Source organism: Oryza sativa, chromosome 3 (assembly GCF_034140825.1).
Source record: "Oryza sativa Japonica Group chromosome 3, ASM3414082v1".
In the NCBI taxonomy this organism is placed as follows: Eukaryota; Viridiplantae; Streptophyta; class Magnoliopsida; order Poales; family Poaceae; genus Oryza; species Oryza sativa.
Window position 1 is genome coordinate 21,552,690 of NC_089037.1, and position 72,089 is coordinate 21,624,778.

General features: G+C 43.7%; 1 protein-coding gene and 1 long non-coding RNA gene across 8 annotated transcripts; one reads left to right on the forward strand and one right to left on the reverse strand.

The window, feature by feature from the left end:
- The first annotated feature begins 917 nt into the window (after nt 1–917).
- Nucleotides 918–2,655, forward strand: LOC107280453 (uncharacterized). Its single transcript, XR_001544623.3, has 2 exons — nt 918–1,345; nt 2,298–2,655. It is a non-coding gene; the product is annotated as an uncharacterized lncRNA (long non-coding RNA).
- A 4,614-nt stretch (nt 2,656–7,269) lies between these two features.
- On the reverse strand, nt 7,270–52,258 carry LOC4333287 (protein DETOXIFICATION 40). Of its 7 annotated transcripts, XM_066308786.1 has the most exons (10): nt 43,908–51,772; nt 43,704–43,828; nt 43,446–43,591; nt 43,317–43,375; nt 32,878–33,509; nt 32,696–32,752; nt 32,355–32,593; nt 32,072–32,190; nt 31,456–31,542; nt 30,248–30,445 (listed from the first exon to the last, which is right to left on the reverse strand). In XM_066308786.1, the coding sequence occupies exons 5-10, from the start codon at nt 33,501–33,503 to the stop codon at nt 30,368–30,370; spliced, it is 1,206 nt and encodes a 401-aa protein (XP_066164883.1). In that variant the 5' UTR covers nt 33,504–33,509; nt 43,317–43,375; nt 43,446–43,591; nt 43,704–43,828; nt 43,908–51,772; the 3' UTR covers nt 30,248–30,367. The 7 variants fall into 7 exon arrangements, with proteins under 7 accessions (XP_015631341.1, XP_015631342.1, XP_015631344.1 ...); XM_066308787.1 differs by lacking the exon at nt 43,317–43,375; XM_015775855.3 differs by lacking the exons at nt 43,317–43,375; nt 43,446–43,591; nt 43,704–43,828; nt 43,908–51,772 and adding exons at nt 7,270–8,144; nt 51,779–52,258 and having other exon boundaries at nt 30,349–30,445.
- Between the last annotated feature and the right edge of the window lie 19,831 nt (nt 52,259–72,089).

Here is a 72,089-nt window from a genome sequence, read left to right on the forward strand (position 1 = left end):
GTTGTACCTACAGGAATTTTAGAAATGTTGTTTTTGTAATTATGCATCTGTATTTCTTGATCAGTATCCTGGCATTGCTCTTACAAACTTGTTGAGGCTCCCATTTCTTGTTTTTGAAATTTATATCGTTCCTTGCCTTACAAATCTGCCAAAGCATGATTAAAAGATTGTGCACCCCAACACCATTAGCTAAAAGATAAGCAATCAAATCCTGAACAGTTTGCAAATGGGTAAGATTATCAAATTTAAAATTAAAATCAGAGATAAACCAACATAAACGACTAAAATTACAGCGAAAAAAAAGATGCATGTCATCCTCCCTCTGACCACAAGTTAAGCAATTTGGACTGATAGTTTTGATTCTATGGTGAATTCTCTCAGCAGTGGGAAGAGCATTCCTGAGCAGGCGCCAGCCAAAAGTTTTCACCCTGGGAGAAATGAAACTATTCTTCCATATTAGTTTTAATAGATTCTTAACTAAAGAGCTTACCTGATTCTGATTTGGATACATTTCAATGCCGCCTCGATTCCTTCGTACCTCGTTTCCATCGTATCCTTTGCGATTTCCAAAACAAATCCAGCTCGTCTCCTCTCTGTTGTACAACGTCGCGCACTCTTGTCCCCTCCAGGCTCTAGCCCTCCTATTCTTCGATTCCCACATACATGCCTTTGTCGAATCTCCCTCTCTGCTAGCAAGGGCACTCATAGTGCGTCTTGGAAATTTCTGCGCCTGGGCTACCCACTGGGCAAAGGAATACCAAAAGACACTTGATCCACAATGCATGTGACTTAAATTCACACTTGCAAAGTCTGAAGACATAGATGGAGGCTACTTGGCCAAAGTGGGCATGGCACAGCCCACGTTGCACAAATGGCCAAATAGATGCAGGTCTGCGTGAAATATCAATTGTACCCCCCGCCCCTCACCCGGATGCGAGCCCGCGACTCATCTGCTCCGCACTCCTCCATCGGGTGCCACCTCGCCTCTATCCCTCCTCTCGTGTCTCTTCTGCTTCCCATCCTCCGCTCGCTCTCCTCCGTGTGATGGCGAGGATGAAGTTCCGCAGTGGCTTTTAGTACCCTTGCCCTAGCCCATGGCCATGGGCAACCATATCGGCAGCGACGCAGGCGAGGCGGGCGCAAGTTCGAGGCGTCGATCTGGTGGAGGAGAGCTCGGACTCCTCCATTGAGATGTGGACCGAACGAAGGGGACGCATGGTCTTGGTGGAGGAGCGTACTCCTTCTCCACCTAGGGTGCCACTGCTAGATTCACCAACGCCACCGCCAGGAGCTCCAATCCCACCGCCGGCTGCTCCAGCCGAACCACCCACAGTGAAGATCTAAGGTAACGAATTCGTGTAGCACCGAACCTAGGGTTTGCTCGTAGATCGAATCCTTCTTGATCTAAAAATTTCGGTATTTATTCATGAGATGTCTTGCAATATTGTGATTCTTTGATGTGCCTGTGGATTGGTATGACAAGTTCTATCCTAAAATCAGTGAAAAATGTACTGAGCAGGTTTGGGGATTTGGGGAAAAAATTTGGCGTACTAGCAATGTAGGAGTTATGCCATTAAGTTTGATGCATGTAATTTGAACACTCATATGCACATATGTGTGCTCAAATTGGTTGTATGTTGATCACTGCAAGCCGGCATGCTATCCTGATATTTTATTTGGTATAGTGCCGAGTTGACTATGTTAACATAATAACATTACATATAAAGAGGATATCTAATTAGCAAATTTGGCTTGTGGGTTTGTTTTGTTTCACTTTTTCATTGGGTTAGCCTAATCTTGAATTGGGGGAACGGAACTTATTTTGACTCAATTAATTTCTCTATCCAAGTCAGCAGTGTTCTGTGAGTTAAACCCTCATCATGTCTTTAGCTATAACAAGATTGATAGTCTGAACTTTAGTCATTGAGACATCAATTTTATAACTCTTAAAATTTCTGCTTGATGTAGAATGGTACAAACAACTTGTAGACCTTGATGTTTTCATTAGTGGGCTATGATGTATACTTGGAACATATCGACATAGCTTTGGAGCCTCAGGTCCTCAAATTATTCTACAGTATGGAAAAAAATAAATTGCATGTTGAACTTTCTATGCTTTAGTATTTAGGAATTTTCATTACCATCTAATGTTCTGATCAATATTGTAATTTTGGTGATTTCAAGCAACCTGATATATAGATATGGTTAGGTTATAGCAACTTTTGGTTCTTGTAATTCTGATAGTGTACTATGTACAATTTGAACTCACATTTGATTGTTGGAATTTTTTTTGGCAGGATATTTAGGATGATGAGGAGCAATCTGCCTCATCGTGCAAAGAACCTGCTGCAAAGGACCTATAATATGTACAGTTAGGCTATAGCTAGTCTTGGAGATGTGTAATGTAATGACTACTGAAATGGGTTGGATGGCAGCTGTTATGTAGTTAGGGAAGTTGATATGGCTGGTGGATGTTAACATAGCATCTTTTGGTTCTTTTGGTCAAGTATGTGATGACATGCAAGTAGGTTTCTTGCCTCAAATGGTCTGTTTTTGTTGTCCATATGACCAAGGTGATGATACTACCTCTAATTATGTAAGCGGAACCTTGTGCTTGTTTAGTGAAAGGATGCAGCTGTCAAGTCTAGAAGCTCATTTTTTGTTGTGATGCAAACATGTATGTGATGAATTGTCATACATAATTAGTTGCCAACTGTGGGCTATTATTAGCTGCCGTTATCAGTGAATCAAACCAAGTCATATTGGTAAAATTATTCTAGCAGATCTGTTGGGACTAGAACTCTTGATGTTTATGCAAAGTGTGATATGATCAAGGATGTTTGCTGGGTTTAGGAGAAGATGCATGATAAAACTTTTGTTATATGCAGCTCATTATTTGCAGGATATGTGCAGAAATGGTCACTATGAGGAGTCACTGTCGACAGCTTCAGATATAGGCAACTAATATGTGGGAAAACAAGTTTGGGGAATTAAAATATTATTTTATTTACAAGGCAATTCCTATATTTTTATTTATTTATAAGGCATCGACTATTTACAAGGATAACATGTCTCATCCTAGATACAAATACTTCAAATTGCATGCATAAGATAACTGGGGACATCCCCGATAGAAGGAGTTCTAATTAATTTACCTCTACATCTACTCTAATATACATGGATAATAATCCTTATTAGGATTATTTTACCTCCACATCTACTCTAAGATACATGGATAATAAATCTTATTTGAACTTCTAATTATTTTAAGTCAACTTCTATTCTAAGATACATGGATAGTGATCCTTATTCATTACTACTATACTACTTTTCATTTGCTAATTAGGTCTAAGTTGTAGTGACTATTTAGATAACATCCTTCGTTGGTAGTGAAGGAATTTTGGATTCTACTATGGACAAAACCTTGTCCATATATGCTCCACCAAATCTCTTTTAAGTTGGTTGTGCATGTCTCAGTTGTGGACAGCTATGTCGCGCTGAACTAGATTAGCCATTGGTATCGGTGTACTGTACATATGTTCCGGTGGCTCAATCTCATAGTCACCCTCAAACTCATGTGCATCCAGCGGGTCCAAATGACCTTCATCTTCTACAATCATATTGTACATTATAATACATGCTGTCATTATATTGGATATGTCTGATTGCTCCCATAAGTGAGTAGTAGTCGCGACCACCTTGAAACGAGCTCCGAGTAAACCAAATGCACATTCGGCATCCTTCCTTGCTGATTCTTGTTGTTGAGCAAATAGTTTGTGCTTCTCCAATTGAGGATGTCGGATCGACTTAACAATAGTCGCCCACTCTGGATAGATTCCATCGGCTAGATAGTAACCCAAGTCATATTGAATTCCATTTACTGTGTATCGCAGCCTTGTTGATGTCCCCATTAGTATGTCAGTGAATATTGGGGATTGGTTCAGAACATTGATATCATTATTGGAACCTGCCATACCAAAAAAAAAAAACAATGCCAGATCCACCGGTCACGGGACGCCACTGCCTCAAGGATGATTGTTGTTGCACCGTAATCTCCCCGTGTGTACATTCCTTTCCAACCGTTCGGGCAATTCTTTCACCTCCAGTGCATACAATCAATGCTTCCCAACATTGCTGGGAATCCACGTTCTTCATGCCTCTGTACGAGGCGTTGAACATCATCATCCGTAGGCTTCCTCAAATAGTGAGGTCTAAATATTGCAATGACACCTTCGCAAAACCTCGCGAGCAATTCGTAAGCAGTTGTGCCACCAATTCACACATAATCATTGGTTTGGTCGGCACAACAACCGTATGCTAACATCCACATCACATCAGTGCACTTCTGAATAGGTGAAAGTCCAGGCTGACCTAGGGCATCAACCCGTTGGGTGAAGTATTCATCCCATTGACCAAGAGCATTGATAATTCGAAGAAACAATGGCTTGTTCATGCGATAATGTCTTCGGAATTGTTGTTAGCTAAAAATTGGATTATCTGAGAAGTAGTCATTCTAGATCATGGCATGATGGGCTTCACGATCTCTCCTTATATATGTCCTACTGGCACGATGGGCATTCGAGGATGATGGTTGAAATAAATTATGCATATTGAAAGCAACTTGAGATACAACATTATTGAATTTTGTCTGCCGAGCCAAATAATCATCCATAGTGAAGATCTCTACCGGATCAACATATTCCACCTCGTTGTCATCATCAGATTAAGAAGACATAATTACTTACAGCACAAGTGTATCATCTGCATGATCGTGGACATATAGAGCATAAGAAATTTTATTTAAAAAAAATCACAAAATCAAATAAAAAGTGAAGCTCATATTGTGATCAATTAATTATATGCAGTAGCATTATATGTGATTAAAGCCCATTCCACTCTGTGACCAAAACTGAGACTAGCTAGCTGCAGCAGTACTGCTGTTTGGTTGCAATACTGCAAGATTTCTAAAGTTTAAGTGACCTAGCTGTGTTCGGTTACTGGGGTTGGGAACTAATCCCTCCCGCACGGAAAACGGAGCGGTCCATTAGCTATTTTTTTTTTTCAAAAATGGATTAATTTTAATTTTTAAGCAACTTTTGTAGAGAAACTTTTTGCAAAAAACACACCATTTAGCAGTTTGAAAAGCGTGCGCGCAGAAAACGAGGGATAGGGATTGGGAAAAGGGGCATCCGAACACACCCCTAGTACTCATGCATGCCCTACTAAAATTAAGGTTGTCACCCAGAACTAGTTACTTGAAGTATTTGCTTAATTAGTATTTGATATGACCAAATCACAGGTGCAGCCAATGCATGGAGGTCCATATGGAGTACTAGTATATTTCTTCTCAATCCATTGAAAAAGGTGGTTGCTTTGCAAGCATACAAAAGCAATTCAACTGATTCTTGGCATGACTACTACTTAAAAATTCAACTTCATGGCAACAGCAATCCAAGTTCATGGCAATTTTGAAAAAAAATAATCACAAATCAAATAAAAAGTGAATATTGTGAGCACTTAGTTAATTACTTGCAGGGCAAAGAGCAACCTAGGGCATCACATACATTGCAGCCAAAATTTTGCAATCACAAAACAATGATTAGCCCAATATCAGCATGCAGCCAGATCACAATGAATAGCCCAATCTCACATCCAACAACACCACAATGAATAAGCCAATTTCACATGACTCATAGTAGAAAGAACAACTGAATCTCACAAATTATTAGTCCATTTTGCAACCACAACCAACATCAATCAGTTCAGGTGCATTTTGTACCGTCACAGTTGGCAGCCAAAAAATAAAGTTCAGTACAAACCCCTCAAGGCTTAACATGTCACATGTGTCCATTATCTAAAGCATCAATCACATGGCACATTTTACATGACATAAGACATATGCTAAATAATAGTACATGGTCTCACACTACCACATTAATACAAGGTCTGAATCTGCATATATTGGTCCCACATAAGACAAGCTTGCAATCTAATAATCTAAAGCTGGCTCTTTTGTTAGCTTTTGATTGGTCCATGTGGCACCTCTAAGAAAAATCATAAATTTATAGTAGAGAAAAAACACCTAACAATCATACGTGAGGTAAAATCTAGAGAAAAATATCACATATAGATTCTAGAGGCTTCCAAAACTATCTCCCCTTTTCCAATCATAGGAACTTCTACTCCTTTGCCTTCTATAAATATACTACGCCTACTCGGTACTACTGCTATAACTCTAGAATATATATAGTAAACCCAACATTATTAAGCAAAAAACAAATCTAAAACAACGAATTTGCATTTATTTTCCTTCTTTAAATACACTACGCCTACTCTATAATATATAGTAACTCAAAATTATTACGCAAAAAAAAAATCCAAAACAAACAAATAAAGAAAGCAACCTTTCTTATATCATATAAAAAATTGAATATGTTTTTTTTGTTACACAAGATATGTTAAAAAAACTCTGAATATACTAAATAATTGGTCTTTCAAATATTTAAATCCACAAACAAATATATTTGAACCAATTAATTTTGATTAATATCAAAAGTTACTTTACTTATTTGGATTTCATCAAAATTTATGTATAAGATGACACATTACATTTTGTACTTCTGCTTAATATGACTTACAAGTTTTATATTTTTTATGACAAATATTTTTTCACTTCTACATAATAAATAAATCATTTATACATATGTCCATAAATATTTTTTCTTAATATCATACATTAATTTGTCAAAACTAAAATAATGGTTCACAATTTTCTTTCTAAAATATTTTATGAAAACTCTAAAATTTCAAATAAGAAAAAGAAATATATACATATTTTAAATTAGTGAGCACACTAATTTTACCATATAATATTATCGGGTAATAATAAGTATATATATAGGCTAACAAGCAAGTGTGCCAACGACACGCCGATGTATATCACATTGGGCAATATCTAAATTGCAACTGACTATTAACAACACATCAACATCATCTATTCTAGCTATGCCTTCCCTGTAGGGTAATGACCAAAAGTTTCCCCATCAACCACAAACAACATGTTTTCCATCTAAACTAGTCACTAGCCAATATGCACATGTATGAAAAAAAAGTAACTATCCTGATCCTGCAACTGCAGCCCCTTTCCCAACAAAAAAATCCGCCCATATTATATATATTAGCTATTGTTGCACCAACAAATAGATAGGTATCATCCTTCAAAATGCCTACCAAAAAACGAATAAGTGATTATGTGCCGGCACCTGGAAAGACAAAAAAAAATATATTCATCAAAATGTGATCAGCAAGCATGTTAACATAAGAAGGAGAAACTGGTTCATAAACAGAATTTCCATTCTGCTTAGGAATCTTGTGCACTGTTCCCTTCCAGAATTTCCATTATGCTTATAAATCTTATGCACTGTCCATTTCTCCATCTGAGATGTGTCCACTTGCAAGAGTTAGGTAAACATCTCCATGGACCTAGCTCTTCTGGTCAATCAGCTTGCACTCGTGCTTCTCTTGTGCAGCTAAGAGGGTGAGGTTAGCCGCTTTAACACGTTGATAAGCTTTTGCTGATATTCCTTCATAACCTCTACCTCTTTTTTTGAAGCATTAGACTCAACTAGGTTCTACCTCCTCTTTGACTCAATTAGGTCTTGACATATATCCACAATTGCTCTCCACACTTCTGGGATGCTCCCTTTGCTTTCTTCGCCCTCTTAACCCCCATAGATCTCGGTTGGGCTGCTGGTGGAGAATTAATGTTCTGATTTGGACTGAACTTCCTAGCATCATTACCACATGTACATTCCACTTGGAGAATCACATACAACCTTCCACCAGTGCATAAATTTTAAATGTTTCCTATTCGTCCGGCTGGTGTAGAGTGCTAAGGCTTCCTGCATGAACTGCTCATCGTTTCTACCACGCACGGGTGCATCTCGGAGCTGAACATAGCATCTATTGAACAAGGCAACCTTCCATGATGTCTTGTGCCAGTGTGACTTGAGACAACTGGGATCCCTTTGTATGTTAGGAGGCGTTGTCTGATTATACACCTTGGCTACCTTTGTTCAATATGTCTCATTGTTCCTATTAACTCCCTCGATAGGATCAGTGGAGTTCTCTAGCCATGCCGATAACTGTTAAATGAGTTCATACAAAATCAGTCCAATACAATCAAAATTGAATCCTATAGCAATCAACAATCAGAAGTTTTAAAAATAAAATCTAATACTATAGCAATCAGCAAATTAGATACTGAACATCACCTTAAAAAAGTTAATACTTCCCACAAAACATATAGGAATTAGAAATTTTAAAAATAAAATCTAATTCTCTAAACAGTTAGTGTCGCATAGATATTTTTTTGAAGAATCATTACTTCTGCAGTCATGCTGTTGGTATTTCTTACGACCACAGATAAATCCGCAAGCGCACGGAATACCATTGTAGCACTTCACCTTCGAGTGACCCCAAAAGAATATTGAACTCAGGGAACGTGTGTAATCTACCTAAGGCTAAGACTATCCAAGGACAACAACTATATATTGGTCTTCCAGCATGGAGGATTACTAGGACAGGATTCAGAACTGTCACCACCTACAGTCTACCTCTGACAAATCCATGGGATACACAACAAAAAAAGTAATCTCTAATCTAGACACCACGTCTAAGTTATTAATTATGACTCTAATACTTGCGTAGGAACTTCCTTCTTTATCCGGAGTCCTAGTACTAGAGCACTTAGTATGAATACTAAACAATGAACCCACAAAGATGGAAATCTATCTTACTTAGACTAAGTAATAACAAAAGAAAGGATCCCGAATGCTTACTTTATAGAAGAAGTTCTCTGAAACCCGGAACAGAGTGTACCGACAGCTCCTGTACTCCTCCGGAATTCCTCCTAGAAAGCTACACTCGTTGAGGTGGAAGTCGGATGAGCACCAAACTTCCGGGCACTCCTCCAGAGCTTCCCCTCACCCTCTATCTATTTCTAATGTATAAAAGATACAATAGAGCCTCTTGTAAATCAGCTCTGTCGGTGATATGGGCCCGAGGGTCCGCACAATAGAGGGAAATAATCTTTCTGCCTAGCCACGTGGCTGCGCGACCTGCCTTCCCCCCTCGGGGGAAAATCGGGCGGTTATGAAGTGGCTAGGGGGCCTCGGGGTGCCTCGTCACACCCCTCGGGCCCTTGGAGCACACCACCCCGAGGCCCTCACCCGGCTGCCACGTGGCGGCCAAGTGAGCAGAGCAGGAGGTGCTGCCCAACCTCTTAAATGAGCGGCGCCCCAATCATTCCTCACCACATTTAATGCGGCGTGGGCAGGCGTGCGGCGCCGCCCGATTGACGCACATCAATCGGCCTTGACCGGCCTGTGACCGGTCGCAGGCAGATGGGACGGGTGGCAGTGCACCCACATCCTGTCCTATGTCAGGCGGAGTGGGGGCAGGTATGCCCCGTCCCGTCGGCATGCAACCGAGTGTGCCCCCTGTACATGATGAATCCACCAAAGTCTCCATGGAATTAAGAAGGAATGACAGGGATGCCCTCTGTGTCAGGTGGAGGACGACGCTGGGCCCCACCTAAGGGCGAACAACCGCCTTGCTTCCGGTTGAAGGCATGGACGGTGGCTTGACCCAGGCTAGGTGGGCCCCCTTCCCATGGAGGAGTAGGTATGGACAGTGCATGTGGTATCCCCTTGAACTATAAAAGGAGGACCTTACCCATTGAGCAAAAGGACGACTCTTGATAGCTTGAGCTCGAGGGTTTCCTAGGAGCCCAAGATCTCTTGTAAGAACTCAACCATAATTCCACACACAGGAGTAGGGTGTTACGCATCCAGGTGGCCCGAACCTGTATAATCCCTCGCTTCTCACACTTGTGGTCGAACGATCTAGTTAGCCAGATCCTAGGCGGAGATACGCTCTTGATCATCGCGCCTTATCCCCCGGCCAAACTCACAAAGGGGGGTCTCATGACCTCCCGCTAGAGAGGATCACTCCTCGACAAGCTCAAAGTTGTGTGTATTGGAATGAGAGTGAGCTCCTCCTTATATAGGCTTCAAATGACGGTTACTGCTATGGGAAATGACCATTCTGCCCCACAACCGCCATCATGAAGTAATCAAGAGCGTACATGTGTAAAATGGTGATCAACGGCGCCACAACGGGTTCGGCCGAACCCAAAAACACTCCCGGCTTCTCCTTTGGCCGGTAGGTTGCTCAATGGGCCCCCAATAACCTGCACTATGTTTTGGCCCAATTCTAAGTTGTTTTAATTGACTTATGGGGCCTCCAATCTGTGTAAATGTGTCCTGAATACGTGAAGGTGCATTTTGTCGCATGACAGATGTGTTTTTTCCTCAAATTACCTGCATACGTATATTTCACCAACACTAGTGGAAATGATTAGTAATTATCCCTACCACTAAGTTAGATGCCATATTTTATGTCATTATATGCAAGTATTGACGGTCAAATATTATGAAATATTATGATTTAGGGACCGTCAACACATGCAACACCTACAAATATGAGGCAGCAGTGAGGCACCTTCAGTGTATTTTTCTAAGAACTATCACTTCATTTATATTACACCACTACTTTTATATGAGGCACCAATAGGTAATATCACAATTAGCAGCCAAATGCAATCAGCAATATTGCATATTGAACATTACTTGAAATGACACCTCTTTCCCAAAAAAACCTATAGGAATCAAATCAATATTCATCACAATATGCAGATGTACATCACTCATTAGTACTATATTTGAACATATCAAAATGCACTCAACTCCTAAAACACAAAATTCACTCAATACACTGAATAATCATCGCTTATACACCATTTATGTAAGAATCAGCACCTATACATCGGATATGCACACAAAATTCATTCAATCCCAAGAGTAATCATCACTTATAATGCTATACAAATCATCAAGGACAAAAATTGAACATCACTAAAAAAAATGATCTTTCCCAAGAAAACATATAGGAATCAGATCTATATTCATCACATTATGCAGATATACATCACTCATAAGTACTATATTTGAGCATACCAATATGCACTCAACTCCTAAAACAGAAAAAATCACTCAATACATTGAATAATCATTGCTTATACACCATTTATGTAAGAATCAGCACCTATACATCGCATATGCACACAAATTCATTCAATTCCAAGAGTAATCATCATTTATAATGCTGTACAAATCATCAAGGACAACAATTGAACATCACTTCAAAAAAAATTAATATTTCCCAAATAACATATACGGATCAGAAGTTTGTACATTAAAATCTATTTCTCTAAACAATTATTGTTGCCTAGATATTTTTTTTAGTAAGCACCATCGCTTATGCAGTCGTAAGAATCATTTATTATAGGGATAATTTCATTCTTACCCTTACTTTGATGTTCAATATTGTTTTTGATACTGTTTTTTAGGGTTTTCGATTTTGCCCCTACTTTTTTAAAACGAATTATCCATTTACCCTTGGTTTAGATGGAAGTTAGTGGACTAGGAATTATTGAGGGAAAGAAATAGAAAAAATAGGGAATAATAATTTTCAAAATATTGATTTACATGTCTACCCCTGGTAATAGAAGTAAAGGAGACTAATGTGCGCTAGCTGGCTCCAAAACTCTCTTTCCCCGTCCAACCACGGAGAACAGCAGTGGCCGAGGGGAACAGGCGACGGCGGTGGCGACCCTGCCCAAGGAGAACATCAGAGGCCAGGGAGATGGCATGACGGCAGCGTTGCGCCGCATTGAGGCAGGTGTTAGGCGGCGGCGGGGGCGGCTTTGGCATGCCGCCGCATCGAAGCAAGCCACACGACATCGGTGGCGGCGGCTCCGGTGAGACGATGCGGGTCATGCGGCGACATGTCTCCGGCCAGCCACCGTGGCGGGGGCGGCTTCAACGTACCACCACATCGAAGCAAGCTCATGAGAAGATGGCGCCTTTCTTGCTTGGTGGTACGACATCATGTTGTCGTCTCTCTCACGGCCTCACTGCGTTGCCGGCCAGCGCCCATGGCCTCAGTGCTTGCTTGCTTGCTAAACAAAAGAAGACATTAAGCTGCTGCTTGCTTTTTGCTTGTACTACTTCTTGTTGTGCTTGAAGCCTGGTTGTTTCTTGTTGTTGTGTGATGTTGTCCTTGAATCTGTAAAAATTTGTTTGATGATTTGAATCTGCCAAAATTTCGAATGTGTATAGCAAAGGGTATGGATGTCTTTTCGTCGAAGATTTAACACTGTCAATGTAACCATCCAAAGTAAGGGTAAAATTTAGTTTGTTTCAAAAAAACAAGGGCAAAACCGAAAACTCTAAAAAACAGGGACAAAAGCAATATTAGACATCAAAGCAGGGGCAAGAACAAAATTGCCCCTTTATTATATTACAGCACGATTTCATACGATGCAGCAGTGCATCACCTACACAAACCTCCTAAATCGACTTCTGTAGAATCAATAAGCACCTAAATGTACTGTCTGTAAGACAACTCCAGAATCACTAATAGTAGCAGAAAATCACCATATCTCCATTGTGTGCCAATAAATGAAAAAAAACAAACACATGCCAGCCTTATATCCTCTTTTGTTGAGTAGTACATTTTCCTCTTGGCATCAACAACAGCTTCTGGGGAAGCAGTCATATGTTGCCGACGTGCAGATCTGGAGCTCGAAGGCTTTGCCTTAGCTGGGGTTGGGGCCGATGGAGGTGGCGCTGACGGGGCCAGTGGCTACATACAGAAGGGGGGAACGATGCAGGTGGGAACGAGATCACCGAGTGTTGGGGGGGGGGGGGGAGAAGGAGGCTGGCTGGAAGATTAAGATAAACTAGCCACAAAGTTCGGATCTTGAAAAAACCGAGCGAATGCAGCAGCCATGCTTGGATCCATCGTGACCTAGGGTTCAAATCACGTTGATATGGGGAAAACAAAATCAAATGTTGAAGAATCAATTCGACCAACTGATTTAGGGTTCCAACGTACCTCCTTCCGCCACGAGGACTCCGGCGACTGGCGACGATCCTGGATACTGCAAGAGGGGAAGAAACAGCGTGGAAGGGGTGAAAGAAATCAGGCACGCGTGGGATGGTGGGGGCGATGGCTAGCACGGGAGGGGTAAAAGGCAAGGGTGGGCGCGGGAAGGAGGTTATGGGAAGGAGGGCGATGGGCGAGGGGCGAGGCAATTTTGGGAACCGATGGGAGATGCCGCGAGCGTAGGAATGAGGTCGAGGAACTCGCTCCATAGCGCGGCCGCCTCGCGCTCTCCCTGCCTCACGTGGTTTCGGCGGGATCGAAGAACGAATGGCTTTGTTTGGACACTCACGCTTGGTTTTGGTGGGCCCTCCTTGGCATGTGGCATTGTTTTTCTCCTCCACTTCGATGTGGGAGGTCGAGGCCGAATGCCAGGTAAGCCCACTGTGAAGGCTAGTATTCTGATTCAATTTGTAGTTCTAATGTTCAACAATAGAAATACCTCCTTTGCTTCATGATTAATAAATAGTTGTACATTTAAGGTAAGATTGATACCACAAATTAGATCAATCGTTGCTTTCCATGAGTAAATTGATTTCTCTGATAGTCTTATGGCTTATTTTTTACTCACTTTTTTTCACCCTCCAGAACTTCTCTCAAAGCTTGTGCGCCTTATGATTTTGGCCTTTAGGTACATATTATCCTTTTTTGTAGTCCCTGCACAATTAATCATCAAATTATGGCACCTTTGTTTCCTTGTTCTTACCCACCTTATGTTATTGTTCAATGGCATTTTGTTGTCCTTGCTGATAAAACACTCCCTCATTCTCTAGATGTATTTTTTTTTCAATTAGGATGGTATATTTTCGTCAAAATCATGATAGTGCATATGAGTAATTGGATTTTAACGATAACATAGGGTCTGTACTTTCGCCTTGCCCTAGGATCCCAAAATGTTTAGGACCAGCACTCGGCATAGTGGGGTAATGGGGAGAGGCGGTGCGGCCGCAGAGCAGTTGATATGCCCCAGCCCCCGTCACATGATGATGAGCACATCCCAGCTACACTTGACGTAAACAAGGGTGATGGTTTACGTCATACATCACATCAATAAAATGAAGATGACGTAAACCAAGTTGATGAATTAAGTCTTAGCAAGAACGATCAAGCATATCATGGTCCAATTACGCGCAGCCGTGCTAGGAAAATACAACAAGAGGTAAACTCACTCTTTGCTCAACTTAACCCAGATTTTAGTGAGAATTTTATACTACCTAAATGCTCTACCTTTGTATTGCTAAGGTTTACACTCTGAGGATATCATCACTACGCCAAGAAGGATGGGCTACGTTGAGGACTACAAGGGTTACGTCGAGGAGGAATCAGCCCATGCCCAACTAGTAGTTGTCTACGCCAACAAGAAGATGGTTTACACTGCAAAGGCTCAACTTCCAAGGGATGTGCGACCCAACCAATAAATTTCTCCATGCTTAATATATATAGTTGGAAAGATAATCAAGTCTAGTTTCACCTCCAGCAAACGGCTCATCATTTTGACTTCCCAATAAGGAGTTATGGACAAATCATTGATGACTGCTCAGAAGCCAAACAGACGCGCGAGTCTTTTCGGGAATTCACTTATTGTGACCTTTGAGCTAGCATATGTCCTGCAAGCTTTCAAGACCTTTCATTCCCATCTAGGAGGGTTGTTCCTAAGTATAAATATCCCCTATGTTTTATCATTTGAAAACTTTTGACAATGAGAATATGAACCCTTTTTGTTCAGCTGTGTGCTAACAAATTCAGAGAGAGATCTTTACCCCTTTGTTCTTGTGATTTCCTTGTGATATTATAGAAGCAGCGTTCGACACCCCCCCAATCGGTGCTCCTGGTCCCTTCGAGATTTTTCCTTGATTGATTACATGTTGTGTTGGTTGGTAACTTAGAGTATGTTGGGCGAACCCTCGATTTAGGTTGCCGTAATAGAGACGGTGGTTGGCTTCGAGTACGATCGTCAGGTTGCACTGTTATCTTGGCTGCTTGTAGCTAGTTATCTTGGTCTCTTTGAGGCTAGTTATTGGTTCTTGATCCTACGCCGTGAAGATCGGGACATCACCTCTACCGAGGTCGTACCAGCAGTGATGGTGGGCGGCACCGGTGTCGCCGCCTCTTCTCCTCTCGCGCTCATGCTTGCTTGCTCGATTCAACCAGACAAGAGAGACTGAGAAGAAACCAGGTCAGATTCAACCAGTTGACCCAGGGGCATAAACATCCGACAAAAATTGTAATTGTGGAAAATTAATTTTGAAATGCAAAAAACCACAAAAGTGGCATTGCAGCGAATGCCCATGGTTTGAGAGTGGTGTTTGATCGAATCCCATTTTGACGGTGGCATTCTAGTGAAGCCAGTTTTTATGGGTGACAGATATACAAATTTCTCCTGCAGAACAGGAGGTGGTAGTGGTGGCAAAATGGGGAGGGCCTGGGCATTGGACCGTGCTTGGGCCACCACCCGACCCAGCTTTTCCTTGGGACAACACGGCACGGCCTTCCTTGGCCCGACCAATTTTTCCCTCCCACTTTTTCTCTTTTGGAATAAGTTTACCTGAGATCTCTCAACTTTACGTCGAGTCTATCTGAGGTTATTCTTATAAAATCATGAGCTGCAAATAGGAGTCCGTTCGTCTCAAGTTAGCATGCGAGTTTTTTTTTAAAAAAGATTTCTTATACGACTCCTTTTGTATTTTTAAAAGCGAATGAACTTAAAAACCAACTCAAATACGGATTTGTATTTCCAAGAGCGAACGAACTTAAAAGCCGACTCATACACAGATGACGTACCAAAGTACCGGCAAAAACATCTTCTATTTTTATAATACTACAGATAGAGTTAGGTAAAGATGAAGATGTGCTTAGTCATTATATTGATTCTCAACCATGATTTCTTTAGATTGCATAATTCCATATTAAGTATAAGTAATTACAGAATTTTAGTGCATGAATTTGGCTAGTGGGTAAAATTACCCTTTTTCAACAGCTAGAGGGAAGTTTGGATGCACAGTCAGATTCATTAATCATTACTCCGGCTAGGATGGCCTTTGAGAGGTAATATTAGCTGCAACTTTTAGCAGGTCAGTTGCTCACATATCTGTTTCAGAGAAGTGAGTTTTCGTCGGTTGGTTTTGGAGTTGTTAAGTTGCATCGAGGGTTTGCCGAGTTGGCGTGTTTCTGTTTTGGCCGTGCTTGTGTCGACACTGACGGGAGGAAGAAAATCTATTGCGGGTGGTTAAGGAGAAAGAAAGGATAGCGTATCGGTTTCTGCTGAGATCAGACTTTGTTTCCTTCCATGCGAGATTTTTCGATTTTTAGCCAAGCTATCCACGTGGGTGCCGAGTCCCACCACCTTGCGTGCTCACCTGATCCGTCACAAGTCCAACTCCCTCCCTCTCCTGTTCGGTTTCAATCTATACCGTGAGTTGCTAAACACTTTGGTAAAATTTTATTTTGGTGTCAGATTCAATATCCGTTTGTAAAAACAGAACCAATATAACTTGAGCATTCCATTTTTTTTATAGTTCTAATTTTGGTTTTGACTTTTACAGTTGAGTCCCTGTAAATTTCATATTTACGTTTGAGTTGCTATGATCTTACATTGAGGTCCTTGAGTAAGTTTTTGTTTAAAAAGGAAAAAAAGGCAGAAAGGTGAATAAAAATAGAGAGAAAACAAAAAGGCGCACCCAAAAAGAAATAAAAAAAAGAAGTAAGAAAGAACGAAAAAGAAAAGAAGGAAGGAAAAAAGAACAATCACTTGTTAAACTCAAATCAGAGTGTGCTTGAGTTGTTTCTAGTGCTATCTTGTGGTACCGTTTGTGTCTTGGCTCGCGTCTCTAGTACGTTCTAGCCTACAACCAACACGACACTTAACTTTGAACGATTATTCAACTTTGTATTATCTGATTTGAGCATTTGCTATTCCTTTGCTATATATTTAAGCTTACCCAGAGCTCCACAAATTTAATTGCAGCCGTACAGTAAGTGTTTGCCAAGGCATCGATACATCTAACCTCCATTGGGGTGCTTGGTTGAGTCGGAGTATGTCAGCATTCCGCTTGCTTTGGTAAGGACTTGTAAGAGCTTGGTAAAAAGCTTGAGTGTGTGTGATATTGGAGCTTCCACTACCTAGTAGTTGATAGGAGCGTGCATATTCTTGTGTATGTTTCTTGTTTGCTACTAATCATGGCAGGATTGCGCAAGGGGATACGAGACGGTCATGCTCAACATCGAGTTCTTCACCTTCGATGAGATATGTCGACTTCTCCATGTGATGCATATGAGATACATGACTATAATTTTGGAAGAGTCGAATCTAAGTTACCATTCTATGATGGTAAGTATGATTCTGTTGCATATATTGATTGGGAGCTAGCAGTAGACAATGAATTTGACAAATATGATTTTTCTGATGCTCAAATGATTGTGGCTGCTAGTAATAAGTTGACCTCTTCTACATTATTTTGGTGGAGTTATGTGATTAACAAACCTGAAACTTGGGATGAATGTAAAATCTTATTACAGATGTACACTTCTTGAGAAATGAGAACATCTGAAACAAGGTGATAGAACTGTTAAGGAGTACATCCGAGAATTTAAAGTTTGTATCATCTACAGTGCTCTAAAAGAATGCAATGAGAAAACAATGCGTAGATTTTTCAATGGGCTTAATTCAGAAGTTCAGGTTTTGCTTGCTAATATGACATATAATCATATTGGACATCTATTCATGTTTGCTCATAGTATTGAGAGTCAGATCATATCAAAGCTGAGGACGCATTACCAATGTGATTTATCTTCTATATCCTTATGCAATGATAATGTGCAAACATTGGAGAAGCAATCTTTTGTCTCTCTCGTTACTAACGTTTTGCAGGGAGATCAGCACATACAACAAAAGGAGGAGAATGGTGTACTTGAGAAGAAAGAGGATGAAGCACCTATGATGTCTGAAGAAAGTTTGCAAGGTAAATTAAATGGTGCTGAGATAAATGAAGGTGAGTACTCTCAAGCTGAGCTACACATGTCCACTTTTCATGCTATAATAGAGCAACAATTAGTGGAACCAATTGCTGAGATGCCTTTGTCACAAGTTGATTTACTTGTTGTTCCTTGTGATAAAGAAGAGTTGTGTGATAATGCTTCACTTATATCCATGCTACAACTAGTAAATGAACATGCTATTCCTACCGTTAATTCTTACTATGTTGATTTTAAGCATGTTGTTCACGATGCTAATGAAGTAGAGGAACATGAAATGATATCTTGTCTAAATACTTTGGTCTATGTTATGTTTGATGATTTTTGTGAGCTCGATAATTTGAAGGAGAAATTATTTGCTAAGTCTGATTTGCCATGTCCAACTAATGCTATTTTTCATATCTTTGGCGAATACAATGATAGAGGAATATATTTGGTGCACAGAGTTTTCATCTATTCGGATTTAGAGAGACATGTTATTGCTAATCACACTACTTCGAGTTTCTCTAGTTTTGATTGGATGAAACGGGTTGTTTTGAATGGACTATGTGAAGAGCACCACATGGAAAAATTGAGGACGATTTTCCCTATAAAAGGGGAGGATGATGTGACCATGACTACAATTGATACAACCGTTGCTCACATCAAGATCAGGTTGACCAAGTGCTGGAATCCGATTCGGCCACTTGCTACACTGCTGACTTCAAATAGCCACAAAATCTGCATATGACCTCTATTTTTGACCCGTGAGTACTTGATGGAAAGCTCTCGGAGTACTCTTTCTAACGGATCTAGCCTGATCACTAAATTCCATCCCAGTCATCCGCAGATGAAGAAACAAGGTGTTGTGTCACCTGCCATGGGCCTTTAGGCTTGTAACTTCGTTTGGGATCCCGGCCCAAGTGGGGCCCATGTGGGGTGCACCCCAACTAGGTAGAGCACCACCCTAAGCACCCCTAGGTTGTCCTCCTACCTCCATAAATAGCTAGGTACCTCTTCAGGGTTTCTAGGGTTTTGTTAAATTAAAGTTTAGCCATTGCTACTTGCTTGCAGCGCGCGTGTCGGCTAGACTGCCTGTCTGCTTGTTCTTCGGAACCCCAACTTATCAGTTTTAGAGTTTACATCTATTTAGATTTAGAACCACCTGTTTATGTGGATAAAACTTGCAAGCTAGAGAGATATGTTATTGCTAATCATATTACTTCGACTTTCTCTAGTTTTCATTGGATGAAACAGGTTGTTTAAATGGACTACACGATGAGCACCATATGGAAAACCGAGGACGGTTTTCCGTGAAGAAGAGGAGGATGATGTGACCATGACTACCATGGATGCAACCATTGCTCACATCATGGATGAATAAGAAAACATTATGGTCAAGGCATCCAAGTGCTGGAATCCTGTTCGGCCACCTACTACACTACTGATTTCAAACGGCCGCCGAATCTGCATACGACCTCCGTTTTTGACCCGTGAGTACTTGATTGAACGCTCTCGGAGTCCTCTTTCGAATCCAGCCTCATTGCCTAATTCCATTCTAGTTATCCGCGGATGAAGAAAAAATTTGCTGCGTCACCTGTCATGGGCCTTTGGGCTTGTAACTTTGTTTGGGACCCCGGCCCATGTGGGGTGCGCCCCAACCAGGTGGAGCACGGCCCTAGACACCCCTAGGTCATCCTTCCACCTCCATAAATAGCTAGGTACCCCTTCAAAGTTTCTTGGGTTTTGTTTAGATAAAAGTTTAGCTTCGCTACTTTGCCGTGTAATCCCATGATCAGTTAGATCGCCGGTTTGCTCGTTACGGAACCCTAACTTATCATTTGTATTCAATTTCTATTTACAATATCAGATTGCTCTTATCTTGTTCTTACTTGTTTCTTCGTTTTGCTTGCAGGAATAGGATTGATCTGCACTGGCAAGATCAACAACCCACGGAGAGGTGTATCGATCGCTAAGGCGCAACGCAACGTCTTGTACAGTTGTAGTCGGATCGTCAACGTTTCTTTCAAATCGTAGTTATCTGAACTCACTGAATGATCGGGCCAAACAACAGCCTTGAGTGTCGAGTGGAACTCAGGATCCATCACTATGAAGCCACAAACTTACCCAATTTCTCATGAGCACATAAAGCTGCAAACTTGTAGCCTATGCCTTGTGAATAAGAACGATGACAAATCATTTCAAAAAAGGGAGAAAACATTTGAATGATACAATGTAGTAAGTAATGAGTAATGCAAGGCGTAGTAATCAATTTTGATGATATGTTGTTCAACGTTTGATGATAATTTAGCAAACTACCTTAAATTATCAAAACAAGATAGAATATGAGGTGCTCGGGGTCTCAATGTGTATTAGTCAGTTCTGTGAAAGCTAGCACTCATCCGACCAAACTAACTTGGGACTGTGAGCACCTCTTATTCTGTGATGATTTGATAACCAAGGAATTATCTACAAATAACTTACTAAGTACATATTTTGTTGAACTAAGTCAAATTATAAAAAAATCCAAAATGATTATCACACAAACTACTTCAGTAAATAATTTACTAGCTAGCAAGAAAGGTGCGGATGGGTACATCATCAAAATTTTATGTATAGTAAATATTTTACTTATAGTGTACTATGTCACGAACAAAGTCTTAGTAATAATTTTACTATACTACATTTTCGGAAATGGAGTGGGGTGGGGAGTGGCCTAGGGGTTTGGGGGTGGGGGTGGTTGGACAGGGAAAGGGTGGGGGGAGGGTGGTTAGGTGGATCGGTAGTGGGGTGACGGTGTATGTGAGGGGAGCATTTTAGTAATTGTGCACCCCGGTTGTAGTTTAGCGCATCCTTATATGTATATATGTGTATATATATACTCTAAAGTCAACTAACTTAAATTAGAGGGTCTCTATCCAAGAAACATTTCACTAACAATACTGGTTACCAGTGCCAAGAGGTCGAGTAGACGATGTTGACATTGTTTCTTATGATTTGTCACTGCGAGGTGCAAAACATCTCTACATGATGGTCAATGCTCTAAGCTATGGCTTGCTAGTCCCACCTATAACTATGAATCTACACTAATATAGAAAAGGAAGAGTTGGGTTCTTTGCTTGATGAACCCCAGAAAATGTACACAAAACACACCTAGCCCTTCCCCATCCATTGGATCTTTTCATCCAATGGCTGAAAACAAATGTAAGAAGTTGTGTCTTGCAATGCTATGGTGAAATCATCGGATCCGCATCATGCTATCCCTCCACTGCGCCTTCCGCCCCTCCCACACGCAGATCCCTCCCTGCGTGCAATATCTCTCGCTCCACTCCGCGCGACCCACACTTCTCCTCCAACTCTAACCCTAGAGATGCGGCCCTTGCCGATCCTATCACCGCCGTCGCTGTTGTTTCAATCGCTGGACAGGCCCCTCCTCCTCTCGGTCTCGTTGTGTGTCGGGATGCCGGGCCACCTGTTGCATTCTGTCATGGGTACAACTCCATGTAAAGATCAGGATTGTTTCGTATTCTGATATGCTCATTGCACATGTTAATCGTCTACAACTTTGATCAATTTGTCGAAAATTACACTACACAATAAAATGATTCAGTGCTTGATTATTATTTTTTATTTTCAGCTTGGCCATATTATACTGTTCTGTAAACTTTATGAGCAGCTCCAAGGAAGGCCAAGATGATTTGCTGGAGCAACATGGCACTATGAATGTAATAGTGCATGGCAGAAGGTAACCTTTGCCCTTCACTTTGAAGGATGCAATCACCTATTAATGTTCTTAATTATTCAGCAGCTCAGCAATTGTTAGATCTGATCAAGCTATATATATTGTGTTCAGAGTTGGTGCACGCTTGAAACCATTTCCTCACACTTATGAAAATGAACTGAAGGAGTGTTTATTGGATAGCGTCTTCTGACGGTTGGAGCATGTTTCTCATACCTTCGTCTTCCTCTGAACAATTTTGCTTGTAATAGATTTTCTAAAACCACTTTTTAAGAAATGGTGGCCGGCTCTGCTTACTCGAAATAGCAGGGAAGATGTTTTTGTCAAAATTTTATTGTATTATTGAACAAAACATATCGTATTTGAATGAAATAAATGAATGATCAAGTGCTATTGTTAGACTTTTTTTTGTTAAGATGACACTGTTGAATAGGGATTTTGTACACAACCAGATGAAGCATATTGTTTGTCTATTTGCAAATGAATAGTGTTTAAGATGAATGTCACCATAGGTGGACGTAGTTTTAAAATATAGATGGGGCGAAGAACGGAGATGTTCACTCGATAAGAGCAATCAAACACAACACATATCGTATTTATAGTTCAATCGCATAACTATCTCGATCATTGTTTGGGGCGTGCGTGTGTTGTGAAGAGACAGACTAATTTGTTGGGCATTCACACCTTGTTATACCTAATTTTGATAGTCTATGAGTACTATAACGGGGTAGGGGGATCTTGGGGTGTGTGACGACACGGGTTGTAGCTGAGTCGGTCGACCCACCCTACCTAATGGGTAGATCCGCCCCTGAATGTCACTTTTTTATTTTTAAGTTAGTCAAGTAGATTCCACGTGCACGCTCTAAATAGTATGAGTACTATGTTTTTATCTTCTTGTCAAATTTGGGTTCCCTTTATTTCTAATTTTTAAATTTGATTATATGTTCTCGGTGATATATTTTATTGAAAATGTACATTGCTCGTGCACTCTCACTAGTCATGGGTAGTAGAGAACATATGCATACAACATCATCACCTCATGATGAAAAAATATGTTCAAGAAGAAAAAGAGAAAAACTTGTAAAAAACAACCAGTCAACGAGGTTATCTCTAACTGCAATTCAAGCTAAACATATATATGGGTATATAGGGACGAAAGGAAAAACACGGTGTACGTACGTGCAGACATTTTAACGAACTCGCGTCCCATGCATTTCGGCACCAGCAGGGCGCTGGGTATATATGCAAAAGACCGTGGATGTCTTTTGCAGCGTATATATGCATGCATAAGCGCATATAATTTCGAGTAAGCAGAGCTGGGTATATAATTGCAGGCACATATACAACTTATAAACTGACCATATGTATTAGATCTGACGTTGAGATGAGGATTGACAGTGATCGCCGCCGGCGCCTCACCTTGGCTCCGGTTTCTTCCTCCGTGGTACGTGGCTCTCGTTTTGAGTGTCTTTTGCAGGAAAATCGGGATGGGGACGACGACGATGGTGTTAATACCTTGCATGAGACTGCCGACGAGGCTGTCATCTCCAAACTAGGCAGAGTGGGAGAGACAATGGTGGTCACAGGCAAGCAGCAAGTGATGGTGGAGGCCATGGACGACCGGCTCGATCTGATGAAGCTTCGCTAGTGCAGGAGTTCTGGAGCGAGGTTGGTTTTCCGACGCCGGCGAACCGCTGGTGGGAAAAACAACCCGAGCCTCCCTTTCGCTCTCGCTCTCTTTCACCGAAGCTTGCTGAGAAAGACAACACTGGCGGATGGAATTTGGTGTCTCACCGTCGATCAGGAAAAGAATTTGGTCCTGCTATACATCGTCGATGTGGATGGCTGGTTCGGCCATGGAAAGGTCCTCTTCCCCGTCCACGTCTGGCGACGGTAGTGGTACTGGGGGATTTCCTGCAGGCGGCGACATCTAACCAAGCGACAACGGTTTCCTCAGATTGCGCATTACAAGGATCGTCCTCAAATCACGCGCTTTCACTGGGATTGTTTCAAAATTCGAAACAATCTTTTGTGGGCCGTGTGATGGGCCCGGTTGGCATGCGTCCTTACGGCAGATCGAGATGTGACTTGCTTCGACCATCGTTGACGCAATCTGCCATCTCTTTCATTCCATCAAGGGAGCCATCTCGCCCTAGTTACGCTGCGATGGCGGCGACTGACCCTCCTCGCCGCAACCAGCAGCGGCCGCTAGCAAATCATCCTCCCCAGCAACAAATCAACAGAACCAACTCGCAAGAACACCACGGCGGCCTGGTTGCGCAGCGAGGCCGTTCTACGCAGCAAGGCGGTTGGGGTGCACATGGTGGCCGAGTTGATCATCGTGATCAAAGTAGCCGGGGTGCACATGGAGGCTGGGATGCACCACCAAATCAAGGAGGACACGGTGCTTTACCTTCCTACAGAAACAACAAAGGTGGACGTCCGGGATTTGGTCAGCGCCCACAGGGAAGAAACTTCCGGCCAGGGTTCCAGGGCCATGGCCGTGACGAACAACCTCGAAGGGATGCAGGCAATCAAGGTGTCCCTGTTCATCAAGCCCTAACAGAAAGTACTGGAAAACAAGATATTCAAGCCGGCCGAGGAGAAACAGCTGCCCTTTCATCCAAGAATAGTGTGGAGGTAACAATGGCAAAAGCCAAGAAACCTCGTCCAGTTCACTGTTTCAGGTGTAAGGGTAGTGGCCATTTGTTGGATGGCTGCAAAACTGTCCTTGACTGTTTTATATGTAACAAGAAAGATGCACATGTGCCAAATAGATGTCCTATTCTAAAGGAACCAAAACCTACTGCTGCTTTATTTGGATTCAGTGAACAGAACATGGGTTTCTTGCGGATACAGGAGTTTGATATGAAGTTGGAGCCGCCGAAACCTGCGCCAACGGCTTTGGTGACCATTCTCGATGGTCATTTAGCAGCTAGTGCCGTGCAGAATGAGTTGGCACGCCTCATCCGAGCCGATTGGAATTGGAAGGCTGTGCCACATGGTGACAATTCATACCTTGTGACTTTCCCGTCTGAGGAGGAACTCAACCGGATGGATGATGTTGAATTCAGGTTAAAGAATCATGGTGTATCTATCACAATCCAACAGTGGCAGCAAGATTCCGATATTATACCGGTGTACCAGCTCGACGAGGTGTGGGTGCACATCACTGGAGTGCCGCACTCTTGGCGACACTATCTTTGTTTCTGGGCTTTGGGCACTGTAGTTGGAACCACACAAGAGGTAGATATGCTGACATTTCGTAAGAAGGGCATTATTCGGATCAAAGTGGGAGTTCTTAGCCGTGCGGATCTACCAATTAAGACTGATATCGTCTTCGGCAAGATTGGATATCGTATTACTTTCTCTCTTGAGGAAGAAGGGTTCTAGCCGGCTATGCATGTGGTAGATGAGCCCATAGGTGGTGGTGATGAAGATGTAGAAGAGGGAGGGGATTCTAAGGAAGACAACAATACAAATCATATTGTAAAGAAACACAAAAGCAGCTCTTCCACAACTACACAAACTGATCAGGGGTCTGGTCCAATGCCAATGCAGTTGGCGTTAACGCCTTTTGGACCTCTCAAGTCGTCTCCATCTTGCCGGCCTGTGGTGATGGACTTGGTAGGGCTGCAGCTGCAGCATCCTGATGTTTCACAGGAGATCAGTCCAGCAGGAATCTCACCACCTGCTACTCCCAGATCGGTTGGCCCAGAGAATATTCGTATGAACGCAGCTGAGGTGCAGGAGATCGAGGCAGTGCCGCGCACGCTATCAGCAACAGAAATACAATCTAATAGAAAGCAACATGCTGTCCCGGTGGCACATCCGATTAGTAAGCAACAAAACCCATCACCAGGCTTGATGGATGGTCATCTTTCAATGCCACTAGTGAAGAAGTGCAGTGTAGGCAGTACTGTTGCTCCATTTGGGAGCACAAGTAAGGTGCGCATGGGCACTGTTTCAGCACCACTGAGTTCGCAGCAAATGACACAAGGAAACTATGAAGAATGGCTGGTGTTATCCTCTCCTGGAGATTGCAATGGTCTTCGCCGAAGTGGTCGTTCGAATGCTGAACAGATCAGCGGAATTGCGATGACAGATGATGATTCACTCAGTAAGGCAATGAGGCAAAAAGCTATTTGCAACCTAGATGGTCCAGTGAAGGAGTGAAGGAGTTGGCTGTAATTAATTCTCCGCCGAGCTCTGACACTACACCAGCTTCTCCCCCACAAGGTAAACATGTTTTTTCAATTACGTCTTTACCAGATGATAGAGTTTCTTCTCATCTAAGTAATGTGGGTGTTTCTTTGGGTTCTTCTAGCTCTGACATTACAATTTCCATTAATAAATTGAAACATATTGAACTAGATCGTTCAATAGCAGCACCTAAAATAAATGGCTCTCATCAACCTTTTAAGAATCAAACTTTAGAGAAAGACAATCCTTTTGATGCTAGTGATGACGAGGATACCGAACTTGACGGTAGCCTACTCGCTCACTTAGTGAAAGATGTCTCTGAGGCGGATTTAGATGATGTGGACATGAGTAGCAAAATTTGCGACTTGATGGTGTCCGCGAGAAAATCTAAATCAAATAAGAAAAAGGGACAGAGAAACCGTTCCTTTACATAATCTCTAAAATTGTGTTATTATGAAAGGCATATTTTGGAATAGCAGAGGTCTCGGTGACTTGGCTAAATACCGATATGTGGCAGAATGTATAAAGGAGCACAATTTAGATTTTGTTGCACTTATGGAAACAAGCAAGAGTGATATGTCAAAGACGAATCTAAACCGTCTATCTGGGGGTGTAGATTTCGTTTGGCATTGTCTCCCACCTCGCGGCAGATCTGGCAGAATTATACTTGGGGTGAAAGCATCGACCTATGATTTGTCTTTGATTGTCGAAGTCGAATTTTATGTTAAATTCCACCTGGTCAATAAGGAAGACAAATTCAAATGGATTTTAATGGCAGTCTATGGACCGGCACAAGATGAATTCAAATCTAGTTTTCTAGCGGAGTTAGTTCGTGCCTGTCAACAAAATCCGCTACCCACCCTTATAGGGGGTGACTTTAATATTCTTAGGAGCAGCTTGGAAAAGAACAATGACAGATTCAATGACCGATGGCCTTTTCTTTTCAATGCTGTTATTGACAGCTTTGATCTAAGAGAAATTGCTTTGACGAGAAGACAATTTACTTGGGCTAACTCTCTACCATCCCCAACATATGAGAAATTAGACAGAGTTCTAATGACTACGGAATGGGAATCCAAATATCCTTTGGTTTCTGTCCAAGCATTAGACAGAGTTCTATCAGACCACACACCATTGCTACTAGACACTGGATCAGCAGCTTTTTCGGGGAACCCTGCACAGTTCAAACTTGAACTTGGCTGGTTCCTTTGGGATGATTTTTGTGACCGTGTTATAGAAATCTGGAATAAGCCAGTTAAGGACCGCAACCCTGTTCAAAGATGGAACAATAAGATGAGTGTTTCGAGAAGACATCTTCGAGGTTGGGCGGCTCACACCAGTGGTTCTTACAAACAAGAAAAAAATACCGTACAAAATATCATTGATGAGTTAGACATCACAGCCGAGGTACGGGAATTAACTGATAGTGAGAGAGAGCATCTTGCTCAATCTAGAGATCAGTTATCCAGACTTCTTCGAGAAGAAGAAATCAAATGGTACTAAAGGGCAAAAGTTACTGACATCCTACTAGGGGACAATAACACCAAGTATTACCATATGGTTGCCAATGGTAAGAAAAGGAAAAAACGTATTTTTTCCTCGATTAGGACGAAGGGAAAATAGAAGGTAATATAGCATTGAAGTCCTATATTACTAAATTCTATAAAAATCTTTTTGGGCCACCTGAGGATACTTCCATCACACTAGATGAATCTAGAATTGAGGATATTCCGCAGGTAATGAATGAGGAAAATGAATTCCTAACAGCACCTTTCTCGGAGGATGAGATCCAGGGAGCTGTGTTTGAAATGGAACACAACAAAGCCCCTGGTCTAGATGGTTTCCCAGTGGAGTTCTACCAGAATTTTTGGGAGGTCATCAAAGATGATTTGATGAATCTATTCCGGGATTTCCATGTGGGTGATTTACCATTGTTTAGTCTCAATTTTGGGATAATTACACTTCTTCCAAAAGTTCATGAGGCAAACCGTATACAACAGTACAGGCCAATTTGTCTTTTGAATGTCAGTTTCAAAATTTTCACCAAGGTCGCAACAAATAGAATTAATTTCGTGGCGGACCATGTGGTGAGCTCTTCTCAAACAGCCTTCATGAGTGGACGGAATATCCTAGAGGGAGTTGTCGTCCTTCATGAAACTGTACACGAATTACATCGTAAAAAACTAAATGGATAATTTTTAAAGTAGATTTCGAAAAAGCCTATGATAAAGTCAAATGGCCTTTCCTCTTACAAACTCTACATATGAAAGGTTTCTCGCCTAAGTGGATCTCTTGGGTTGAGTCTTTCATTTCTGGAGGAAGCGTAGCGGTAAAGGTTAATGACGAAGTTGGACTTTTTTTTCAGACAGAGAAGGTGGTACGTCAAGGTGATCCCTTATCACCTATATTATTTAATATTATAGCTGACATGTTGACTGTACTAATTAATAGAGCCAAAGAGGATGGGCAAATTGTAGGAGTAGTACCACATCTAATTAATGATGGTCTCTCTATCTTGCAATATGCCGATGATACGGTTCTCTTTATGGATCATGACCTAGAAAAAGCTCGTAACATGGAGTTGTTGCTTTTTGTCTTTGAGCAATTATCGGGTCTTAAGATAAATTTCCATAAAAGTGAATTATATTGCTTCGGTGAAGCGAAAGATTTTGAAACGAATACATGGAACTCTTTGGTTGTTCCACTGGTCAATTTCCATTTCGGTATCTGGGTATCCCTATTCATTATAGGAGATTAAGAAATGCCGATTGGAAGGAGGTTGTAGAACGCTTTGAAAAGCGTCTAAGCAGTTGGAAAGGAAAACTCCTATCTACCGGAGGATGGCTAACATTGATTAATTCGGTGCTAAGTAGCCTCCCATTGTATATGATGTCCTTCTTTGCCATACCAAGAGGGATACTTACAAAGCTTGACTACTTTCGCTCCAGGTTTTACTGGCAAAGTGATGGTAAAAAAAAAGTATCGTCTTGCTAAATGGAACATACTGTGCCGCCCCAAGGTACAAGGGGGATTAGGAATTCATGATTTGGAAATTAAGAATATGGCTCTACTTAGTAAATGGTTATTCAAGTTGCTCTCCACGAAAGGGGTTTGGCAATAGTTGATGTGTAATAAGTATCTCGGTGATAAACCTCTTTCTCAAGCTCAATGGAAGGCAGGGGACTCACACTTTTGGTCTAGCCTCATGAAGGTGAAACGGGACTTTCTCCGTTTTGGATCCTTTATAATTAAAGATGACTCCCAAATTAGGTTTTGGGAAGACAAATGGTTGGGCAATTCAACCTTGAAAGAACAGTATCCTTGCCTTTACAACATAGTTAGGCATAAGCACGCTACAATTGCACAAGTCTTCGAAAACAATCCTCCATCTTTTTCATGGCGAAGAGATCTTATAGGATCAAAACTAGTGGCGTGGAATAATTTATTACCGCACATCACTGGTTTTCATTTAACTCAGGAGCAAGATGAGTTTCATTGGAACTTAACCTCAAATGGGGAGTTCTCGGTGAAGTCTCATTATCTAGCTCTAATTCATTGCAATGTTCTCAACATTAATAACCGTCTTTGGAAATTAAAGATATCCCTAAAAGTTAAGATTTTTCTTTGGTACTTGCGCCGTGGAGTGGTGTTAACGAAGGACAATTTGATAAAAGGAAATGGCAAGGCAATAAGAACTGTTGTTTTTGTTGCAATGACGAGACAATTAGACATCTTTTCTTCGAAGGCCGTTTTGCCCTTTCTGTTTGGTCCATCATCCAAGTAGCATCTGGACTTCCTCCACCACATTGTGTAGCGCATATGTTTGGGAGCTGGCTTGATGGAATTCATAATAATTTGAAATCACATGTTCTGTTAGGAGCAGCTGCTACTTGTTGGTCGCTTTGGCTATGCAGGAATAATGTGGTTTTTGATAAAAAAAGTCATATCTTCACCTTTGCAGGTTATATATTCTCTTATCCATTGGCTTCGTACATGGGCTATCCTACAGAAGCCTGGTTCGCGGGATATGGTAGTTGCGGCATGTCAACATTTGGAGAAGGTGGTTAAGGAGTTTTTTACCCAGGTATATGGGTGGCGATCTAGTCTTAGAATTGGTGGTCCTTAAAACTCTGTGCTTTTGGAGGAGATGGCCAAGGAGTTGTTCATGAGTGGCAATTTAGTTGTTAGATTGATGGTCCTCAATACTCCATGTCATTCTTTTTTCCTTTCGAGTGTGGTTTTGTTTGTTCAGTTGTGTGTATCTTAGTTATGCAGAGGCCGGAAGTATTCTCAGGATAATTGTATCACCTTGATGTAATTGACTGAGTTTAATAAAAGCTTCCATTATCAAAAAAAAATATATGCATAAGTGCGCATAAGCATTTTACCCAACATTTGTCATGCGAATCAGTAGTCAACCGTGCCTGCAAGAAGCGGTTGCTTCTTGTCCTCCCATTGATTCAGTCTTTTCTTGGCTTCTTCCACCTGCACACACACAGACTACATCACTAGATATTGGAGATGTTAATAATGGGACTTCTATTCGCTAACTCACCGTCTCTTACATGGTACTCCTCTAGTCACAAAAAACGGTTAGTTCGGAAAAAAAATTGATGTTATTAGCTTATTCAGATTGAACAAAAGAGAAAAGAGATATTTTATGGTACCAAGAGCTACAACAAATTTGGGTACATCCACTTAAATACTAAGAGGTACGAAATTTTAAAGGAGCCTTCTAGTATTTTCACAATAACCATAAAATCACCCATAAGAAAATAATTTGGAAGACTATATTTCTTTCAAAATATATATGTTGCGGATGTAATATCAACTACATATTATAAGTTAGTTTAACTTAGTTGAATTGCAATAATTTGGGAGTAAGTCTTTAAATGTTTCATATTATAAATTAGTTTAACTTTTTTTAATCAAGCTTAAGAAGTTTGACTAAGTTTATAGAAAACGTAGTAGCATTTATAACACAAACAAACATATTATTAAAATGTATCCAATAATGTTGGATTCAATGAAACTAATTTGGTGTTTTAGATTTTTTGTAATAAAAGTTTAACTAGGAAAAAATTTTAAATTGACTTATATGAAACGGATGGAGTATGATCCAAGTGGTTGGTTGGTTAGAATTGGTTTCCAAAGTGGTGTTTATAAATCTCACTGATGAGAATAATTATTTTAGGTGGAATTTACATCAATAAGGACAGGTACTTTAAACTATTTCACTATTGTAATAAGTTTAGTTTGGCCGTATGCCTTATTCATGGGAGAGGTCAGGGATGTTGTTGTCTTAAAAAATTGTAATAAGGTAAGTACAACTATATCTTATTGTAGGCTGCACTGATTTCCTTGTTCAAAATAACTAGTGTTAAAATTGATTGTACTTTTGACATATGTTATAATGTATACTTATTTACTCGCGACTAAGGAATCATTTTTATTTATATAAATCCATTCTTGTTTGTTAATTGTGTTCAAAGTACCTCTTTGTTCCAGTCTGTCCTGAAAGTGATCCAGAACAATATCAACGTCTGCATGCAGGTACCACCGAGCATCCCAGTCCATATCCCCTATGGCGGAACAGAGTCTCAGAACAGAGTGATGGAGATTAACATTTGCGATTCATCCATTATTTAAAAAAAGAGTAATTTTCACAAAACTACATGTTTTATGGTTCAAGTTGCAGAAAACTATATATATTTTGACACTTGGCACTTAAGTACATATATTTTGGTAGTTTAGATTCATAAAACCACACTATCGATGAATGGATTCACCAATGAGATAACGTGGTTGTTCCATCAAGGATGAGGACGTGTCATCTTATTAATTTCGTGCGATGGCTGGTAATAGGATGCCATGTCCTCATCCTAGGTGAAACGGTCACGTCATCTCGCGGGTGAATCCATTCATTGATAGTGTGGTTTTGTGAAACTACATTACCAAAATATATGTACTTAAATGCCAAGTGTCAAAGTATGCGTGGTTTTCTGCAACTTGCGCTACAAAACGTATAGTTTTGTGAAATTTACTCTTAAAAAAAGTAGAAAAAAAAGCAACCATGATGGTCATTATATAATCAGAAGGCGAACTACGTACCTTTGCTCCGAGATGGAATTTGAAGCCGAGGAGAAAACCGAGAGGAATACCCACAAAATAGTAGCACCCGACATTGATGTACGCCACAATCTTTTGCCATCCACACCCGACAGCCACACCTAGTTTGTTTGTTTATAGCCCACATACACAGACAGAGATAAATCAGATTTTTCAGTTCATGCATGCACCGGGTACATCTGCAACAGCTAGCAAGCATACATATGGATTGATATGATAATCGAGTGAGCTAATTATAGCTATGATAATGTGCTTAATTAATTACCAGAGAGGACGGGCTGGATGCCGTTGAGAATGAGAGTGGCGGCGAGGAAGGGGCAGAGGTCGGAGACGGCTCGTGCAACGGTCTCCCCCTCCGTGAAGATGTAGCTGATGTAGTCGCGGAACATGAGAAACACCACCGCCATCACCACCGTTATCACGAACGACACCGCCGTCACCACCACCACCGAGAACGCCGCCGCCCGCGGGTGCCCCGCTCCCAGCTCGTTCCCCACACGAACACTGTATATATTATCATTTACATTGCATCGTCATGTATATATTCAGTTCAATTCAACTGTAATCAGTACCACCAGTAAACACAACACACACTAGCTAGCACACCTCGCTGCAGCGTTGAACCCGATGGATATCATCATCACCCATCCAGCAAGCGTCATGCTGTACGTCCATGAAAGCAAACATGCATGCAACGATCACAATCAGCGCATACAAACAACTTAACAGGTTGTTCATCTCTACAATTATACTAATGCAACAGTAGAATTAATTAAGTTTACTCTCACCAGACAGTGAGGGAGTCGAGGGCGAGCTGAGGGTCGTCGAGGAGGCCGGCGAGAAGGATGAGGATCTGGAAGTACCAGGTCTCCAGGCAGAGCATCACGGCGGAGGCCGTGGACAGCTTCAGGAACTCGGGGAGGCCGGAGAAGGCCATCCAGGAGAACCCCGTCCACGTCCGCCGGCACCGCTTGCTGGCGGCGATGTACACGAACTGCGCGGCGACGATGACCCACCAGCTGAGGCTGAGCACGAGCGACGCGCCCAGGAGGCCCATGCCGAGCTGGTACACCACCAGCCAACCCACCACCAGGTGGAGCACCAGCGTGGCCGCGGAGGTGTAGGCGCTGGGAGCCACGATGCTCTGCGCCTGCAGGAACTTCTGGATGGGGAAGTTGGCGGCGTAGGCGAAGATCTGAGGGACGAGGCCGTAGACGAAGACGGCGGCGGCGCTGGCGATCTCCGGGGACTCACCGAGGAGGACGAGGATGGGGCGGGAGAAGGCGTAGATGACGGCGAGCGGGACGCCGGTGGCCATCAGCAGCACGGTGGATCGTTGCATGTAGACGCCGAGCATGTCGTACTTGTGCACGCCATACGCTTGCCCGCACAGCGTCTCCACCGCACTCCCCATGCCCAGCTGCATGTGCCATGCCAGTCACGTTACGTTTAATTTGTCATGTTATACAACGTTTGATGGACCAAAGGTACTACTCCCTGTTACTGATATGCCCTAGAGGCAATTATAGAGATGATTGTATCACATATTTTGTTTACATATTTATCCGACATTGTTCCTTGAAATAGATAACTCCTTATTGGATAATGAATATGTGATTCTTTCATGAGACTCTTTATGTTGTTTGTTACTATTTCTAAAGGATCCCTGATCAAATATCATATGTGGAACAAATATGTTTATATGATCAGCACATGTATTAATTGATGATCATATCTCATGGATCATGGTATAGAGATACCAAATTAATAATGTGGACATATGTTGGTGAACATGTTGTTGGATAGACCCAACATGAGACATTGCAAGAGCCATATGTGTTGTGTCATCAGTGATCTCATTTAGTGTTGGTGTTGAATCCTTAGACCTGAGATTATCATGGTTTTCAACATGTGTTGTAGCTTACTTATGGACTGCTAAACGCTACTCCGTAAATGGGTAGCTATAAAAGTCGGGTATGCTATGAAACATGTAGTGGGATATGAATAATCAAGATGGGATTTGCCCCTCCTATGGAGAGATATCTCTAGGCCCCTCTGTGTCAGGGTTACGGGTAAGGTATACCCTCTACCCTTCGATATACGTCACATATCGATATGGTATGCTTGCGCGTATACGGACGTTCTCAGCATAAGTTAAGGAAGTGCATCATGGAGTCTACAGATGGAAAGAGTCCTACTCGGATAGAACTGGGTCGTCATTGTATTGTACCAAGTCCGATGTCTCTGAGTCCTACTTGGAGACTAGCTGACCTGCGGTATAAAAGGGACCCTTCGGTAGGACCTAAGGCAGAAAATCTTACCGCCAACACATCCACCACAGCCTACGAAGCCGGAGCCTACAGGAGCCAAGTCGCCGGGTGATCTAGTCGAATCAACTCGACTACGATCTCGTCAGTATCGTCGAGTTCAACTATTCCCTTTGTAATTTGTGGTTTCCATCATATAATCCCATATCAACTGGATTAGGGCTATTACCTATCAAGGGGCCTGAACCAGTATAATCTCTGTTTTTTGCTTGCTCGATGTCGTATTACGTAGATCCTCGTACCAGCGTACCCCAATACCCTCTATATCCGGTCTACAGGTATCCCCCGTCGACAGTGGCGCGCCAGGTAGGGGCACTTGGTGCTCAAGGTTCTACTACTATGACATCTAGCTTCGTCGACAACAGCGTCAACACCAACTGCAACCAAGGAGTTCTCACTTCAACAACGCTGGTGTGGACTCAAGTCGGCGAAATCGTCTTTCTGGTTTACACCACAGTGCCGATCTCAGCTGGTCCGCCAATGGCCGGAAACGAGAACGCAGTGGCTACAACCCAGGACGACTCCATGTCGAAGGATCCTCCCGCCGAAGCGGAGATCGGAACGTCGACGACATCCGAGCCCGAGAAGGATCCTAGTGAGGCCAAGTCTTGTCTTTCCGACAAGAATCACGAGCCGACGAGGATGACTTCCGAGGTGACAAGGTCCTGGTTTTCTATCCACAAAACCAGAAAACACACCTTGCAAGCCTGCTGGGTTTTTCTCAACGTCCATGCTGAAATTCGTGCCTACAAAGAGCGTGGAATTCAGCGTACTTCTCCAACTCGTGATGTCTATTGTCCTATTCACAAGACAAAGAATCACGACCTCTCGAGCTGCAAGGTCTTTCTCAGCGCCATGAAGACGCCACCTCCTAAGGTCTAGCAGTCACGCGTCCCCCTCAGGGATGAGGACAAGGAACAAGGAGCGACGCCGATTTCAGATCGATTTGTTGGGGTAATCGACATCGATCTCCACGAACCATCAGTCTTGCACCTGCTCGAAGACTATGGTTCATCGACAACGAGTACGCCGCGCGAGGTATTGGCTATCGACGATGTCGGCACGTCAGCGCACGCCAATGCGGAAGCAGAGAATCAAGTGACTACACCGGCCCAGCACAACAGAGCCATCAACGCAATACTGAGGGAAACCCCCTATGATCCCGTTCTGAACGACGATCTCGCGTGATGGACAGAGCGGTTACGGGAATCGGTGACCAACCTCAGCAACGCGTTTGAAGAGGCCGCTGCTGCAGCACACCCAGAACAGCCACCAACTGGCGATGCTAATGGTGGAAACCCTGAATAGCCGGAATCGCCTCATCGAGCCACCCCTCCACCTCGCGGCACCGGCGATCTCCGCGATCACCTGAATGGCCGCCGAGAGGCGCGACGCACACGCGACAACAAGAACCGTTCTCGTCATCGTATCTCTTCACGACGTCACGATAACGAAGATCGAGTAGGCCGTTCGAGTGAAGATCGAGACCATAATAACCGCCACAACCGCCGCAATCACAACGATCGTGAACGATGGGTGCCGGGCGATACGGGTCGAGGACGTCGCCATGATGACGATGATGATGGAGATCGGCGCCGAGACAACAATGGGCGACGACGACAAGGTTCTCGAGAACCCGGCCGACGCCCTCATAACCACATGCTGGAACCAAGTGACCCATCGTCATCGTCATCATCTTCCTTATCCTCATCATCCGATAGACATCCGCGAAGGGCGTACAATCGCCGACAACCCACCGCCCCCAGCGCTAGGTGTAGAGCTTTCGGTCGTTCACTTCGAGATGTCCGATGGCCTAAAAGATTCCGGTCTGGAGCAATAGAGAAATACGATGGGAGCACCGACCCAGAAGAATTCCTTCAGGTTTACTCCACGGTACTCTATGCTGCCGGAGCGGACGACAACGCATTGGCAAATTACTTGCCAACGGCATTGAAAGGCTCTGCACGTTCATGGCTGATGCATCTGCCCCCGTACTCGATTTCTTTGTGGGCAGACCTGTGGCAGCAGTTCGTCGCCAACTTCCAAGGAACTTACAAGCGCCACGCGATCGAAGATGACCTACATGCGTCGACACAGAACCCAGGTGAATCCTTGAGGGATTATGTTCGGCGCTTTAACGAGTGCAGAAATACAATCCCTGAAATCACCGATGCTTCTGTAATTTGCGCCTTCAAGTCCGGTGTCAGAGATCGCTATACTACTCAGGAGTTGGCAACGAGGCGCGTCACAACTACTCGGAGATTGTTCGAAATTGTCGATCGATGCGCTCATGCGGACGACGCAGTGAGACGCAAGAATGACAAACCGAAGACCGGAGGAGAGAAGAAACCAGCCAAGGACGCACCTAAATCAAGCAAGAAGAAGAATCGCAAAAGTGGGAAAAGGAAAGCTCAAGCAAAAGTTCTCGCAACAGAATACGCGGACCCCCCCCCCAAGCGCCCAGACCCACAAGGCAGCGACGTGAAGAAAATATGGTGCCTTATACACAAGTCAGACAGACACTCTCTAGAAGATTGCCTCGTTTTCAAAAAGTCGCTCGCAAAACACATGGCATTGGAAAAAGGCAAGCGAATACGTGTGGTTGAGAAGGACGCTGAGGCAGTTACTCAGGAATCAGACTCGGCATATCCAGACTCCGATCTCCATGTCTCGCACATCTTCGGAGGTTCCACGGCATACTCCTCAAAGCGAGAATACAAGAAGGTGGAACGTGAGGTCTGTTCGATGTGGCAGGGGGCTACGCCCAAGATGAAGTGGTCTGAACAGAAGATAGAATTCTCGGAAGAAGACTGCTGTCATCCCAGGGCGATATCCGATCGTGGTCGAACCCACTATTCGGAATATCAACGTCGCACGAGTTCTGATCGACGGCGGCAGCTCAATGAACCTTCTCTTTGCCAGCGCCTTGGACGCGATGGGGATCCCACGAAGCGAGTTGACACCCACCGATCAACCCTTCCATGGAATCACTCCTCTGTCATCGTCCAAACCATTGGGCAAAATTACGTTGCCTGTGACTTTCCGCCAAGCAAATAACTTTCGAACGGAACAGATCACCTTTGATGTCGCTGAATTCGTTATAGCATACAATGCCATCATTGGGAGAACTGCACTCGCGAAGTTCAAGGCCGCATCTCACTACACGTATCAAATGCTTAAGATGCTGGGACCGAAGGGAACAATCACTATTCAAGGGAATGCTAAGCTGACAGTGCAATGCGACAAGCGGAGCCTCGACATGGTCAAGCACACGCTCAGCCCACCCGCAATAGCTGAGCCACCCAAGAAAGTGAGCAAAACAAACAAGACGCCGAAACCGGACGGTGCAATCAAGATCGTTCCACTCTCCAATGCCAACCCCGACAAGACCGTCAAGATCGGGGCATCACTAGGCGAGAAATAGGAACTCGCGCTCATCACTTTCCTCCGCGACAATGCTGACGTGTTCGCTTGGCAGCCGTCCGACATGCTGGGGGTACCCAAGGAGGTGATTGAGCACAAACTCATGGTGCGACCCGATGCCAAGCCAGTAAAGCAAAAACTGCGGAGATTTGCACCAGATCGAAAACAAGCCATACGAGAAGAACTCGACAAGCTTCCCAAAGCCGGTTTCATCAGAGAGGTACTCCATCCAGAGTGGCTAGCCAACCCAGTCATGGTGCGGAAGGCCAACGGGAAATGGAGAATGTGCATCGATTTCACCGACCTCAACAAGGCGTGTCCCAAGGATCATTTCCCTCTTCCTCGAATAGACCAACTGGTGGAATCAACAGCCGGTTGTGAGTTGTTAAGCTTTCTTGACGCTTACTCCGGCTACCACCAAATCAGCATGGCGAAAGAGGATGAGGAGAAGACAGCATTCATCACGCCGTTCGGGGTATGCTGCTACGTTAAGATGCCGTTCAGACTAATAACTGCAGGAAACACTTTCCAGCGCACGGTCCAAGGTGCACTTAGCAACCAATTAGGAAACAATGTCGAGGCCTACGTCAATGACATTGTTGTCAAGACAAAGACAAGCAACTCATTGATTGACGATCTGAGGGAAACGTTCGACAACCTCCGACGATATCGCCTCATGCTCAATCCAGAGAAGTGCACATTTGGAGTACCATCGGGCAAGCTGCTCAGTTTCCTCGTCTCTGAAAGAGGAATAGAAGCAAATCCCGAGAAGATCAAGGCAATCGAGAACATGAAGTCGCCTACAAGACTCAAGGAAGTACAGAAGTTAACCGGATGCGTGGTGGCACTAAACAGGTTCGTCGCTAGGATGGGAGAGCGAGGACAACCTTTCTTCGCCTTGCTAAAGAAGCAGGACAAATTTGTATGGACACAGGAAGCCGAAGAGGCATTCATTGCACTCAAGCGCTACCTATCAAATCCTCCTATACTTGTTGCCCCCCAACCTAATGAAGAATTATTTCTCTATATTGCCGCCACGCCATATTCCGTTAGCACTGTCATTGTTGTCGAGAGAGAGAAGGTGCAACGACCAGTCTACTACGTCAGCGAAGCTCTCCACGACGCAAAGACGAGATATCCACAGATCCAAAAACTGCTTTACGCGGTAATCATGACATTAAGAAAGCTACGCCACTACTTCCAAGCCCACAGGGTCACAGTTGTATCCTTCATCCCTCTCGGTGAAGTAGTGAGAAACAAAGACGTTGTCGGCTGCATCGCGAAATGGATAGTCGAGCTAAGCCAATTTGATGTCCGCTTTGTGCCACGAACAGCCATCATGTCCCAGGTACTTGCCGATTTCGTAGCCGATTGGACTATACCTGATAACAGGTCAAACAACCAAGTCGACAAAGAAACGTGGACAATGGCATTCGACGACGCGCTCAACAGCCAAGGAGCAGGGGCAGGATTCATCTTGACATCACCTTCGGGAGATCAATTCAAGCATGCAATTCACCTCAACTTCAGGGCGACCAATAACACAGCCGAGTACGAAGGACTACTCGCCGGGATAAGAGCTGCAGCTGCACTTGGAGTTAGGCGACTAATCGTGAAAGGGGATTCCGAACTAATCGCGAACCAGGTGCATAAAGATTACAAGTGCTTTAGCCCCGAGTTATCCAAGTATCTCGCAGAAGTCAGGATGATGTAAAAAAGGTTCGATGGGATCGAGGTCCGACATGTATACCGCAAAGACAACATCGAACCGGACGATCTAGCACGGCATGCATCCAGACGAGAGCCACTTGAACCGGGTACCCTTCTGGACGTCCTGACCAGACCATCTATGACAGAGGCAAGCGACGAAGATAGCCCGGTCGCCCCCAACATCAGCTCGGGGGCTACAGAGGCAGAACGCGCCGTTGCCGACATCGAGACCTCAAATGGCTGGCGCACCCCACTCATTAAATTCATAGGCAGCGAAGAGTTGCCCGAGGATGACGCAGAAGCTGAGAAAATATCCCGTAAAGCAAAAGTCTACTGTATGATCGGCAACGATCTATACAAGAAGGCACCAAACGGGGTACTCTTAAAATGCGTCTCGTCCGACGACGGCAGACACCTCCTCCTCGACATACATGAAGGGATCTGTGGGTCACACGCCGCCGGTTGCACATTAGTCAGAAAAGCTTTTCGACAAGGGTTCTTCTGGCCAACCGCCCTCAAAGATGCCTGCGACATGGTCCAGCGGTGTGAAGCCTGTCAATTTCACAGTAAACACATAAGGTTACAAGCGCAAGCACTCCAGACTATCCCTCTCACTTGGCCGTTCTCGTGCTGGGGGCTAGATATACTCGGGCCATTCCCACGAGGACAGGGCGGTTACAGGTTCCTATTCGTAGCGATCGACAAATTCACTAAGTGGATTGAAGCGACACCCACGGGGGAAATCAAGGCTGACAACGCTATCAAATTCATCAAAGGGATATTCTGCAGATTCGGATTGCCCCACCGTATCATAACGGACAACGGCTCCTAGTTCATCAGTGCATATTTCCAGGATTACTGCATCAGGCTGGGAGTCAAGATCTGCTTCGCCTCAGTCTCTCACCCTCAGAGCAATGGACAAGTCGAGAGGGCAAACAGCATAGTACTACAAGGAATTAAAACTCGCGTCTACGACAGGCTCATGTCACACGACAACGTCCAACAAGGAGACACCCTTCTTCCTCGTGTACGGCTCAGAAGCCATGCTCCCCACCGAGCTACGACATCAAAGTACACAAGTACAGAAGTATTCCGATGAGGATCAAGAGGAGCACCGTAACGACGATGTAAATCTACTCGAGGAACATCGTGAATGAGTTGCCGTTCGAGCAGCCAGCTACCAACAGGCCCTTCGCCGTTACCACGAGAAGTGCATCCGAGCACGCACGCTTTCGATCGGCGACTACGTCCTCCGACGGGTTCAAAGCCAAGCAGGGCAAAACAAGCTCTCACCCAAATGGGAAGGACCGTACACGATCACACAAGTTCTGCGGCAAGGCGCATTCAAAATTGCAGACGGCGATGGTCGCGAGTTGACAAATTCCTGGAACATTGATCAATTACGTAAATTCTATGTATAAGTCAATAGTATCCATACTTGTAAGACATCTTACAACTTCAATAAAGCCTATTTTCAGGTCCAGACCACAATCAAAGCGTTCCTTCCTGATGATCCCTTACCGAGATGACACCTAGCGTTGAAACCTATCCTAATGTCCCTTTATGCCGTCTTAACAAGGCGTTCGAGGAACCTAAGGGAACTTCGGCTGGGGACGCCCAGAGCCGATAAGGCCTTGTTGGATCCTATAGAGACGAAAGACCATGTAAGATCTGGTCGTGTAAGAGTTCTCGCCGTGCGTATTAACCAAGCCGTGTAATCGGAAATAAAATTTCCAATTTCACGGCTAGGGGCTAGGATTAGTGCTTGTTCAACCGAGACAGGTCAAAGGTCCAAGAGCCTTATCTTCCGAGAAGAATTCTCCGATGATAAGGCTGGGGGCTAGGGAGAGTGTATACCTCAAATGACTGATCGAAGTCGCGAAGTGAGAAGACACTTATACACGCTACATCCAAAGTAAGAAAGCATAGTTAGATAGATTTCTTTTCTATTTCACAAGACCTTCTTACAATTCAATCAAAATCCAAAAGTATATTACGCTATTTCCCTAAGACATTTGTCACAGGACACGGAGACTACCAGGAAGGGATCGACTGTAAGACCTTCTCCGCTAGTGGCGCCATCGACTTCGCTAGGCCATCTATCTCCACAGGAGTTCTCCGAGAACGAGAAAACCTTTCGTGGAGGAACTCGAGGTGCAGCTGTGGACGATGATCTCGTATACAAGCCAACACATGCCCCCCGGCATATCGGCTCGACCGACGACACTGCTGCTTCAAGGCTTCGTCGATGCGTTGACCGATGCCTTCGAGCTGGGTGCAGGCGCCGTTCAGCCACGAGATATATCCGGCCGCCGATTCCTCGGGATCCCCACGAGGTACTCGGAGCTCTCTACATACTCTGGACATGGACGTGCAGCAACTCTTCAGATACGAGTTGAACCACACCTCACGACCCCGGAGTGTCTCTACAGCCTGGTCCTTCTTCACTTCCAGCATAGTCCTCTCGAGTTCCGCGACCTCAAACTTCGTCCTCCAATAATGGATGCGACGATCCTGGTCAGCGAGCGCGCTCTCGAGGTCTACGCAGCATGGAAACGATTAAGTTAAGTTGCTCTTCTCTTCCGAGAATACAACAAATCAAGTCGACCCAGACGAAAGCATAGAGGAAATGTAGCAAAGACAACCAACCTAAGGGAGTCGCTGTCATGCTCATTTCGATGGGCGAATTTTGAGCTACATCGCCCTCCGGCACATGTGGCTCGAACGCAAGTCACGGAATGACCACCGGCAACTCAGGCTGCCCGCGCTGCTAGACATCCTCGACATCAACATCTCTACAAACGACAACAAAGTACTCAAGATCAAAATGCTGAAAATGCTAAGGCGATGACTACACACACAAAGGCGGTCGGAACCAATAAAAGTTTTACAAAGCATGGCCAAAAAGTACAAGAGAGCTAAGACCCTACTCTTCAAAAAGAGGGAGGACGGACTCCCCCAGGTCGCCGACCTAATCCTTCACATCCTTGCGCACATCGCTGGCTGCCCCCTGATCCAAGATCTTCCGCAGATCGAGTTCAGGATGCGCCAGCCTCACACACGCAAGGACATGGCACGCCCCGATATAGATCCCGTTGGACGTCTCCTCTCCGACCCTGGCCGCGTGCTTGGAGGGGATCGCCTCCATCGCCGCCGCCAGTTCCGCAAGTGAAGACGTCAACAAGAACTCATCGGGGTTCGCCGGGATGGTGGCCTTGACGCCGCACTCCCCAGCGAGCTGGTGCAGGCCGGTGTAGGTGACTCGCAGGGAGCCGCGGATCTCCGACAAGTGGTTCTTGAGCTCCGACATACGGTGCTCGAGCCCCTGCCGTTGTCACTCATTGCCAGCCACCAGCTCCCGCATCTTCTGGAGGTCCTCGCGAACCTCCGCTAAGTCGCGCGCCAGCCGGTCGGCGCGCTTTTCGCCGACGACGCTGCCGCCGCCCTTGCCTCCGCAATCTCGCGACCAATGCCGCGAGCACCAGCCTTGGGGAGGCGCCCCATCTCGACCTGGAGCTCCTCCCAGGTGAGAACGGCAGCTGGCGGACCCCGACCAGCTGCAAGATCGCTGGCTAGGCCGCTAGGTGTCGCCTCGCAGCTTCTGGGCGCGACCACGACATCCGTCGAGGCCACGGCAGGAGACGCGCTGGAGGTCCCTCCAGACCCGTCTTGCTCCGCCTTCGCCCGCGCCGCCCTGCGAAAAGTTGCAACTGAGACAGGCTGCAACAGTTTGACGAAGTGACAAGATCTCAAAATCATCCACTTACTTCTCGCCAAGCTTCACTAGCCGCTGCCGTCGTGGAGGCGGGGGAGACGCGTCCGAGGCCTGGAGTACAACCGATGCGATGTGAGGTGCAAGTTTTCCGACTACATAATGAAAGAACAGGAGAACTTACCGAGGGGGTGGGTTTCTTCCGACGATGTCTGACCACAGAGGAGAATTTCTCCCCTTTTTCGCAACGTTGCCGCCGCTCGTTGTGGCAGCGGCAGCAGCAGCGTCAGATGCCTCCTGGGCGACTTTCTCCTTCAGCGACGCCACCACCTGATGGTCCACAAGCGGCCCGATGATATCAGTCAGAGGGAGAGCCTACGCTTCATGAAGTCATAATGTGATCCCGGAAGAAAAATGCAAAATGACCACTGAGTACACTTACATTGATGGCAGCATCGCGCTCGGCTGCCCCTTTCTCGCAAAGGGGGACGGGGACGTTGCTCGCTGTTGTCGAGCCACTGATTATCAGTTGGCCAACGCGGCGCTCCACGGTTGCGATGTCCAAGCCTGTAGATCGAGACCAGAATCTGTTAAGTCGGGAAGAACACGTGTATAAGGGAGTCAATTTAACTAAAAAGGAAAATACCCCGAGGAGAAACCCGGGTTGCGTCCTCCGGCCCAGAATAATCAAAGGCTGGATGGGCTCGAGCCTGAAGCTGCTGGATCCGCCTACCAATGAAGTCAGCAGCGACTTCATACCCCGACAACCCCCGTTCTCGGAGGTCATCAATGATATCAATGAAAGATTGGAGGGATGGGGTCAAGGCGGGTTTGGTGGTCCAGGATGGAATCTTGTCTTGTTGCTCCTCAGGAACAACAAAGACTGGATCCGAATCCTCTATCTGAAGATAGAACCACCTCCCCCGCCATTTGCTGCGAGATGAGGGGCACTGGAAGGGGATGTATCGCGACTTCAGGCCATCCCGAAGTCAGAAACCAACACACCCGGACACCTTTTTGGGTTCCATCCAGCGCAACTCATAGTAAAAGCGGAAAAGGTCAAGAAACGGCTCTACCCTAATGTAGGCCTCACAAAGATGCGAAAAGATACTCAGGAAGGCGATGGAATTGGGGTTCAAATGGAGCAAGGAAAGACCATAGAAATTAAAGACCAAGAGAAGAAATTCAGAAGGCGGAGGAAGAAAACCACAGAGAATAAAGTCCTCGATCGCAACTATGCGACCCAGGACAGGCTGGGGTTCAGTACCTCCTACTTCTCTCTCCGCGGTCCCGTGACCGGGAAGGGCGCCATCCTCCTGCAGTTCCTTTAGTGACGCACTGGTGGGGGTTGACTTGTCGAGATCCATCACCGCCGGGGATCGCTGGAGAAAGGATAGAGATGAGCTAGCTAGGGTTTTTTGCGGGAGCGAAGAAGACGAGGGACGCTTGGAAGCTAGAGAAAGTTTTCAACAGGCAGACTTCAAATGGGATCCCCAAAACTCCCTTAAATAGACATACTTCCGACAGTGCGAATTCCAAGGAAAGGAGAGAGATGGCCGCCGGAAATTTTGGGGTCCGTTACGCGCGACAGTTTTTCGGACTTCAGTTTAAATTCACTCATGACCGTTGAGCTTCACCCGACATTGTCGATCACTCCTTCTCCCTCGGTCTTCACATCGAGAACGACGACAACATCAGAAGTCGCGATCGGTCTCACGAGTTCATTTAAGCAAAAGTCGGGGGCTACTGTCAGGGTTACGGGGGTAAGGTATACCCTCTACCCTTCGATATACGTCACATATCGATATGGTATGCTTGCGCGTATACGAACGTTCTCAGCATAAGTTAAGGAAGTCCATCATGGAGTCTACAGATGGAAAGAGTCCTACTCGGATAGAACTGGGTCGTCATTGTATTGTACCGAGTCTGATGTCTCCGAGTCCTACTTGGAGACTAGCTGACCTGCGGTATAAAAGGGACCCCCCGGGAGGACCTAAGGCAGAAAACCTTACCGCCAACACATCCACCACAGCCTACGAAGCCGGAGCCTACAGGAGCCAAGTCGCCGGGTGATCTAGTCGAATCAACTCGACTACGATCTCGTCGGTATCGTCGAGTTCCACTATTCCCTTTGTAATTTGTGGTTTCCATCGTATAATCCCATATCAACTGGATTAGGGCTATTACCTATCAAGGGTCCTGAACTAGTATAATCTCTTTTTTTGCTAGCTCGATGTCGTATTACGTAGATCCTCGTACCAGCGTACCCCAATACCCTCTATATCCGGTCTACGGGTATCCCCCGTTGACATCCTCGATGTTGTAGATTATGGAAGTGCATGGCCATGCCAAAGGTGATTGAGGAGTCAATCACAAGTTATATAATCTATCAACAGGTTCGAGTGAATGATTGAGCTATTAGAGGATGGCACATATCTAGCCTTGAGCTTAATCGATATCGTGATGCAAAGGGGTTCATACAAGTATAAACTAGTGGTTCATCTGATATGATCTTTATGTATGCCCGGTGGGTCAATACGTTCTGCTAGAGGCCGCTATTGACGCGTGGACCGAAAAGGAGTTTTCGGGTTACAGCCGAGTATATATGAACCTACAGGGTTGCACGCTTAATGGGCCGAAATAAGGCGATTGGATGGAGATCCAATATGAGCTTACTTTGGATCGGGATCTGAATAGGAGTCCTACGGGCCTTGGAGGCCCGAGTGATGGATCCTATATATTCGTGAGGGGTGTGACCGGCGGAGGTATTGCATCACGTGAGAAACCCTAGCCGTCACTTCCCTCCCCGAGCAAAACCCTAGCCGCGCGCGGGTGCTAACACATCTGCGCGTGGCGTTCCATCCCTGTACGTGTGGATACCGGTAGAGGCGCCGCTGGTTTGCAGTGCTGATCGGCGTGGCAGTACAGCGAGGAGAACGCACGAGGAGGAGAAGGTCGAGCCGGTGCGATCGACTACTTCCTCTACATCGACGCGTGCTACTTCGCGAGAGTTCCTTCGACTTCTAAGTGTCTTCTTCCGCTGCACAGCGCGTCGAGTGGTAATGATCTATGATCTAATACTTGCATGGTTCCTGGTTTACGCGATAGAAAATTTTGATTTATGCTATCGTAGCCTATGCGTATCACAACACTCCCTCCGTATTTTAATGTATGACGCCGTTGACTTTTTGACCAACGTTTGACTATTCGTTTTAATCAAAATTTTTGTACAAATATGAAAATATTTATGTCATGCTTAAAGAACATTTGATGACGAATCAAGTCATAATAAAATAAATGATAATTAAATAACTTTTTTTGAATAAGACAAATGGTCAAATGTTGGACAAAAAGTCAACGGCGCCATACATTAAAATATGGAGGTGGTACAAAACAAGGGCGCAAGTGCTTTTTGGTGTTGCTCGGCTTTTCGTCCAGGCGTCGAAACCTTACAACAGTGTATTGGGCTGTAACACGGAAAGTGCCACGTTGTATCATTCAGCCCTTGAATTCTAGGCCCCAAAATGCTGAAATATCTTTAGATTAAGTTCACTATGACTCCCTTAACTAGTAGTTGAATCTAATTCGTATCTCTCAACCGCAAAACCAAATATGATGACTCCCCAAACTATTAAAACCGTCTAAACTGACTTCCTCGACGGTTTTGGATGGCGATTTCGCTAACATGGCGTCCACATGGCAGCCCGGTCATCAAATAAATTAATAAAACAAGTGGGACCCACTTGTCATCCCTACTCTATACCAAACTCTCTCCCCTTTCTTATCAATGTAAATGCAGCAGGACAGCGGAGCAGGGTGCCGTGATGACGACGGGGTGCGGCGGAGGCGTTGGTGGGGCTCTCCTCTCACTCCCATCCCAACCCCTTCCGTGCTGGTGCTAGCGGCGGAGTGGCCGGCTGAGCGGGGATGCGGCGTGGCAGTGGGTGGCGAGCCGACGGTGTGGCGCGGGAGGAGGGAGGACGGACGGGAGAAGAGATATAGAAGTGAGAACGTGGGCGTGACCATGGCTAGGGCACAAATTATGTGCTGACCGCAGTCGAGGCGGCGATGTGTCCTTGAGGTGGGTTTCTTCTTAGCTGGCGGCGAGTTTGCCTCCATCTCTGCCGTAGCCTCCGGTGGAGGGGACACTTCAGAGGCATGTAAGGTGCAACGGTAGGAGGGGCACATGATGTGGAATTCGACGTAGGCCAGAATCAGCAAAAATTCATTAAGGAGGCGGCTGCCAGCATAGGGCATCTAGAAGGTGCGCAGGATGGGGGCGGTGGCTTGCTCGGCGAGCGTGGCATACGCGTTGGTGGCGCGCCAGAGTGCCTCCTTGATGGCGGAGGAGATGGCAGGGGAAAATGAGGCTGGGCTAGAGTGGAGGGATTTGGAGAGGGATTTGTAGCGGTGGCTGAGGGGGAGGGGGGCGAGCCCTAGGAGTGGGAGTGGGTGGAGTCGGGTGGGAGGAGGGTGGCATGGTGGGAGGCTTCCTTTGCGGAGGAGAAGCGAGGCGTGTGGGGAGTCCACGTCGAGGCAGGAGGCGCGACGCATGTGCTTGTGCGTGGCGTGGAGGCGAATAGCGTCGAGGTCGGCCTCGACCAAGTGAGCGGGCGTGAGAGCTCACCATTGTTCGCATGACAAGTGAGCCCCACATTATTTTTTTAATTTATTGATGACTGGACTGTCACGTGAATGCCATGTCAGCGAAACCCCCCTCCAAAACCGCCGAGGGAGTCAGTTTAGACATTTTAATTGTTTGGGGAGTCGTCATGTCTGGTTTTGCGGTTGAGTGATATGAATCAGATTTAAGTCACCAGTTAAAGGAGTCAAAATGTACTTATTCCAATCTCTTTAGCTCTCGTTACCCACCTCACCGGGCTCAAGGCCTACTCACAACTCATGTGGTCATGAAAATAAATATAAAATATGGGAATATGTCAAGAAAATAGTACCCATGAAAAGTTGGAAAAAGGGAGAAAAAATGATTATTAGAATTAAAAAAAGCATATTAGGAAGAGGAGGAAAACTACAAAAAGGTTGAAGCTCCGGGAAAAAAAAACCGAAAACCATAAGAAAATGTCTGAAAATCATAACAATTGAAAAGCCAATCCTAACATTAAACGAGAATGAGCCACATCATAATAATGGCTGTTAGATTAACAAGCAAACAAAATCAGAGAAATGAATCTCACCAATCCAATCAAAAGAGGGTGTTCTATATCTTTCCGGCAGAAAAGAGATAAAGAACAAAGAGAAAAGATAAAAACAAATAGAGCAACCGGAAAGTCAGACAAAAGGAGAAAAAAATATGAATGACAAACAGAGAGATAAGGAGCCATATTCTGTATATTTTTATTGATAATACTAACAAGGTATCGCATAATATCCAATAATTGTGCAATAATTCAAAATGTGAGCAAAATATTAAAATTTAAACTAGACCATACGAATGAGTGTAATTGTTTGAATTCAGAATTCTCCCCGAACACATGAAGCAGCTATTAGCAGCTAGTAGTGCAAATTGTTAAGTGATCGAATAGTGCTATTTTTTCCACATCCACTGAGTTGGAAAAAACTTGCAATGTGATGGTCTTTTGTTGCAAGCAGCCTCTGCATTAATTCATGTACTGACACCAGCTTCACTTATAAAGTGAAATCTAATTGCAACGAACAACGCATCGATCTCCTGCTAAACTTGGATGAGATGTCTCCAAATATGCTACTGGCTTTTCAGCATATAATTGGCAACTTGTCATCCACTGATCCACCTAATGCAGTCATAGTTTGATTGAAGTTCCTTTCATGCATCCGTATCCCAAGAAAACACACGCACATCTAGTCGGTTTTGGTGACACAATGCTTTTGTCTCGGTGTAAATGACCTATCTGCTTGACCTCGTCATGCATGCACTATACTTTACAATCACATCAATACCAAACTCCAATCATCAATGGATCCTGTAGTTTCGATTTTTCATCTTATTGTTAGTCCCATGGTAGGTCATCAGTTGTTCGGAGGGGTGGACGAACCAACGATCAATATGGCTATATATCCAAAGGAAATAGGGAATGCCCAAATATTATTTTCATACAGTAGTGAATGGAGTACACTCAATAATTAAATGTGTTTTGATCTGTTGGCTCTCACACTAAAGTACATGATCCCAACGTTGGACATGTTTCTCAACTGATTTTCGTCTCTTCCTTTTATTTTCAACGTAGCTTTCAATATCTTTCACTAAAAAAGAAAATTTGCGATTGCACCCCCTTATTTTGTTATAGGTGGACTAAAAAAACGCCCACATGCAAAAAAGATTTGGATGCTATTTGATTAAGCCCCACTTCCGAAAACTCATTTTCGTAGACAGGGTTTTCTCCACCGCATGCCCTTCGTGCCCTGCTCTTTTTCTCTCCTCTCTCTTTCCACTCTTTTTTTCCACAACCTCCTCTCTCTCCACTCATTTTTCTCCCTCCTCTCCCACTTCTCATACTTCTCCTGTCATCTCCCACTTCTGCTCCTCTCTCTTCCTCCTGGATCTAGTCCGACCTCTTCTGCTCGGGCGGTGGCAAACTCAGCCTCAGACTACGCAGGTCCCGCCGCCTCTCCTTCTTCTCTTCCTTGACTTCTCTCCTAACAGATGGCAGGCACATGTGTGGGAGCAAAGAAGCTGACAAGCTTCGGATCCGCCACTGTCGCCGAAGGAGTGGGGAGAGGCGGGGCAGAGGGTGACCATGACGACGGACTAGATTCGTCGAACGCGGGCTTGCCCGAGGTGGATCCAGAAGTGGCAAGAGACATTGGATCTGTCAGCCGTACGTGGATCCAGCCGGGGCGGATCCAACAGTGGCGGCAATGGGTGGCGGTGGATCAGTAGGCCACAACCCATGCTGCTTTGGATCAAGTGGCGATGGCGATGACATCTACGACCATAGTTTGCTTGCAGCGACCATGGTGGCGGCAGCGGGGCCCTGGCCCGAGTGGACCTAGCGGATTTTGGATGGTGGTGACGGGTTTCGTGGTGCGGTGACCGGATAATGGCGAATCTGGCTAGCTTTTTTATCTTAGGAATTTATATTTTTTTAGCGATTTTTTTCTTTTCGCATACGGTCGGCTTAACCGATCAGCCGCGAAAAATCATTTTTGGCATGCGAGTGCACTGCCCGAATGAAAAAAGTTCCGGTTTGCGTAGACACTTAGGGTAGGCGGGCAGAGCACCCGCCTACAAAAATACGTGTTGACCACATGAAAAAAAGTGTTTATGTAGTAGTGTTTGTTACTAGCACCACTAAATTTTTTTCCAATTTATGTTATGAATACCCACCTAAAAAATCCTGTATCTGTGTCTGGTTTTTCGGATATCAGAATCAGAGTTTTGTGCACCCAACACACGAAAAAAAAATGTAAACATCGTATCTCTACTATTATAAAAATTGAAGATGTTTTTGCCGATACTTTGGTAAGTCATTCGTATTTGAGTCGGTTTTTAAGTTCGTTTGCTTTTGAAAATATATATCTGTGTTTGAGTTTGTTTTTAAGTTCGTTCGCCTTTGGAAATAAAAAGACGTCTTATAAGAAATCTTTTTAGAGAAACTCGCATGCTAACTTGGAACGCTTTTGAAAATTTTTTAAAAAAAACTCACATGCTAACTTGAGATAAAAATCGAACTCTTAATTACAACTCATGATTTTCTAAAAAAAAAATCCAAGGGAATTCCCACAATTATTTTCACCCTAACTAAACTATATAACAATAGTAATAAGACTAAATAGCCTTCACTCATTGCAACGTACGGGTATTTTTCTAGTCATAATGTTAAAGATCATGTAACAAGGTACGTATCGTATGAAATAACTATTCATATGGGACACCACATGCGACATGTTTTACTGTCACCATATGGCCTCTTATTAATAAGTTAGATTAAAACATAAAAACTGGGTCAAGTCTATTTTGCCCTTGACTCCGAGTTTATTTTTTCCTAACCTACAAAACTTGTTTTTTCTGCTCTAACTTTTAAACCGACAGATAACACTTCGCAACCTTGTATATTCGTTTTATTTGAAATAGAAGTGGTTTTCCGGTTCATACTCTTATTATGCAAATTTTACTTACGTAAATGTTTTTTAATTTGATCCACAACCAAGAAACTTAAATAATTTAAGTTTATACATATCAATCAAAACCACCGTAAAATATTGTTTAGGATGCTCTTTGTCTGGTTTTAAAAACAACAACAACTGACTTTTATAGTTTAATTAGGGTGAAAAATGAATTTCTTGCAAAGTTCGATATTTAAAAGTCGACTTTACCTGTAGAAATCTCTCTAATGCGAATATGGGAGTTTTGATTTGTATCTGAGGTTGTTGCTTTATACCTTTAATAATTGTAATGGTTAGAAATGGTTGAGACGACGTCGTTGACGATGAGACAGAGGAGGAAAGTAAGCTACGGAACCTCTCATACACGCACACAGCAGAGAGGTGTCGATCGATGGGCCGGCAAAGGATACATACCATGAGGCCGTAGGCGAAGATCTGGATACCATTGTTGCCGAGCGACGAAGCAGCGAGCTCGAGGTTGCCGAGGTGGCCGCAGAAGATCTGCGTCGAGATGGAGAGCACGTTGTTGGGCACGTACACCACGATGGCCGGCGCCGCGATGGGCGCGAGCAGCCTGACCTCCAACGCGGCCGCCTTGCAAGCCCGACGAGCCCACGGCGCCTCACCGTCGGCTAGGATGCCTTCCAGCCGGCCGCTCAGCTCGTGCGACGACGGCGAATCCCCGCGCTGGTCGCCGCCGGCCATTTTTTTACAGCCTAAGGGTACGTAGAACCGGAAGAAGAGATGCAGCTAAACTACACGTAGGTGCTGCAACAGGGAGAACATGTGCCCGGCAACAGGTGTGACAAGATGTACCATGTAAGAAGGAAAGGATTCTCCTCTATCGTCACAATCTGTACCATACATATATCACTATGAGCAGATCACTATTTTTCTTGTGGTGGAGAAGGTGTGATGCAGCTAGACCTAGGCTGTGTCCTTTGTTAAGTGTTCCCAACCCCTCCCTCATGTTCTGCGCATACGCTTTTTAAACTGCTAAACGGTGCATTACTTTTTAAAAAGTTTCTACACGAAAGTTGCTTACAAAAATCATATTTAATCCATTTTGAAAAAAAAAATAGCTAATACTTAATTAATCACGTGTTAATGGATGCGGAGGGAATGAATTCTCAACCCACGGAGACGAACTCAGCCCTAGTGTTGTTGTCAGTAATCATTTTTGTCTTCATCTCCTACGCCATGTGGATGCTCTCCAGCAACCTGATAAAAAAGAAACAAACAAGTACCGCTCATTCAGGTACGTTGCTTTTCAGAAGATGCTCCCTTCGTACTACAATAAACCAATCTAATATTGAAAAGGACGTTTTCTAATACAACGAATCTTAATAGAAGTTTATCCAGATTTATTATACTAGAAAATGTTACATTCAATACTCAAGGCCGTGTCAACAATTTCGATGGCCCTAGACGAACTTGGTATACTATAAGCCCCTAACGAGATAAGGCTATTTTTTCTAAATTATAATATATAGTCTATAAAGTACATATATAGTACTATATAGTGACACAAATAAATATTTCTAACCTGGTAAATAATAAATCAAGCCATTTGCAAGATACAATATAAGTAATTTGGAGCTGAAAAGAATATATGTATAGTACCTTTTGCTAATCAATTAACTGGTCTTATTGTTTTCTTTCTTTTTTTTATAACACCCGATATATGTGTTTTTTAGGTAATATTGTAACACCTAAAATAGTGAAATTACAGAGTAAATTATACAACAATAGCCATGAAAAATTCTAGCCTAACTTTCAGAGTGGGAAAGTAATGCAAGTAAGAAAATCCTAACCTAATTTTTGGAGTGGGAAAATCATGCAAGGAAAAAAATCTAGATTCATAAATTGCTAACCTAAATTTCTTAGAATAAATAAGGCAAGAACGAGAACAAGAAATACCTAATGCCCTAACCTCGGTTTGCCACAGAGAGACGGGGAATATATGTATAGTAATACACCTAATGCGAACGCGGCGATGACGGCATCAATCGGTGGTCGCGTCGGCCGTCCGTGCTACGGTAATCGGTGCTCGTGCGCCGTGCGCCCTCTCCTCGCGAGTCGCGACCTCGCCTTGGCCTTGCGCGCGCGGTTACAGCGTTGCGCCTCCCTCATTGGCTCCTGGGTGTGCACTCGGCCTACTGGGCCTGAGAGCCTGGTGGCTAGGCTGGTTGTTTGGGGGATGAATTTTTTTTTTTACCATCCTCTCGAAATGTTAGTGCTCCCAAAATTTCATTCCAAAATATCACCCGGCCCTACATATCAGCCTCACATATTACCCGGTCCCACATCACTTTTGTTTGAATGGGAAAAGATACTGACATGTGGGTCCGGATGGTATTTGGGAGTGAAATTTTGGGAGAGTGACATTTGAGTATTGGCATTTTGAGAGGATGGCAAAAAGTAAATTCTCCCGGTTGTTGGGGGGAGGGGGAAGGGGGAAGGGGGAGGAAAGACTGGTTGGCGAACCTTAGCGGCTAGCTTATCTCGCGAATCGGTTGAAGACGGAGACCGTATGCACGTTTTCTTTTTATTTTTTTTCTAGTACGTTATTTTCTTATTAAGTCTAATTCATCCTATCGGTTTTCATTTTCTTTTTGTTTTTCTCGTCCGTTTTCTTGCACGTAACCCATGATATTAGCGTTTTTCTGTTTTTCTTTTCCATTACCATTTTTTTCAGGTTTTCTTTTTTCCATTATAGTTTTTTTCTAATAGGAAATTTTCTATATTAACTATTTCCGCTAAAACATTTTATGCATATAAAGTTTATATATATGGATAGACTTTATCTATATAAAATATATATAGAAATTATATTTGTAAATAGAAAGTTTTTCAAAAAACAGAAATCAGGAAAAGGATGGAAGCATGCACAGAGTTGGTTATAACCGAAACGACAAAATAGACGGGGTTTGGTGATGGCCCCCTTCTACTCTGGGCCCTGAACGGTCGCACAACCGGTCTAGGCCAAGAGCCGGCCCTCTCAATACTATGTTGGCTTTTATTTGAGATACGGAGGGAGGGAGTATATACTCTACACGACAGAAGTCTTGGGAAACTGAATGTGAGAGCAGAAATTATTGGGAATCACTGTCCTTGGTTAGACTCATTAGCGACCATGTGGGATCGATGGTAATATCCAAATAACTGAGATCCATATCGAACCACAAGTACACAAGTGACAGGGATTTGGCAGCAGCAGCACATGTTAAGATAGACCTAGTAAGAATATAATAATGTTTCGTTTCACGGCACTAGCTAGCTCTTCATTAGAGAATAACATATGCTCCTTGTGATAATATTTGGTTAAACTTTTAAAATTTTAACTATCAATAATTTCTTAAATGCTCAGTTTAAAAATAAAACAAAATGATGTATGTAGATTTGCCTCAGAATTATATTCTTACTAGTATGACAAACTTATTAAACTAATATAACATTGATGGTTAGAGTTTCAAGTTTGACCGAGTCTTGTCGTAAATGTTAAATAGCTACCCAGAGAGAATAAAAACTACTACAGAAACATGCAAAAGGGACAACACTGTAGATGTCGGATATGCAAAAAACAACACCAATAGAACCGGCAGCTTTATGTACAGATAGGTGTCGGTTTTTAATAGGAAGCGTCACCTATGACTCCTTTTAGAGAAACATATCGGTTCCTTTTTAAAAATTGGAACCATTGAGGGATGTCCCATTGAAGTAGTACTTAGTGGGACAGAGTTAAAAGTGATGGGTTTTTAAAAAATGCACCTCACGGTGAGGAGTGGAGTTCGATCCCTTCTCTCGCAGTATTCGTTCTTATACTTTTCTTCACCCCAAATCTCTCTCTCTCACCCTATGTCCATTATGCCCCCTCTGTCCAAACAACTGCCGAACCTCCTCCTCCTCCTCCCCCGCCCCTCCCTTCCTCTCCCTCATAGCCAATGCCACCAACACGGATGCCGCTGCACCTGCAGGCAACAGGGGCGCGTCCACGCGATGGCGAAGTGGGGCAGGCGCGCAACCTGATCGATGATGACTTGGGCAGTGACTGGACAACGTCCACACCGGGGGGGGGGGTGATGACGGCATGTGGCAGGCCTCCCCTCCCCCTCTCCGCCCCTTCCCACCGCCGCAAAGGAACGGCAAGATCCGGCACTGCCCTTCCAGTTCTCCACCCCTTCCCACCAACGCTCGGGAGTGTCCGGATCCGACGCCACCCCTTTTCCTCTCCCCATTCCAACTGGCACTCAAGGGCAGCCAAATCTAGAGCCGCCCCTCCCCACCAAGCGCTTGGGAGTGGCCGAATCTGATGTCTCCCTCTCTGGCGGCGCCCCTCCTTCAGCATGGCCCAGCGTGCGGAGGGACTTCTCCACGATGATGAGTGCATGTTACTCCACGGCGTGTGGATGGACTTTATTTTTTTTTTCTTATTTGTTTATCTTGTGCTTTACCTCTGATGCATGAAAATAATCTGTGTCATGGATTCTGGAGTGATCGAATTCTTCATTCGTGCCAAAATTTGTGATTTAATTTCTTTGATTTGTGCTGCGGATGGATGTGGGATGGATGGATGGTGATATGTGGATGTGGGATGAGGAGCTGCAAGATGCATCGGCTCGAATTGAGATGGCTTTTTTTTTGTTTTGCATTCCTGGTACTTTGAGTCTACCTCAAAGGTGCCGACTGTGGGGATGCCGGTTGGAAAATCCGGCATCTATGAGGATTTTTTAGCCGGCACCAATTGATGTTTATGTAGTAGTGACACCTGCAAGATAGCCAATGAGATTCTATCCGCGGAAATGAAAATCAAAATGCTATGCTGAAAAATATTGCGGAATGCGGATGCATATCCACACCGTTAGATCCATAAAATCCTAGATACTTGATATTTTTTCTGTGTTATTTTTGAACAGCTTTTGCCCAAAGACTTAGTATTGGTAAGATAGAGCTTTTCTTTAATCTCGGCATTGAAGATAAGCCTTGCTACCTATAAAGTTGTATCCAACTTCCCTATTAATGGTAGTTTTATATTTGCCACATATAGCATGTCCGTGGATGCCGTCATTGTTGCCTCATGCGTTGCTGGCACGCCGCGGCACCAGCGAAATCACCATCGCTGTAGCCATGAGAAGAGAGGAGAAAGGTGATCGAAGAAATGAGGATTGTGGTTAGGGTTTTCCCGGTTGTTGCATTCAACTGATTCGGAAGTAATCCAAGCCATCCATCAGATTGGATGTCTCACGTAGCTCACATGTGGCTCCCGCTGTACTGGTCCTACGACCAACCTGGGCCACTTGGTTGCAACAGTCTAAGGGTGCAAGTGGGTCAACTGCAAACCTATTTATTTGTGCTATAAGTGGATTCGCGGGGCAGCCCACTTGCAACCTTACATCAGTTAGGCCTTGCTAGCAGGCCGGTAGAGCACACAGGCTTTCAGGGTCGCTACTGCACATGCGCTCCGCACAGTAACGGGTTGATTTTGTTGTTTTATTTTTGTCGTGCTGTTTTAAGTACTTCATATTTACAGAAATAACCTTAGAGCTATTTTAATTGCTTAAAATTGCTGACTTAATACAAATTTTATGAATGCTTATCATAATGATAGATAAGCCACCAGATTTATGACAGATTAAAAATTTGCCATTACAGTGTTGGTTATGACTACTTATCATCAAGAAAACACATCATAGAAAATAAATCATATATTTTCATGATGTGGATTTATTTTCTAGCACACACTGATTATAAATTCATGTAAATCGTTTATGATTATTTTTCCTTAATTATTTCTACCCAACGGTGGTGTAATTAAGGAAATTTGTCCTTTTATTATGTAATTAATAATTGAGCCAACGCAAATTATGTACTTATGATTTTTTTAGCTTTGGGTCAACTTAGAATCATTGAGTGTCTGAACGAGACAAATTATGCTAAGTTGGAGGCTAATGTTTTGTTAAAACTATGCATACTTGATTACAATTATGCCATTAGAGAGGACCATCCTTAGAAGACTTGTACCATGCATTTAGCATGATTATGATGAGAAAAAGAAGAAGTATGATGAGAAAGTAGAGGCATGTGAGAAATCTAATAGGATCGCTCTAATTACGTTAAGAGCTCTATCTCCCCCGCCATTCTTGCTGAAATTGAGGAATCTAATGATATCAAATAAATCTTACATAATGTTAATAAGAACTTCAGGAGTTCTTCCAAGACTTATGCTAGCTCTATAATTAATCACCTAACCTCCATGCGCTATAATTATAAAGATAGTGTGACAAAGCACATTATGTATATGGGTGCTACGAATAGGGAGCTTAGAAATATGGACATGGAAATTTATGATGTTCTTCTAGTCCATTTTATCTTGAGTTTACTTTCTTCTTATTTTGAGTCTTTCATTATTAATTATAATAATTAGGAGGATAAATGGTATGTTGAAGAACTCATTTGTGATTATGTTGAGGAGGAGGATCGTTAGAAAGCTGACAAACTGAAACAATAGGACCAGCTGAACCTCCTCAATGATGCTAATGGCGGCAAGAGAAAGTTCATCAAGGTGAGTCTAGCAACACGAAGAAAAATAAAAAGTCCCACCCTCATTCCTCTTTGGTTTCTCATGGTACCTAGAAGGGCAAAGCTCAAGTCTTAGCAAGTCTAAATCCTGTTGGTAAGTTCCTATGCAAGTTTTTCAAGAAAGAAGGCCATGCCCAGAGAGATTATGAAGGTTTCAGGGCTTGGCTCGTCAAGAATGGTACTAATGTTGTTGGTATTGTCTCTCATGTTGATGGAACTGAAACAATAGGATCAGCCGAACCTCCTCAATAATGCTAATGGCAGCAAGAGAAAGTTCAACAAGGTGAGTCTAGAAACACAAAGAACAATAAGTCCAACCCTCATTCCTCTCTGGTTTCTCATGGTACCTAGAAGGGCAAAGCTCAAGTCTTAGCAAGTCTAAATCCTGTAGGTAAGTTCCTTTGCAAGTTTTTCAAGAAAGAGGGCCATGCCCAAAGAGATTATGATGGTTTCAGGGCTTGGCTCGCCAAGAACAGTACTAATGTTGTTGTGTCGGGTCCCAAAACTAAAGATTCGGTAACCAACATGTTTTAACTGTATCAAGCCCTGGATCAGTAGATTCATACAGGTTCAACAATCTGGATCTTCATTGCATACATTTGAACAAGGCTCCAAAGGAGATATTATTACAAAATATAAGGGTATTTACAAGCTTGTGGCTAACTATACAACAGAAGCTATAGGATGACCCAACTCTAATGTTTTGCTATAGAACTAAACCATCTAACTATGCTAGACTTGGAAACTAAGTTGAAGGGAACTAACTTAATTATGTGATTGAACTCTTGGCTTCGGCAAGAACTTCAAATTGACTCTGGAAGGGGGTTAAAGCAAGGCAAGCTATTATATTAAGTCATGAATGCATGAAATAGTAATATTTGAGTAGGGTTAGGTTTACTTGCAGAAAGCAGAGAATGTAGGAGTAGAAAACATGTATTGTTTACAATGCAGAAGCATTGAATAAAATCTGGAATTATGTTTCTAACCAAGATGCCATTGTAAGTCCCGATGCTCAATATCCGTGAGCACAACTATTCGAATAGTTTCAAGAATATTCATACTACAGTAGATGTACGCTTTACCCGCATTCTATGACATGCCAATATACATTAGCTTAGTCATGGCCCAGCTTTTCGGTTACTAACATCAGTGGTACCTATTCCATGAATTGTAGTCCCATGCGCTCTGAACGTACGTTATCAATAGCGAGAGGAGTTCTGAAATTCCCGGGGTCTTTAGAGTGGACTGATTGTATGACACCATGTCATTGCAATCAGGGTTTCACAAAATCACACACACAGCTCATGAGCTAAAATCAATATATTTACCCTTGCTCGGTAAATATCACAATTGCCCTGCTCGGCATAAGATTGTCTCCTGCTCGAGGACTTAAATATAGAACCACTGTACAGAGGTACCACCTTTGCTATATAGCTTAATTGGCTAGGTCTATACCCACTCGAGAATTGCGGTCGTACTCGTTCATTCTTCACATCTACTTGGCAATGCTTATGTCGATCGAAACAGTACTAACCACCCGGAAATCAACCATCTCTAGCGTACTGTTCCAATCTTAGTTCATTATATTTTATGCATAATCTAACTAGGTAGGGCTAAGCAAAGCTAGCGTAGATCTGGTTTGCTATGTTCAGGTTATGCATTTTGAATTTCCTATGCAGTTAATTAACTTTCATTATATGCATGTTTTACTTCAGTAAACAATTATGGCGAGGGGGCCAAGACGTCTACGGAAGTTGAACCTGGATGCACAAAGCGCAGGACATGTGCAAGCCAAAGAAGAAAATTTGTTGTACAAGTTTGAAGCTCTAGATGAAGCAGATGCACAATTCAATGACGATAATTTGCATCTCGAAGCTCAAGATGCAGGGAATGTACAACCCACAGAAGATAGTGAGCAAGACCATTCAGAGAATGATGACATAATCACGGAGTTGCCTCTTGCAGCCAAAAGACTAATTAATATAATCTGTAAGTTTCATATTTTCTTCCTATATATATCTATATATATGATTTTTCCTATCACCCATAGCTGAAATGTTCCTAAATGTAGGGCTAAATGGGGAGGTACGACAGGTTCTAGGAAATTTTAATGTAAAAAGCTTGGAGCAACTGAAGCAAGGAAAGGTAATTGAGGAGACAGATGAACATGGTATTCCAAATGATAGATCAGGTTCTGTTCTTGGCTCGTATCTTGGTAAGCTTGCACAGAATTCAACATTTGCACCATTGGACATTCCAAAATGGGACCATGACTTATTTGTGGGACCAAAGGAGAGCATAGTCGCTGACGCGGAGGTGAATTTTTAATTAATGTAAACAAATATTATCATGCTTATTTCAGATCTAACTTTTAGTTATTCATGGTAAAGATGAAATTTGTGTACCCTTCTGAGACGAAGCATCTTACAAGAGACTGGATTCTAATGAAAGTTGATAAAGGGTGGAGATCTTACAAAAGCCGTTTGAAGGGAAGATACTTTAATCCTGATGTGAGGACTCTAAACGATATATTAAAAAATGTCCCAAAAGGTGTCAATGGATATCAATGGCGTGGTCTTGTTAAAATATGGTATCAGGATAAACACAAGGTGACCTCTCCATTTTAATGCTAAACATACAGTCCAAATTTTGTTTCCTAATCATCTGTATTTAGTACAGCTTCTCTATTTTCAGAAATTATGTGAGAAAAACTTTGAAAGCTCAAAATAGCAAAGGAATCCACATACAACTGGTAGAAAAAGCCATGCTAGGCTTTGTAAAGAGATGGTGGTAATTATTTTGGACTTAAATGTTATTGTTACATATCTATAGCTTTCTAATGCTAAATTTGATCTATCTTCTAATTCTTTGTTGCCTAGGAAGCAAAAGTTAAAGGGAAGGTCCATGACATTGACGTATGGGATGAAGCACATAAGAAAAAGGATGAGCACATTAAGGCACTAGTGGTAAATTTCTTTCCTTGTTAGTTGTGATCACAAATGTAGTTTGGTTCATTTATAATAAACTAATTCATGCATGTTTAATTATGTAGGAATCGGCTTACCATGAATTAGCTAAAAAGAAATCTACTAGTTGCAGTGGTCTTTCATCTAAAGATTATGATGAAGTTTTTCGACGTGTAGTTGGAAAAGAGACAAAACTTCGAGGGTACTACGATCATAAGAATTGGAGCCAAATAAGGGTTTCTCAGGGACTAGATGTTAATGGACAATCTGAGGAATATGCAATGCTTAAGTTACAAATGAATGCAATGGAAAACAAAATAGAGGCTATGAGTGCTGATATGACTCTGATGCGCGCCTTCATAGAACAAAAATTCCCTGGAGAGGATTGGAGAAATATTGTGGTTGCAGAACAAAATAATGAAGTAAGTGTCACTGTACACCATCTTTCCCTGTCTAAAGATCAATTAACGAATACACTATGTGATCAGTACATATGCATGGATTATGCTTTTTTTGCAGGTTGATATTTCTGAACAAGTTGGTAATGATATCCAACATGAATCCAATGTTGAAGAATCATGTGAACATGTACATTCTACACCAGATAATGTGCAGGTGGTACAATATTTACTTGATAATTTTAAAATTGATGCTTTTGTAAGTCTTTATAATGTTGTTTTTCATAAGTTGCAGCAAAAGCATTCAATCAGTTATGTTCCTGCAAAAAATGGTTGCCACAAACCATCTGTACCACATGAACACATGATTGCCAAGGTAACTTATGCAAATCTCACTATGCTCACCATATGCATTTTTTACATTATATATATAATTAAATTGGCCTTCAATTGTAGCAATCAAGCATTGGAAGCTTTGTAGAAGGTCTGAAGCTAGTCAGAGATACATGGAATCAACTATGGCACATGACCATGGAACTGATAAGGTATACAAACTAAGCATGCACAAAGATTGAAAAGATTGATAGAAGTAGAAGGTCTGAGTTATTTTATGGTTACAGGTTGATATGTTTGATCAAGTTGACATTGACAGTACAAATGAATTTGATAATAACTTTGATAATTCATTTGCCAATACCAATGCTAAGTCAAATCATGTGCAGGAGCGGTGTTTACTTGAAAAGTTTTAATTGAGGCTTTCACAATTTCTAAATATTGACATTTATCATAAGTTGCAGCAAGTATATTCTATTAGTTCTGCTAATGCCAATGGTCGTCGTTTCAATCCATCTATACCATATGAACGCACAAATGCTAAGGTGACTTAGGAAAATCTCACTACATAATAAGTTCTGCTTGATTTAAACAACAATACATAATTTTAATGGATTTCAATTATAGCAACTAAGTGAGGAAAGCTTAGGCAAAAGGTCCAGAACAAGTCAAATGAATGTGAAATCAATGGTCCCACGTGAGAATGTGACCAATGAGGTATATACAACTAAGCACGCAAATATCAATTAGTAAACTTATTTGGCAATACAGTGATTTGTTTGATTTTTTATTCAGGCTTATGTTTCTGAACAAGATGGTACTGATATTATGAATGGGTTTGTTCACAACCATGAGGAACCACATGCCAATGAGAATGCTATAACAAATAATGTGCAGGTTCTGCAATGTCTACTTTAAAAATTGTGGAGATTATAGGTACCCCATACCCACACGGCATGGTTATCTGACTGGTTATAGGGGATAACTTATATGTATGAAATATGTAACAGATCATGACTTGGGTATTACGTTTCCTTGTATATTATGGAACGGCTTAAAGTCCTGGTTTCATAATATTGTAAAGTAGATTTAGAAAACCGGTACCGTATTGGTTGAGGTTTCTATCTTGTAATCCTGCCCCCCATCCTATATAAGGTGGGCAGGAGGCCCTCTAGGGGGCATGAGCACACCTGATCGTCAGATCAATATTACACCCGACGGATTCAAATCCCCAAACAGGAGTAGGGTATTACCTCTCATCGAGAGGGTTTGAACCTATCTAAATTCTTGTCTCCGCATCCATCCACTTTTAGGTCTCGTGCGCTACCCCCTTTTATTATTGCCGAAATCTTGTTTCGACAGTTGGCGCGCCAGGTAGGGGTACGCCGAGTTTCCCATCAAGAAGTGTGATGGATACAATTCTAGAAGAAGTGTTGAGATTAATCTCAATGAGTTTCATGGCTCAATTCTTCAATCTGGTTTACTGCTCCAATCTGTTCTGTTATTGTATTAATTTTTAACGACAAATTGATTGGGGATTTTGGTCCTGGTTTTGTTTTGCGAGATCATACGCCTGTGTCGCCCATCCGTCGTTCTCACCAGGATCGCACGCTGTATGCAGAACGCGCTGTTTGCCCGGCCGCTCGCATGCGGGTCAACGTGATCGCTCGCGTGTCATGGAGCGGCCACCACCGTCCTCACGGCTGCATGGTGCACGAGGACGGAGTCATATGGCATCACATCTAATCTGGGCGCCATCCACGTCTCGGACATCCGGGTGGCAGCTGCACCAGACTACCAACAACCAGCCGGCCAGCATATGACCTCTTCTGACATCGATGGTTTAGCATGATCTGGCCATCTACCATCGATCTACGTACATGAGCCATGCATGCAGAGCCGCACGGTCTACATCAATCAACATGCATATGCATGTGACATATAATGAACCGCCAGGAGCAGCACTACCCATTGCATCTACAGAGAATTAATTTCTTGTTGCCAATTAGATTAATTTATTTCTGATCGCAAATTGGTTAATGCTCTGTTGGCTATTTTGCTTGCATGTCTACGCCGGTCGACAAGGTCCGGTGATTCCCGATCGTCATCGCGTCGCGTCACGTCGCCGGTTGCACACCCGGAGCTACTGACTTAAGTTTGCGTCGGCACTAGCTACTTCTGCCGTTGTTGATGGGCATCTTCATCATCACTGCCGGCTTGCCTTCGCTGCCGCTGACTGGTGTCCCCGCCTACACGGCAGGCCTATTATGCCGCTGTTGTTGGGCGTCTATGACTTCACCACTGGCCTGCCTTCGTCGCCGCCGACTGGTGTCCTCGCCTATACGGTTGGTTGGTCACACTACTGTTCATGGGCGTCCACGTCATCACCGACCGGCTTGCCTTCGCCGCTGCCAACTAGTGTCTCCGCCTATACGGCTAGCCTATTATGCCGCCGTTGTTGGGCGTCTACGTCTTCACCACCAGTTTGCCTTCGCCGCCGCCGACTGGTGTTTTTGCCTATACGGTTGGTTGGTCACACCACCGTTGTTGGGTGTCTACGTCTTCACCGCTGACTCGCCTCCGCCGCCACCGACTGGTGTCTCCGCCTGCACGGCTGGCCTATTATGCCGCCGTTGTTGGGCGTCTATGACTTCACCACTGGTTTGCCTTCGCCGCGCCGACTGGTGTTTTCGCCTATACGGTTGGTTGGTCACACCACTGGCGTATACAAGGGGTGGTCCGGGTGGTCCCCGGACCACCCAAAAATTCACCAGCAAAAGGACCATTATGGTGAAAAGAAAGATAAAAAAAACTCCTATGCGCTGCCGGCTAGGGATCCAGGTGATTGGCGACATCGGAGTTGCAGATGGCAAGGGATGTGATCGTACGTGCGCGACCACTGCGGCGGACGGCATTGGTTCTAGGCCGCTAGGGCGCCGGAGTCAGCAGCCTGTAGATACGCCTCTGGGTCACACCACCGTTGTTGGGCATCTACATCTTCACCGCCGGCTCGCCTTCGCCGCCGCCGACTGGTGTCTCCGCCTGCACGGTTGGCCTCTTATGCCGCCGTTGTTGGGCGTCTACGACTTCACCGCCGGCCTGCCTTCGTCACCGCTGACTGGTGTCCTTGCCTATACGGTTCGCGGACTCCACCACCGTTGATGGGCCTCGTCATCTACACCACTGGCTTGCTTCCGCCGCCACCGACTGGTGTTTTCATTGCCATTGATGGATGACTTTGTTCCCACATCAGCCAACTCTGCCGTCATCAAGAGGAATATTACAAAGCTAAGTCATCATTAATTTTCTTCTTTATATGATATTTTCCTTTTCCTCTGCCTCACTGCATCAACTGGTTCGACGTTGTCTAGTGAGTTGGGGGCTACAGATGTTTTATCATATTTTTAAAACAATTTTCATAAAATTTATCTTGATTGCTTGCGACATAATCTGAGTACAAAAGTGCCTATCGAGTTATGGAGTTCTATCTTCCTATGCTTTCCGTTTGGTTTGTCGATGGATAGTTGCCTTTGGGCTGATTCCTAGCACCCGGGGGCTCGTTGGATGGACCGAGTAACGCAAGGTGCTAAGTATTATTCGGAATAAATCAAAAGTATAGAGATAAGATAAATTTATTTTCTGCTCTTTACAATTGCAAAAGTACCCGAGTAGTAAATTCTGATTCGTGAAACTTTGTTCCATTAATGACGAACTCATGTCACTCATATGCATGTTTAGGAAGTGCCTAGGCCGACTCCCGATGCTTGGGGGCTATGACTAGTCGGACAGAGTGTTTAAACATACAGAGTCATCTGCTCGGGGAAATCAAAATGGACAAGAGGAGAAATACATATTTATAAATATTTTAAAATACTTGAATTTTTCTCGAGTATTACATTTACATCAGATACTACTCATCCTATATGTTTGTTCTGTAGGATCCAGATCCAGATATGCATAAAAGGGATTCATGGCTTTAAGCTTATCTCCTACGCTTCAGGAATGGATCAGTCAGAACATCACCACCGGCTTGCCTTTGCTGCCGCCGACCGGTGTCTCCGCCTGCACGACTAGCCTATTATGCCGCCGTTGTTGGGTGTCTACGTCTTCACCGACCAGCTTGCCTTTGCCGCCGCCAACTGGTGTCTTCGCCTGCACGGCTGGCCTATTATGCCGCCGTTGTTGGGCGTCTACGTCTTCACCGACCGGCTTGCCTTTGTCGCCGCTGTCGATTGGTGTCTCCGCCTGCACGGCTGGCCTATTATGCCGCCGTTGTTGGGCGTCTACGTCTTCACCGACCGGCTTGCCTTTGCCGCCGCCGACTGGTGTCTTCGCCTGCACGGCTAGCCTATTATGCCGCTGTTGTTAGGTGTCTACGTCTTCACTGACCGGCTTGCCTTTGCCGCCGCCGACTAGTGTCTTCGCCTACACGGCTGGCCTATTATGCCACCGTTGTTGGGCGTCTACGTCTTCACCGACCGGCTTGCCTTCGTCGCCGCTGCCGACTGGTGTCTCCACCTACACGGCTGGCCTATTATGCCGCCGTTGTTGGGCGTCTACGTCTTCACCGACCAGCTTGCCTTTGCTGCCGCCAACTAGTGTCTTCGCCTGCACGGCTGGCCTATTATGCCGCCGTTGATGGGCATCTACGTCTTCACCGACTGGCTTGCCTTTGCCGCCGCCGACTGGTGTCTTCGCCTGCATGGCTAGCCCATTATGCTGTCGTTGTTGGGCGTCTACGTCTTCACCGCCGGCTCGCCTTCGTCTCCGCCGACTGGTGTTTCCGCCTGCACGACTGGCCTATTATGCTGCCGTTGATGGGCATCTACGTCTTCACCGACCGGCTTGCCTTCGCCGCCACAGCTAATAGGCATCATCATCTTCAACGCAAGCTGTTTACGTCTGCTGCCGACTGGTTTCTTCACTCCCATGGCTGCATGATTTTGATACTGTTGATTGGCCTTATCATCTTCACTGTCGGTCGTCTGGTTTGCTGCTGACTACTGCTCTCGCCTCTACGGCTGGTTTATACCGCTATCACTACTGCTGGACGTCATCGTCTTCATTGTTGGGCGTCTTATCTGACGCCGACTGGTTTGTTCACCTCCATGGCTGCGCGTCTTCATCATCATTGACTGGCGTCAATGTCATCACCGGTTTGTCTTCGCTGCCACCCATGGTGTCTTCACTTTCACGGCTGGCCTATTTTGCCGCTGTTCAAAGACGTCTTTGTTTTCGTCATCATTCTACTTCTTCCATCGCCGACTGGTTATGCCGACGCCGACTGGTGTTTTTATCTTCACAACTACGCGTCTTCGCTACCGGTTTGCTTCTGTTGCCGCCGACTCATGTTTACTTCATCACGGCTATGCAACTTTGTCACCGTGATGAAGCGACTTCATCTTTATTATCTTCGGCACCGGCAAACTCTATTGCCTCTACTTCGCAAGCTTTGCTACTTCACCGACCATGACGTCTACAAGAACCTCAACATCTCGGCATGCATCAACAAATATAATGCCGTGTTATTCTACTACAACAAGTGGTTCTCCAATTATCAAGATTTCTACTCAAACATCTTCAACATATATCTTCACTCAAGTTATGGCTATTCGACGATAAGAAGCTATAGTTCTCGACTCTATGTTTAGTTGCTTTCCAACTAACCAAAGAGTCGAGGGCTATACAAATACAAGACTCTCAAAATTCAACAAGCTGAAGCAATCAATTAATCTGCCAACAAGTCAACTCTGGGAGTTATTTTCTTTGTCTTTGCCTCAGAGCCGACATTTTACTTCAGCAACTCTTATTATTTCATCGGCAATTTTGGCTTCTGGACACTGCCACAGTCTACTTCAAATTGCTCAAGTGTCAAGTTTGAGATTTAATATGCATGTCCGGGAGTTTAGAGTTATCAACCAATCAGCTCAGTTTCGACGAGTTGGACAACAGCATCTACATTAAGTGAAGCTTCTACAACAGCTATAACATCAAGTTCTACTGTCATCTTTATAAATCAAGGGGCATTGCATCATCTTCGTTATGCACATGCTCGCATCAAGGAAATTACTTGAGCTTCGATATCTTCTCAACAGTTTGATGGATTATTGTCACTGACATCATCACCAGCACCTATACTTCATCAGCCCTGACGTCTTCGCCGTTGCTAATGGGTAACTACATCTTCGCCTCCGGTTGCTTCTGTCATTGCCGACTTGTTATTTCGCCTTCACGATTGACCTACTATGCAAACGCTAATGAGCGTCTTTGTCATTATCATCGGCTGCTACACCGCTATTGACTGGATCACCGACATCGACATCTTCATCAACATCCTGTCAAGCCTCTTCAACATAGCCTACTCTACTGCTATTGATAAGCAATTTCGTCATCATAATCGATCATATCTGCTGCCACCAATTGTCATTATCACCGATTGCGTTTGCCGTCGCCGATTGTTTTCTTATTTTGCATGATTAACGGATTTCGCCATTGCCATTGATGAGCGTCTATGTCTTCACCACCGGCTTGCCTCCGCCGCCGCCCATGGTGTCTTCGTTTTCACGGCTGGCTTATTATGTCACCGCTAATGGGCGTTTTCATCCTCTTCACCAGCTGCCTTGTCTGTCACCGTCGCTGAGCGCCTTCATCTTCACTGCTGGCTGACTTGTCTGCTGCCGACTGGTTTCTTCGTCTACATGGCTATTCGACTTCATCACCTTGGATTAGTATCATTATCTTTACCACCACCAACATTTTCGTTAGCTTTGATGGGTGATATCATCTTCATGTTGGTCATTTCGTCTCCATACCGACTGCGTCAGCTACCATCAATGGACAATTATGACTATAACAGAAGGATAAGCTACATGCTTAGGGGGCTTATCAACTCAAACACAAGGATCATACTTTCAAGTTGGATTTTGTTCTAGATACAGGCAACATGCACTTGTAGTCCTAAGATTATTTTCTATGCTCGAAGACTGGACCAATCATTATTCCCCGTAAGGGCTATCAACCGAATACTTGCGCTAGTCGGGATTCAATTTTTATATCTATTTTGGAGTATCCCATAAGGGATAATCACTCAGATCAGAAGCTATTCATATGAGCTACACTTGGTCTATATCACCCGGAAGATTTATTACTCGGGAGCATGTTACATGCGTCATCCTTTAAAGGGTGTCGAAGGCATATTTTTTTGGCCTAGGCCTAATATGTTTGCAGCCCATATTTTCAGGTGTGGTCCGTCACGTTCTTTTAGGGATTTAGGCACTTTTTGCTTAGGCCAAAGTGCGTGTGATCAAGTGCCCAATACCTTAAAACCCTTTTATACCGCAGTTACTCAACTTTTTAGTAGTTGGTACAATTCATCTTAAAATGTGTCAAACAGTAAAGCTTTATATAGCTTCCCCGTTGACTTTTTTATATAAGTCAAGGTGTTGTTTGGGTTTTTAAGCAATTGATTGGATACAATATCGTTGCTTTTTGCCACGTAAGTGTGCATTTTTATTGACCAATATTATGGCTTAGGCTGATTATATATTTTGGTCATTTTCCAGGCGGTTGGTAAATCCTTTATGAGTTTATTTACTCGGATTTTACACCACATATGTCGTATATTTCCGGGTGTGGTGAAACCATGTGTCTTTTAGGGACTTAAGCACATCTGTTAAAGCAGTATGCGCATGGCGTATGCCCAATACTTTGGAAATTTCTTTATTCACAGCATTCAAGCTTTTTTATAGCTGTTTTGCTATGTGAATTTTTAATAATGTAGTCAACTTTAGGTTGCTCGCATCAATTTTTACAAAGCAGTCGGTATATCACTTGGATCATGTTATTCAGGGATTCACACCGCATATGCTATATATTGATATCAAGTCACTTAGTTGACTATAATTATCAAAAACCACTCGGTTGGTTGGATTATCTACTCCTTGACTATATGTTTAGTTTGTTCAACTAAGCACATAGTCGGGGGCTACACCTATTAGGTGCATCGATGCACCTAAGTTTACATTCAGTTATTTTTCAGCCCTCCACAGTCTTCAGATTTGGTAAAAGTACTCAGGAGACCATGACGAAGATGATTGAAGCACTCGGCTTTGGAGTAATCTAGTTCGAGAGAAGATTATCTTTTCGACTATGAAGGTCTCAGGGGCTACTGTGGAGATTATGGGTACACCATATGATGAGGGGTGTTAGATCCCGATCTTCCGAAAGGTATTGATAAATAGTCGATTTGGGCGGAGTCGCGACACAACTCGATCCGGCTTCTAAACGAACACGCTACTGAGCCCCGCAATCGCAGCACCACGTCTCCTCTGCTTATCAACCGTGCCGAAACCCGGTTGACCTCACCGAGAAGGCTAATCCCTGCATGCGAATCGAAGAACACAAGCAAGAACAACATAGATTGCAACCAAATTGCATATAAATGATTAAGTACACAAATTTGGGGTTCCACAAACCGATCTAGCGGCGAAATTATTCTTAACAAAATAATCTAAGCAAAAACCTAGCTCTAAACGATGACGGCTACTAAATAAATGTGATTAGGAACGTCCTGGGGTTGCCCTAGGGCATACACTCCTTTGGGCTAAGCCCACGACACAATTACAAGGCCCAAAACTCAAAATCAGATTCGGACTGGATGAGGTGCGTGGCTTGTTTTGCAGATTCCCGGCAACTCGGTAGGAGTTTTGATGTGGGACCAAAACTATCTGAAAAGTAGACTTCATAAGCTTTCCAAAAGTACTAATGGGCCCCGAAATTCCTTCTAGATCAGCAGCTAGGTCCGTTTGAAGTTGATGCTGTCAGGAGGCCCGAATCCGAATCCAAAACGTGTAGAACTTTATCTCTTGTCTTCTATGGACCAAAAGTGATGTGGTGAGATGAAGGAAGACATGGAAAAGGTCTTGGTTTGGTCCCCAATCAACTTCTTCAATCATCCATGCATTCCTTACGCTTGGTCTCTTTTCTTTCGCCCAAGCAAGTAACTTTGCAAACAAAAATACACGAAACTCATTATGTAGCAACATTTGTTCAAATATATAACAAGTAAATCTAATGTAGAACATATACACCTTTAGTTGATTAATACATAAGTTAGTCATGGTTATATCCGTGTTAGTTGTGTCCTCATCACCATACCCACACGGTATAGTTATCCGATTGGTTATAGGGATAACTTATATGTATGAAATATGTAACAGATCATGACTTGAGTATTACGTTTCCTTGTATATTATGGAACGGCCTAAAGTCCTGGTTTGATAATATTGTAAAGTAGATTTAGGAAACCGGTACCGTATTGGTTGAGGTTTCTATCTTGTAATCCTGCCCCCATCCTATATAAGGTGGGTAGGAGGCCCTCTAGGGGGCATGAGCACACCTGATCGTCAGATCAATATTACACCCGACGGATTCAAATCCCCAAACAGGAGTAGGGTATTACCTCTCATCGAGAGGGCTTGAACCTATCTAAATTCTTGTCTCCGCATCCATCCACTTTTAGGTCTCGTGCGCTACCCCTTTTATTATTGCCGAAATCTTGTTTCGACAAAAATGTTGAATCAAAGTTTGCCAATGTCTTAATTCTATCATTTATTATTACAGCAATTACGTTCTGTTAGTTCAACTAGAGCTAAAGAGAATTGTTCCACTAAAGCTTTACCATATGACCACATAACTGCAAAGGTGTGTTACAGAAATCTTACTCTATTACTGAAACATGTGTGATTGTTAGAACATTTCACAAAGTTGACTTTCAATTGTAGCAATCAAGCATTGAAAGCTCTGTCAAAAGGCCTAGAACTAACTGTGTGGATTCAATTTTACCACCTGATAAAGCCAAACAGGTTAGATTCAAACTATTATGCTCTTTTAGTTCTAGTATTAATGCTGATCAAGCCTGCTCATCCACTTTTGATTCTTTAAAATTTTTAACACAGGGGCCTCAGAGAAAGGGAGTACTAGAGAATACTTCATCTAAATCAGTATATGGTTTCCACTGTTTATGATAAAATAAATATTCATAGGCTCATGAATGACAATGCTCCGAGTTTTGCGAATGACAATATTGTGTTTCTCAAAATGATAGGATCAAAGGGTGGTGTTCTTGTTTTCATTGAATCCAGTATATATACAAAGGCAAAGTAGTGGCCAAGGGAAATTTAGTGACTACAGATGGCACATATGTGGTTGGAGGAAACATGCTTGGAAATGAATATTATGGTGTGGCTGTTCATAGTGTTACAAATATTGGTGATGAGAGACTGCCAAGACCATCTGAAAACTGTACTACATTAAGAGAGGCAATTGGTTATGTCATTCCTTGGCCTCGTCCCTATGTAATATTAATCATTTCAACTCCTATTATATTTTGTCACGTTGCATTTTTTTTTGTGCATATATCTCGTTACTAATATAATATCTTCACCTTTC

What these genes read in the sequence shown, in the direction of transcription:
- LOC4333287 (XM_015775855.3), bottom strand. Translation starts at nt 52,069, where the DNA reads ATGGCCGGCGGCGACCAGCGCGGGGATTCGCCGTCGTCGCACGAGCTG. An exon ending in GGGTTCAACGCTGCAGCGAG is followed by an intron (nt 32,594 to 32,695) that starts GTGTGCTAGCTA and finishes TAATATATACAG; the next exon opens with TGTTCGTGTGGGGAACGAGC. An exon ending in CATCCAGCCCGTCCTCTCTG is followed by an intron (nt 32,191 to 32,354) that starts GTAATTAATTAA and finishes CAAACAAACTAG; the next exon opens with GTGTGGCTGTCGGGTGTGGA.